The 72089-nt window shown below is 37.6% G+C and overlaps 2 protein-coding genes across 2 annotated transcripts; one reads left to right on the top strand and one right to left on the bottom strand.

Moving 5' to 3' along the window:
• Positions 1 to 16603: 16603 nt before the first annotated feature.
• MOSPD2 (motile sperm domain containing 2) lies at positions 16604 to 55506 on the bottom strand. Its single transcript, XM_063342154.1, has 15 exons — positions 55401 to 55506; positions 55152 to 55218; positions 46084 to 46239; positions 45210 to 45296; positions 42610 to 42764; positions 37258 to 37318; positions 35972 to 36010; positions 34912 to 35036; positions 29525 to 29695; positions 26592 to 26704; positions 22179 to 22275; positions 21264 to 21360; positions 20471 to 20600; positions 18450 to 18552; positions 16604 to 17984 (listed from the first exon to the last, which is right to left on the bottom strand). The coding sequence occupies exons 1-15, from the start codon at positions 55407 to 55409 to the stop codon at positions 17838 to 17840; spliced, it is 1557 nt and encodes a 518-aa protein (XP_063198224.1). The 5' UTR covers positions 55410 to 55506; the 3' UTR covers positions 16604 to 17837.
• A 175-nt stretch (positions 55507 to 55681) lies between these two features.
• Positions 55682 to 70924, top strand: FANCB (FA complementation group B). The gene is made up of 9 exons (XM_063351368.1): positions 55682 to 55720; positions 56586 to 57622; positions 58562 to 58714; positions 59214 to 59306; positions 63563 to 63691; positions 64578 to 64744; positions 66844 to 67298; positions 68157 to 68394; positions 70504 to 70924. Exons 2-9 carry the CDS (start codon positions 56687 to 56689, stop codon positions 70922 to 70924), a joined length of 2592 nt encoding a protein of 863 aa, XP_063207438.1. The 5' UTR covers positions 55682 to 55720; positions 56586 to 56686.
• Positions 70925 to 72089: the final 1165 nt, after the last annotated feature.

The following is a 72089-nucleotide window of genomic DNA, read 5'->3' as shown; positions in this document are numbered from 1 at the left end:
TATATTAGTAAGCACTGCTTTTAACTGCATATCTGCTTACTTCTAGGGGATGTAAAATGAATAACTGCATTCAGAAAATGGCTTTGTAGTAGCCTATGTGCAAGAGTTGCTGGTGGTCTGTCCTGTGCCTCCCATGTTCTGCAAAATTGTATGGAAAGAGCAATAGTCTGTCCCGTAAACAATGGGCACTACTTTTTTTCCAACCAATTAGCATTTTTATTTTGACTGTCTCACGTAAATTTAATAAGAAAACCCTAAGACCACACAGAATAAGGAAGTCAAGATACAAATGCGTTTTCGTTTTATTTGTTATTTTTAATACTCAACTGGATGCTTTATTGCTCCTGTGTTATAGATTATGGGAAAACCAGGTTGGTTTTCTTTGCTTGGATGACTGTTTTTATATATGTTTGCAGTTACTGCTTGGAGCCACCTGTGTCTGATTAAGACCGTCAAGTAACCATAGCATCCAAATACATTCAGATAACAGGATGTGCATGGCTTTGCAAATAATGATGTCGAGTTGTCAGAGAAAAGATCATAAACCCTAGAACCGTAATACTGCCCTTTCTCAATGTTTTGATTTTTATTTGCCTCCACATTGTTATTAAATTCATATGAACTTGGATGATATTTCAATTTGATGAAAACCTAAATTATAAATGAATCCATGCAGCTGGAAAGAAATCATCTCATATAAGTGTCATGTTTGAGGTATTGAAATAAGGGAAGTTGAACTCCCTCCCAAATGAGGCAAAATTATTGAGACACGTTCAGTACTATTTGTAATACATACTAATGTAAAGCGACTCCCGGTGGCTCAGGCCTTTTTTCATATGATACTTGAACTGGTTGCATTTTCCTTCCTTAGATTCCATGTAACTGATTTTGGGTCCTTCTGTGGAAAGAAAACCCCACCCTTGCACTCATCCCTATGTACCAGACTGACCACACTTACAGCTGTCTGGCCGATGCAAAAATCCTTTTGGAAGGTGAAGTTCAGACAGAAATTACTAATTCAAAAGCACTCACTAAATCAATAACATGTTTTTTCTGCTGATGGAATTGGTTTTCCCAGCAACACCTGTAGTAATACTGGCAGCAACTGTAAATCTCAATGGAAGGTCGGTCATTATATCCAACCCCTGACCAGCCCTGCGCTGGTGTCCCTCTGTGTCATTTTTCTTCTTGGCCATTTTTTTTCCCCGGATTTTTTCCAGGTACCTCCTTTATCCTCCTGACAGCTGAGGACCTACAGGTCTCAGCCTGCATCCCTGCGTACAAAAGGCCCTCACCACTGACTGGTCCCTGGGCTAGCCTCCTTCACTACTGCTCCTGCCGTGATTCCTTCTCCCCACCCTGTCCTCTTTCTCATTCTTTGAAGAGAAAGTATTTTCACCATCACTTAAACCCCGCCAATGCCTTTGAACTTGTCTCATTGCTAAAACTATCCTGCTAACGGTATTTCTCTCCCTTGTGCTCAGACGGTCCTTGCTGCCTCATGGAACAGCAGGTCATACAATATAGGGCTTCAGCTGCCCACACAAGCATGTTACGAGTGGAGAATCGTGACTGTCTCCAAAGCTCCCAGCATCACTTGACCCGCTGCCATCGCTGCAACCCTGTTACCATTAAAATTCTGACGGGACCTGTTCCCACCAGCCTCGCCATGGGCTCCCAGGGGAAAGACCGAGCACAACACAGCAGAAGCCCGCTGATGTTGGTGACACATTTCTGAGCTGGTCTACAAAGCTCTCCAGCTGCTTGGGGAGAGCCTGGTTTACATCTGACAAGAGTGAGAAAAGGTCATGTTTTGTGTCTGGAGCACTTTGCGTATTTCTGCACCTCTTAGATGGCAGCAAGCCAGCGTGAGTCTCAATTACCAGTCTCTTGAAAAGGGATTTGAATGCTTTTCGCATATAATAATAGCAGAAATAAAGAAAGAGTAGTGTCATGGCAAAAGCATATACAGAGAGATTGCCATTTCTGAACTTTTCTTTCTCTGCTGAAAGACAATGCCAGAAATCACTGACATTTACGCTACCAGAGTCTCGTGAAATGGGTAAAAATAAAGTACTCATGCAAACAGAAGTGTATAGATAAATAGATAGATAGGCAGAAAGATAAACAGATAGATAGACAGACAGATGTATGCATATGTGCATGTATAATCATGAACAACATGTATGTAACAGCCCAGACGTTACTCTTGATTTGTAGAAAACCATGAGTTGATATGAGAACAGCAGGGCTTTTCTCATGGTTGGAGGGCAAGGAGACTCCTTAGGTGACAAATGTAAGACAGGGTAAGACAGATTATTCAGAGATGCTGATCACCCCACCTCCAGCAGCAACAAAGCATGCTGAGATACATCAGCTTCCATCCTGGGCCTGAAGACCTCCATGAGCTGCTCCATCCTGGCACAGGCACCAGCGATGCTGGGCACAGGTGATGCTGTTTGCAGAAGAAATGGGAGCTCCCTCTTGCCTACTGTCTCCACTGGGAGCACAGGGGACATCTGACACAGGACGAAGTGTGGTGGCCTCCTGTGAGTTTGGGGTGGGATGCTCATGCGTACCTGGCCGTCAGGGACACCTCCAACAGAGGAGCATGGCCTTGGGCTTGTGAAAGGTGCGGGTTGTACATGGCAACAGCCTAATAGCACAGTTGGTGTGTCCATACCATGATATGTCCGGCCCTGCCCATGTATATGTCTCCTAAAGACAAAGAAAACCAAGTGCTTTCTTACGGTAATCCAATGTAACCAACTGCAGCAAGTTATTATTTTGTTAATCAACTGAAGTTTGATGATCAACTGATGAAGTTGCAAACTTCATTCACTTGACTACACCCAAATTCTCCATCAGCAAAACTCCAGGTAATACCATCATGGGACTTGTCACAGTGTGAAGACATGCAATGTTATGACCAAGAGTGGTGCAAGTAAATATGGTAAAGAAAATAAACCACGCTATTTCTACCCCTGCTAAAACATGGAAATTAACCTCCTGTGCAAAACTATCTTGCACTGGCTACAGTTTATCTTCAGCTTCTCCTCTCTAAATCTTAAAGGTCTCTGCTGTCTAGCACCTCCTAAAATAAGGTTGATTGATAGTCTCAAATATGTCGCTATGACAGGCAAACGGTACTTGGTTCTAAACTTTTCCTAAGGGGAGATAGATACCTACAGATACCAACTGCATTGTTTGCAAGGGTTTGTTTTTATGGATGTTTAAGTCGGGTATAAAACCTATACAAATGTGTACACAATGAAAAGAGAAAACAAGAGGTTAAGTTGAGCCATTACTTCAGAAATCCTAAAAATCCTCTCTCAGGAAGAAAAAAGGACCCTACAGGCAAGGGCATGTTGCATTCCAAAAAGCTGAAATAGCACAAAAACACCAAGAAGATGTTTTCCCTGGAGCACACTTCATGGCACAGAAGATAAAAGCTGTCACACAAGGCTCAGCACCGGGAGGGGAGGGGGATGTCCGTTGCCCCTGAGCTTCCTGACCTGCCACTCTGGGGTGGACAGGAGTGGATGGACACCTTCCTGCTGCCTGGGACACACATCCTGCATGTGCCTGTGGTGCAAGGGTCAGAAGGATCTGCACTCTGCCTGCATGCAGCCCCCACGTAGGGCATTTATTCTTTCTTCTCATGTGCAGGCAGATTTCTGCGCCTCAGTGTCCCCATGGAGGTATGCATATGCCCGTTTACCAAAGCCCGTGAGTGGCTCAGTCCTTCGATATTGATCCCCCCACCCCAGCTCCTGAAATAGGGAATTACTAGTCTCTCCCCTGAGCGGATGCACAGAAAGGTTAGGGGAACTACAGGTCCCCTGGAGCGGAGCATGGACTTTAATCCGGTCTCCACGGACCAAAGACCAGTGCCTTTGCTGGTGGGCCAGCTTTCCGCACTGTAAAACCTGCAGGTACTCACTCCTGACATTGCAACCCAAGCTCTCAGGGATGGCCACGCCGCGTCAAACGGGTGGGTGGCCCCTTCATCCTGGCACCCTGCTTTTGTCACCACCCACACCTCAGGCAGTGAACAGAAACTGTTCTTTTCTGCCTCAGAGTCCTCAGGCTTGGATCTACATGAATTTAAGGGAGAAGAAGTTTCATTACCTCCAGTTTATGCCTCCTATCGTTACCTGTTGTAAAAAAAGAAAGTGGTTTATATTGCTGTGTGAAAGTCTGCATGTTTTTCACGAGAGAAGAAAGTATCTTTCGCTACGTGACAAAAGGCAATCTTTCCCCTGGAGACTCACACTGAGCTCACAATGGAAAAAACAAGTATCTGCGAGGAAAGCCAGCTTGCTTATCCACTCTATGTCTTCAAGCAGCTTGCAGCCTTCAGCGCGTTGACTCTCCATCGGAAACTTTAGCACTGGTTTTCTTAAGTTTCTAGACTTTCCGAGGGCTTTTTTTCTTTGACAGTCAACAAATGTTGCAAAGGACTACTCTCTTCCCCAGCTTGTCATTTCTACAAATCTCTCTGAAATGAAATGCCTTCACACAGGCTTTGTCGATACAGCAGAGAGCAGTATTTAAAACATCCGTGAAACTCACTTGCTTGGCACAAAGAGTCTCCTGGTGGATATTGCAAGAGTACTACTCAGTTTTGGGTTTAAAACATTTCCAGTAAAGCAACTGAGTCATGTTTGCTAATGACACTGGGTATCCCATCTGTGCAAATCCCATCTGTCTAATTTAGATCAATCAACCTAAATAATATTACTGGCTGTCATGCCTTTGAGAGATTTTCCCCATTCTTCAAACATGTCGGAGCCCACGGTCAATGCTGAGCTGAGCAATGGGACACCCAACAGTTCTTCCATCATACCAGAGTTTTTAGTATCACACTGAAGAATAAGCAGGTCTGCACTCATCAGCCTCATGATTGTTGTAAATTATGAATAGTGCTTATAGACAGCCAAGAAATCTCTGATTTGTGTTGACAGACCACTGGACATCGTGATATTACTCGCGTATATGCAAGTGTAGCCCCAGCCATTTACCAGGCTTGTGGGAAGGGGAGCTGAGGAACACTAAACCCAGGAGGTTCTACTTCATTAGGGAAAACTTCATCACCTGCAAAAATATTTTCTCTTTTGTGGTAATAAAATGGCTATTGTATGGAATATCTACATACAATGTTTCTCAGATAAAATATTGATAGAGCTTAATCCTGTCTTTTTTGTTTTATTTATTAAGACTTAAATCTTTTTTGTGTTGTTTTTCCTATACAATCAGGCAGCAAAGCAGATCTGAGAGGACAGTTCAGATTTGCTTCTAGTGTGGATGTGGGAAAATTGCTGCTTTTCACTGCAGCAGCAATGTTAGGAGCTACATAATAGTCTGGAACCGCTCCCTTCTTCCAACTGGCACCAGTTTACCAAGGCAAGGGAAATCACTTCCTTCTAATGTCAGCCTGGTATTTTTAAGCTGATATCTTTGATCACCCTCAGTGTTTGAAGATTATCATAACTAGCAATTACAGTGCAATTTATGTAAGTCTGACGCAGAGCTATTAGAAAAAAGACCACAGGCAAATCCCTGCCTGGTTTCTGCTGGGCTCCTTGTTCCATGTGCCTTCTGCCTCCTGAGCTACAGATGTGGCCAGCAAAGATGCACCCGGTGCCATTCTCCCCTGTCCTCCTTGCCAGCCTGCAGCACGGGTGCCTTTGCTTCAGCATCACCAAGTGTCCCTTGAATGAGAGACGTGTGATAGAGGTGTTTATTATTTTTGTTTTCCGCTTCTAGAGAATTTAAGTCCTTTACAGTCAATAGCATAAAATTGATTTCCACCCCTCCAAAGCTCCTGGAGTGCCACCTTTACCCAGGGTCCTTCAGGTCTAAATTCTAGCAACATACTGACTTATATCAATAAAATATTTTCTCTAACTCAATAATATTTTGACTCTGTTATCCTCCAGCACTTTGTAGCAAACTGTATTGGGAATTATCTATCAGATTCTTCCACAGCTTCTGGCAGAGTGTGCTATGAGATTTCAGATACCTTCTGGAAGGAAACCCTATCATAAGTAACAGTACAATATATCCTTAGACTCGAAGACAATATAGATCCCTACTCTGAAGATTTATGTCTCCAGATAGAGTTTGCAACTCATCTTCATGTTGCAGAACTCAATATTTCCTGGAGGACAAATACATCCATTCAGAAATTTAACTCAACAAATTTTAACTAAAAATACTTAATCTAATTTTTAATATAGAATAAAAAAAATTGAAATGTCATTTACTTACAGTTTCGGTCATCAGTTCAAAGAGATTACTTTTTGGTACCAAGTAAGTGAAGAAGAGCATCAGTTTTACTTTATTTTCATTTATTTTAAAACTGAAAAATCCCATTCATATCAGTAGCTGGATGTGAATAGCATCAGTATAGGCACAACCAGCTCTGGTAGCTACTACTATTTTCTTTTTAGCTGAGATGCATAGAAGGCTCCTGCATCAATCCAATTTGCACTACTCAGAGTTTTTGTTATGACTTATTTTTCCTTTACTGATCCATTGCAAGCAAAATTGTAGTCCTGTACCGACATGGTTTGTATCTAGTCAGTCTCTTTCCTGATGTCAGGGAAATACTGACAAAACTGGAAATTTGATCACTAAATAATACCCGATTTATCCTTTTACTTCTCTTGAGGATCAGTACAGTATTTAGCCTAAAAATTGTCCAGCGTTGTAAATGTATGAAGGTCATTTTTGCTGGCATGACAGAGCTGTATCTGAAGCATCATCGCACTTCCAGACTGAAATTTGTTTGGACGACAATACAACAGCAGCTCTCCCTCTGGTTAAGCCAGGCCGTGTTTTCAGAGCAGCATAACCAGGTCTCCCGCCCATTGGCCCAGACACGTTGGCAGGAAAGATCCTTGCATTTACGAACATGGTTGAAAACCCCTAACAAGTATTTCGCTTTGAGCCGCCAAATTTACCTGCAAGGGCATCCACATGTACACCTGCCTGTCATTACATAGGGGTGACTTACAGGTGACTTTGCTAGTGAAGACAACATTTTCACAGCATGTTTCAAAGCAATTTTCAATTTGGCTACCAAAGCAATTTCCACTTTTTTTTTTTTTTTTTTTTTTGGCTACTTCTGCTTCCTGGAGGGTGTTTCATTTGCTCCAAGAGGACAGCGAAGCTACTCTGTGCTATCGCACAGCAAACATGAGAAGGCGTCTGTCACTCCTGTGCCCCACTTGTGCGAGTCTGGAGCCATCAGCCTCAGCCCTGCACAAGGCCGTCAAACATGTGGCTCATACTCCCTGCCCATGGTCCTTCATAAGCAGGGGCCAAACCAGCACATCTGCTAATGGGCATCTTTCAAATGCAAATTTCACACGTGCAGGCAAACCAGTACTTAGAAAAAAATACCTGTAGACTCAAAGGAAAGTATGAGTTTTTCTTGCACTGTGCTTAACTCAATTCACGTGTCATGGCTGAATACCCAGTCACCCAGAGCTTTGACACAAATCAAACCACTATTTTGGGGATTTTCAGTCTTCATTGCTTTATTATAATATAAACAGAAGAGGAAGAACGTTTTAGGCAAGGCAGATTAAAACAACAATTTCATCAATGACTGCCTTCCCCGAGTCACTGGCTTGCAAGGCAGGTCCTTTCCTCCAGTCCGCCTCTCACTTGAGCAACTTTTTTTGTGGTTTCTTTGGGTCCCATCAGACAGAAGGAACGTCTGCTCCATCCTCTACCCACCCTTCCCAGGGGCCTCCAGTCTCTGGCTCCTGCCGCTGGCCCTTGCTGGCAGGCGGCTGTGGGCCTCCCAAAGGCATGCTGGGCTTCTCAGGGGTCACAGCTTTGTGGGTCATGCAGGGGGTGGCTCGGGGGGCTGAGGGGACCCTCCCCTTCAAGGCTGTAGTGAAAGCTGCCTGGTTTCAAACTTTTTGAAACAAGGAATTTGTAACTCTACGTTGGCTATAGATAGCAAAGTTCAGGTGAAGCCATTCTGAGTGTGTTTTGAGCCCCCTTTTCTCCCAAGGTCTGGAAGACATCTGTTTGAATATCTTATTATTATTATTTTTACTAGCAGAAGGTACCAGTTTTTTGGCTTAGCACATGTTCATCAGTGATTGTTACTATATGAGAAACTTTTTTCAGTTGTTTAAATTTACATTTCACTGTTTAGTGCCAAGCCACAGATCATAGAATCATAGAAGGTTTAGAGTCTGCCTCCAGTATCAGACAAAAAATTACCCAGCTTTGCTGTGTTTGGTTTTGTGAGTGCCTGGATATCAGCTGTCTCCGTGTTCAGGTCTGGGGAAAAATAGCGCGTGAGGGTGAAGCAGCCACTACCTCAAGCTGACAAATAGCTGCAGCAACAAGAACCAAAGCACAGATCACAGCACATGAGGCTGGAAGACCTGCAAGAAGGTCATCAGAGAACGTACACTTCCAAGCATCTAGAATGGCTGCTGTGCTGCTGGAAGTGATAACAAATAGGCAATGGAATCCTGTTTCGTTTAAAACTTGAGACAACTGCATAATTTCACTTAATACCAGTGCTTCCTTGTAGGAGAAAGAACTTGCAGTGCTGCCACAGGGGAGGTATTCAAGTTTGAGTGCCCCGATATCCCCCTCCTGCACCTTTCAGAGCTCGCGGAGCAAAGCGAGCATGGAAAGTTTTCACTCCTCCAGACAGCTACCTGCAGCCTGTCCTCAGGGAGGAGGATGCACCGTGGGCATATTTGAAACACCTATCCTAAAGAGTCTGGTATTGCAAATTGAGCTATAATTTTATTTTCTTCAGAGGTTTAGCCGTGCATCTCTCCCATTCCTGATGATTCATAAGCAGTAACCTAATGCAAAAGCCAGGAATGCTTCATTAGCAAAAGGCTGCAATCCTGTTTTGCTAAAGCATGACTCAGATCTAGAAAAACTCTACCAAAGAAAAAGACGCTTTGGTAAGTGGATGTACAGCTCCCTGAGTCTCAGTGGTAGGAACACTTCAAAAAGACACTTTGGAAATTGATTTCCTTCTGGTAGATTGCGTTGTAACCTAGCCATGAGGTTTTTACCCAAGAGATAGCATGTAATCCAACTAGAAGATGACTGCATTTTTCCTTTATTCTTTGCAAGTTCAGATGCACTTAAAAAGAGAAGTTAAAAGGACCCAATCCCCAACATTGGGCAGTACCGTGTGTGGAAAAGAAACCTGGCCACCATGCAAACAGCAGAGACGACACAGTCACCGACACATGTAAGACCATTTGGCCTGATATTATCAAGTCTGCTTGCAAAATTCAAAATGAGGTCAATCTGCAATACTTCCTAGAGTGACGGGGAGCTGAGGACTGGTACACGATCAACTACCAAGAGACAAACGAGAAGGCTTCACCTTAGCCAGATGTTTTTTTGAAACGCCTGGGTCTGCTGATAAACCAGAAGATCTCACATTCCGCTGCTAACAAGACAGTCCTGCTACAAATCTTGTACGTTTCTTCTGTGCTGATGGGTCAGTATATGATGGGGAACAACCTGGATGTAGACATTTGGAAATCAGACTTGGAAAATAAAGTGGGGATGATCAAGCCCAAATGGGACGGAAAAAAAATAATAATCATGTTCTGACTTTCAGCTGACTCACTGCTTTCTTTCTCTGCCCCAGCTTGCTTGGAAGACTTTTGGTTACATGACTTTCCAATTCCACATTTCTACTGCTAAATTATATACAGCCCAGCAAATAGATGTTGCAAGGCCCTCCCTTCCCCAGCAGTACGAGCTGTAAGGCAAGAACCCTTCCATGCTATCAGAGCCACTGGCACGCTGCTATGTCAAAGCAATGAGAGCACGTGAAGATGATGTAAGTTGTGCTATATTTATGCAGTCCAGTTAAAAACAACAGCAGCAGACCTTGAAAAAAATCTCTTTCCCTTCTTTTAGAGAAAAGCCTACAGGGTCCCAAGGACTCTGCCTCTTATAGGGCCCTTAGAGCTGGAATTGATGCTTTGTCTGTGTTAATCCTTCCCATTGTTTTTTCTTCATCCCACTTATGGTTCAAAATAAATGCTTGAAGGTGCATTCTTGCAGCAAAGTTGGTAACGTGTATCGACTTCTTAAAACCTCTCCTTCTTTTGTAACTGCAAGAGTTCTCAAATTCCTAACAGCTTAATTAACTGAATTTATTATCCCTCCACAGCAGTCATCCATATTGGAGTGTTGGCAGGAATTATTTACTTGCTTTGAAAAACTTTTCTAGTGTTAACATTCCTTTGCAACGTTGATGCAAAATTCAACTTTTTAATGTATTACTGAAGACCTGAACTCTCTTTCTTAAAAAAAAAAAAAAAAATACTGCACAAGACAAACCCCCCAAAATTAATATGTATTACATTACAATCAAACTGCAAAGTTTTGTGAAGTCCTTTAAAGTATAAGTAGAGCATGTCACAGAACAATAAAGTGCTTTTTAATGGTATGTGACTTCCCACTGCTCTTGTTACCTGAGCAATAGATGCAGAAAATACTCGTTCCAACACCGTGAGAAGTGATTGTTGAAAGTTTTTGCTATCATTTGTCTAAAAAAATCAAACACTGAAACGTATGTCAAAACACACGAATATCACCTGATCTGCAGTCTATGTCATGTCACGCACTGTAGTTTCTCAGCTCTATGCAACAGTTACTCACTTTGGTAGAGCGCAGAAGCACACAAGAAGACGCCACATCACTTGTTGCGCATACGCCGGCTCTTGTTATCCTCTCCAACTCATCCAAAATGGCTTTCGAGGAGAAAAACTATTTCTGAGTTTTCAAGCAGATCCACATGCCCAAACCAGTGAAAAGAATTAAATACTCTCCCTCTGATGCTTTTGCAATTTCTCCTCAATTTGGAAACTTGCTGGAGTAAATGGATGCTCACTCTGAAGACTCAGAACAGAGTGGCTGTACCAGTGTCACGAATGTAGATTTAGGATCCTGCCAACTATGTTGCAAGCTCATCTGCATCAATGCTCAGTGTCGTTCTGCTCCTTTGTGGGTTTTCAGAGAACAGATTTAAACTAGAGGAGTTCTTGGCCCAGCTACGACCCAAGCCTTTACCTCCTTTGGAGCCTGTACCAAACTACTGCTAGTTTGGTTAAGGTGTCGAGTGCATCCATCACAACCAGTTCCCCATATTCCTGCCCCCCCCCCCATATACCAGTACAAGGCAGCCAGCGTAGGAATATTGGAGTGTACTCTTAGTATGGGCTAGAAATAAATGACTTAATACCTACTCCAGACTCCAACACGCATTCAATGTGAGGGGTAGGAAGAAACATCATGTCAACCACAACATCCACTAGAACAGCAATATCTGGGTTTTCATATACATCAACGTATATTTGTTCGGGATCGTATTTAAAAATTGCAATGGAGCAACACGAAGGAGCATGGCTTTCCTGAGGTTTCCCATCAAATTCCAGACTGGACTGAGAATCCATGTTTATACATACTTCTTGCAAAACAAAGCCCATCAAACTGTGAACTCAAGAAGAAAATACTACTTTCCTTTAAAAAGCACTGCAAAATCTTTTTGTGAGTCATCGCCATCAGCTGCAAGTTTAAATTCTGAAAAAATTATGAGAAAAAGGAAAATATGGTAAATGCTACTTGTGTACAGGAAATTGCACTTCAGGGCACGGGGATTATAGTAATTCAGATGCCAGTAGGTTAAGCATCAATCTGTAAGTGTTAGTTGTACCAGATTAATGAAGCATCTGTGGTGTTTGCCCAGATTCACTTTTCCTTTCAGCAATTTATCAATTGTAGCATTCTAGAACATAAAGGCTTAACAAATTCTGTTTATGCTTCTTTTTTTTTCACACTACTGTTGTCATCTATATTTATTTGAATGATGTTCCTCATTTCTGACATTTTCCCTGGGGCTTGAAGAGCAGGTGTTCAGATATAGCTCCAAGCTGTCAAAGATGAAACTGGCAATGATTTTAACAGATACAGCGATGAGGAAATACAAGGAAGTCATAATTTTGAATAATTAATCACCACACAGGATTTGTTAGACTACATCATCATTACCCAAAGGAAATCTTAATTCAGATTTCATCATAAACACAAGACGGGATGGTGGTCATGGTGGGACTGATACTGGAAACCTGGATTTGAGTTCTCGTGTCCAAAGCATTTCTTTGCAAATCTAAGGAAACCACATTGGCTCTAAACCAAGATTGCTTTTGTTCCCTCTCCTGGGTTCAAAATTAGGGGCACACGTGCTCTAGAGAGACCGCTTAGATAGCCTGCTGTGGGAAGAGGACATCTTTACGTAGCATTCCTCCACCTCACCCTCCAGACTGTCTGGATAAAAATGATAGGTGGGATGAATCTTTATCACCTGCTTTCTCATCAAGCAGCAATGCTAATTTATTGCGTCGCTACTTCACAGTATACACACGTGTACTGGAATAAGAGATGTAACCTGTTATTTGTAGTTGGGTTTGTAACAGAAAGTACATACTCAACTATCGGTTCCTTCTGGTAAGTTCCAAGAGGCCAAGTCTTTTGACTAAAGAGAAAAGAGGCATGGTGGCTTAATCTTTTTTAATAAATAATAAAAAAAAAATATTCCTTGAATACTTTCAAGGAAATCACTGCTGCTTGCACTTCACACCATCAAGTATGGGCATAGCTCACGGGCAAATCAAGATGAATGAAACACATAATTTACCATCCTTCTAACAAGGTATTTTCAACAGGAAGCAAAACTTTCCAAATTATTTTGGGAAAAACTCCCAAGTGACAATAAAATAATGAATACATTCTACTGCTGACCACAGGACATGAAAGATAAACAGAAGTTACAGACATTTTTTTCAAGTTTTCCTGCATTTCAACCAACGCCAATACAGCGCTAATACAGCACAACCAATATGAAGAGAACTAAAATTGAACAGAGGAAGTATTATTAACAGATTGAGAGACCCTGAACTGACGTAAGGAAGAACGCAGCAGTCCTTCGGGTGGGCTACTGCTATACTTTGGACTATGGTGAAGACTACAATAACTGGCAACTGATAAATAGGGTTTTTTTTCCCCCTAAAGGCTTTTGGGTTTGGGACTTCATTATTAACTTCAGCAACCCCATCAGAACGAATTGCCTACTGCAATGTAAAAAACCAACAAGTGCTATTAGCTGCAATCATACAGCAATAATTGAGCACTCTTCAGCCGTTAGCCCAGCGCTTCTTTCAGTGTTTAGGAAAACAGAAGTGACTGAGCGCAAGCCAAGTAGGTGTAGGCTGGTGCTGCAGTCTTGTGAAGGAAGTAAACCAGGAGCTGAAACACTTGCTGGTAAAAAAATCTGTTAGCTGCTTAATCTTAGCTCATACAGCTCGGGGATTTCAGTTCTTCTGCTCTGAAGTAACAAAGCAGTAACTGCACACATCTACCCGGAAACTCCCTAAACCAGTCCCAGCCAAGGCCGGCACGTGGAACTTCACTCCCCTCCTCTACAAAGAAGGGAAAACTCTCACCACTGCCACGCTTCTGGAGAGGTGGATATTTTTGCACTTGATTTTTCAGGCTGGGTCTATGCGCGCTACTGTAGGCATTCACTATGAAAGTGGCGAAAGAAAGAACAGCGAGGTCCAAACTGAAAAGCAGGACTGAAACGACCGATCACACTGAAAGCGGGAGGTTACGCTTCTCACCGGCTGCAGGAAACGCAGAGCCAGGGGCTGCTGACGCTGAAGTGTGCCCAAGAAACCGGCGTACTGAACAGCATTGTGAACTTGAAACATTAACTTACAATCACTTACCTGTGTTAACACATACATGCTGTAATACCGGGTCAGTAATCCCTCAGTGAGCCATCTTCCAGGAACCAGGGAACAATAAGCCACGCACTTCAGAAACTGACTTGAAATGTCTTCTTTAACCTCAGAAAAGAGCATTCAACCTGCTCTTCCTGGCTAATTAGAACTGATTAGCTCCTCCTAAACTGATGCATGTACTGTAAATACAGACCTCTGCGTGTCTCGGATGCAATACCCTATGGAACTACTAAAAGATCAAAACCAGTGAATTCTGACAGCCACCTGTGATGTGTTTTGCAGAACAGCGTTGTTGGTCAAATTTCAAATTTGTTCTATTATCCTTACTTGAATACAATAAAGCCATAAAAAACCCCAGACTAACACTGTCCTTTATTAACAGAACAACATTTATACCCTTATGCTGCCAGTCCAACTGCACAGCAGTAAGAGAATTCCCAAGACATGCACAGCAGTAAGAGAATTCCCACTGTCTTGGGAATGCTCTCTACAAAACCCCACGCAGTCAGTATCTGCCATATAAACTAACATCTGGAAGAGGGGACAAACGTTTGAGAGAACCTGAATACAGACATTAGAGACAAATCAGTTATGGTAGAGAATCGCTGACGAACTACAAAGGCAATTAAAACCCCCTTTTCCTGGCCCTGTTGCCCCCTGCCTCCTCATTTTACAATATGTCTAAAAAATACTATGCTTGTCTGTATCTGTTTTTCTAAAGAAGGGGGAGAATTCTTCAATATGTTAAAATATTACAATCAAGATTTTTTTTTTCAAATTAGCCTGCTCCAATGCACTTTTTCCTTAAGACTTAGTTTTTGCATCTAATTAAAAAAATCTCACTATGGCTGTGCCCTTATGCAAAAACTCCTGTTTTCACTATTAAAAAATATATACTTCCTGTGTAAAATAAACTTTTGCTGCTGTTTTGATACCTCTTTGAGCATTCAAATACACTGTAACATTAAACCAGTGCAAATAATTTTAGGGTTATCAACATCCTTGCCCGTGAGTGGCATCACTGGAACACCACCTTCTCCTACGGTCCAGAGCTATCCCACAGGAAGACTCTGGAACCGGAGAAGAGACAATAAACAAAGCAATACCTATTAAAATACTACGAAAAGTCTTAAATTTAATCTTTTACTTAACAAAGTAAAAAACTGAGGCTAAGAATAGGGCACAAAAATTTGTTGCTAGGAAAAGAATATGTGCTCTTTGGGAGTATATACTGCTAATTTTTAGGATTACAAACACTGCTGTCTCTTAGTTATCTGTAAAAGCCAAGATTAACTGCTAATCTACGATGAGGGAAAGGAAAAATAAACCTTTAATCTTGATAGTTCATGTAATCAAATCCTATTTTGTGAATTGTCTAATTTCTAAAATGCCCCAGCTTTATAAACTGAGTTTCACGTACCGTGAAAAAAACCCAAACCCAAATTGAACCCAATCTTTCGTCTGTTCTCTTGATTTTAGATATCATGTCAAATCACGCCACGGCTGTGCAAACTGTAAATTCAGTGAGTGTTTGACTCAAAACCTTCCAAAATGGACTGGCTGAAAACCGTGTTTCCAAGGGTAAGCAAATAAAACCTGAACTGCTAAAACCGGAGACTGGGAAAATACTGACTGGTCACCATATTTTGTGATGACAGAAACAATGAAGTTCTCAGAGAAGAAAAATACCACACAGACTACTGTCTATTTCTATTTAAGAACATATGTTGTTATTTTGCTTTTTTTTTTTTTTTGCTTACATGTATTTTTCCATTTACTGTGTGTTGTTTAAAGAACAGTTAGTTTTACCAATATACATATATTTGTATCGGGTGGATTTGTGTTATGTGTGCCATGGTGGTGTTTACATGCCAATACCATGTGCTACCTTATCATGTTAGGCACTCTGCCTAGGAATTTATGATCATCTATTTCACATTTGTGTCACAAGTATCGTCACAACTTCTATTAGACAACAGACTATGGGCCATTACCATACTGACCCCTCGTTCATATTCACTATCTGCAGACTAACAAGAGAACCAGAACCTCGGGAGATGTAGCTATTTTTAAAAGACTAAACATTCAAGACTACATATTTGCTCATATTTATTTTGTAACCGTATTTTTCTAAAACATATTAAAATAGAAAAGATGTTCATCTGATTCATCATACAAAGAAAATACCAACATAGTAATAAAATACTGAAAATATATGAAAGCACCAAAACATTAAAATATTCGTATTGGCAAAGACTCTAAGAATATATTTCTTGCAATTTTACAGTAAAGTGCTATTCAATCCACTCAAATTAAGGAATCGGCATTTTAATAGCATGGTTATTACTACCTTAAGGTTACAAATTACTTCGTTACCTTCCCTCAACAAGACAACAACCCATTTTTGTTGGAAGCAAGGCATTTGAGTTGCATGCACATGAAAATAACCTAAATAACACTTTCATAGTAAGCAGTGAACAATATAAATTGCTAACTCGTTAAGAAAACAAAATACCAAGAAGCAAACTGAACAGAAATGAGATTAGTGAAAAATTAAGAAAATGCAGATGTGGCAAAACATTGTATAAATTAAGAAAGGACAGAAGGCTCTGCACCAAACAGTTCTGTAGACCTGCCTTTTACATGCTAGTATTTTTAGTAATCATATTGCTGCTTTACCAGTTAATCAGTTTAGTAATGCATTTTTTCAAACTGCCCTTTTCTACTTCCTACAAATGATACTACATCTACAACACACTGGAAAGATACCGTAAGCAAAGAGACAGAAGCAAAGTATGACCTTTATTTTCCCTCAATTATCTCTTCTCGTCCATTGAAGCCAGCAGACAAAAACTAAATGACCTGTTACAAAGCCAATTTGTAGCAAAAATTAATTCCAGTAAAGAAATTATTTTACATTTTTAGACCTCATCAAGAGTGAAAATTTTAAATGTATGAAAGATACCATCAGTCTCCTCTTAAGTGTTTATAATTTTAATATACATATTTACAGCAATGAGTACAAAGAATCCTCGTTAGGGTAAGTTCTCACTAGCTTCATACACCATTTCTACAACAGTTTCTGAGAAATGGCAGATAGAACACTTTTATGATGCCTTCAACAATATTTAATCTTCCAACTTGGCTTGCTTTTTTCATAAATTCATCTGTAATTTAAGCATATTGCACATCTCAGAATGAGTTCTCACACTGGCTATTTATTAGCCTTTTTATGAACCAATAATAGGCCATCAAAAGTCAACTCTCACACTCCTCCAATTTGAATAAGAGTTGCTTTCAAAAAAAAAAAGGAAAGAATATAAAGAATAGGAATAGTGTCTCATCATAATTATTTCATTACTATCTTTGGAATCAAACAAGGGTTATATTCCTGGTCAATATGGTTGTGTGTCTGTTATTCGGAAGGAAATATTTACAACTTTGCATTCAGGAAAAGCACAAAACCAAGGAATTTAACCAATGAAAGCAATGAGCCTGAATTACCAAAATAATTACTAACAACAAATATCTTCCTTTATATGTGCACATACATAGATTAGATAAAAAAAATCTGCCCATACTACATAATTTCTGTAAATTTTCCTGAATGAACAAGTTAACCTTTATAATACACTGAAATTGACTGCTTGCACCTTCTACAAGAGTAATTCAGCATGTAAGAATGAATACGATGGAAAGGAATGAAATATTGTATTTGAAGTAGTTGAATAGAGAAGAAAAAAAACATAAATAGTTTTAAATTATGTTGTTGTATTTGGTTTCCTCCTTCAGTAGTATTTATGGAATTGTACAGTGAAAATAGGTCCTAGCTCTAACACCTTCTCATGAACTGTTCTAAGCGTCAATTTTCAGTAACTTCCTTTGTCGGTCATTTGTTTCTTCTTTTTTTTCAGCAAGTTGTATCATCGTTCATTGTTGTGGGCTCACAAACCTCATTTTGGCTGTTCCAAAATCCAAGTGCACCATGATAGGCAGCCCAGTGCAAAGCAATTCCTTTTAGCTTCTCTGGGTATACACCAGGTAGAAGCAGAAGGCAACGACAGTAACTGACAGTATTGATAAAACAGCTGACAACTGCTGGAACCAGAGGCAGCGATCAATCTGCTCTTGAAGTCTTTTATTAATTTGCAGTAAACGAGTCAGCTGAAAATAGAAATAGTTTCATTAAATTAGAATAACTAAACTAGTAACTATAAGCACAGTAAAAAAAAAAAAAAAAGACTTCTCTTAGCGATACCTTTTCTATCACTACCTACGTTAGGAATCTGTTCCGCTAAAGAGGCTTTGAATCTTAGGAGTTATAGGTTATGGATAGCTTATATTGTCGATATCAAGCAGGTGACATCTTTACACTAGGAAGCACAATACCCCAGATGTGTAATATACACAAAAGGAATTAGCAAACTGCACCGAAAGTAGTATTTTGTTATACTGTTACCATTTAACAAAATAACTAAATCATTATCACTGATTTAGTTACTTTCAATTGCTGAGCTTTTCAAATAGTATAATTCATGAAGTACCACGGAGGTTTAGTACAAATTCTTTTCATCTCTATCATATTTTATAATTTTGTTCCATATTCAGCACAAAGGAATACACTATTACCTGTATATGTAAATCTTCGTTGGTTTTTGCTGGAATATGAAATGCGTTCTCTTTTAACGTCAGAGAAGAAGGCTTACTACTTTCTACAACATGACACCTCAGCCTGTGAAAGAGATAAAGAATATGCACCAAAACCCATAAATTTAATATAACTTTGTATAATTATTAGTAAACAGTCCATCTAACAATTATTATATGCACTTTATCATCTGTTCTGGTTGATTAATTTTCTAAACGACTGTTGCAATGATAGTCTGAAAAGGCTTCCTCAGTCCACTAATTACGTTTTGGCACATTTTGACAAAAAAAGCAAGATCAAAATTACCTGCGTGCTCAGTTAAAATCTGTCTTCATCATTTTAAATTCATAGCACAGGATGCACTGGATTATTTTGTCAAATACTTACTACCAGAGATGCAGCAATCTATTGAGCAGCAAAGAAAATCTAAAGGTTTTCTTTCTGTTTTAAACCTTAGTGACAACATTCTTCACGGAGTCCACTTCTTCCACAGTTGAAAACACAGAACAGAATTTCGTAGGAGTGGAATCCTACGCCATTTATAAAATACAGAGCAGAAGCTGCTCTGATGCAAGTCAATTAGTGTGAGAATACATTTATTTGCTAAAGAAATGGTTAAACTGAGGCGGCGGTATTTTTCTATTTTAAGGGAAGAGAAATGCTAAAACTTCTCTGGCAAGACAAAACAAAAAAAGGGACAAATAGCTGTAATAAAATCTAAGTAGATTCCTCAGATGAAGTACTTGCACATATAGTATTAAAGAGACAATAATTATATTCTCCACTACTTATAATCTAGTTTTAACAAAAAGCAAAGGTCAGTTTTGATTCATGAGTAATATACATACATAGCACACTTTGCAGGTGATAAATTTAATGTATAAAATAATCTGTCCCTATTGTTTCAGGCTCTGTCTTAAAAAAAATCCAGTATTTATGCAAGGAAGCTTGAGGTCACTCACATGATGTAGATGATGTTTAATAGGGAAGTCAGGGATAAACATTTGAAGCAAAGATAGAGCAAGACTTAGGCATCAAGTCTCAAAAATACTTTTTCCATGTTAATTTTGGCCATGGGGAGGTAAAGGCAGCTCCAACCCCCCCCCCACAAACCAAAACTCCCCCAAACCCTAGGAACAATCTAAAGTAAAAATACAGCCAAATTACTTTTTTTTTTTTAAAGGATGAAACAGCATCTCGATATCATGGCTCTAAGGCTTCTAGAGGAAAGAAAACTACAAGGAACTTTTCCTAGAAATGTACAGGGATACAACTAGATGTGTGAATAGATGAGAGAGAAGAGTAAGAAGAGTAATGGGTATATATAAAAGAGTGTACGGGAAAATGTATTTTCCTAGTATTATTTGATTTTCAAGACTCGCCTGGATGCAGCCCTGAGTAATGTGCTCTAGGCAATCCTGCTTCAGCAGGGGAGTTGGACTAGATCATCTCTAGAGGTCCCTTCCAACTCTGAAGATTCTGTGATTCTGTGATTTTTTCACCATTAAATATGGAAAACACACATAAGAACATGTGATAAGTTTTACAGAAATTTTCTATAAAATTATGATTTTTCCCTAGCAGAAAGGGGATATTTCTTAATATAGTCTAGAAAACAGTTTTATATTTGTTATGTCTTCTTTCCTTGCTTGTTTCTTTTTAGAAAAATCAAGTACCACATTCTTATTAAAAAAAAAAAAAATATATATATACTGTCTGTGTGTATTGTCACATCCATTCACACTTTTTCCACTTAACTCTTAACCAGCACAAGAACAACAACAATAAAAAGAAGAGCATGTGCAGAATACTATGACATTTTATGCATTCAAAACACGTCTAATCACTTAAACCAGCGCAGACGCCTCAGCAACATACTTCAGTCAGTAAGCACACAACTGGGTTTGGGGAATTCTTCACTGATTATAATATGCAAGTACTATAGAACAGCTAAATGATAATCGCTAAAAAAAGCCCTGTCAACAGAAATCCATATGCTCACCTATGTTCCATCACTTTGGTCCTAGGGACTTCTTTCCAAAACTGAGTCAGTTCTGGTATACCTGCTCCAGAAGACTGGTCCATTTCTGCTGCCATTATAAGGAAACGATCCTGCAGAGAAGCTGCAAAACCTGCCCTCAAAGGAAGAAAAAAGCAAAAGTGTGCTTGGATAAAATGACAATAATAAAAAGCGTATAGAAGCATTTTTTTAACGTAAGTTTTTTAAAATGACAGCTTGTTTATTGCAGGACATTGGACACTGACTTATAAGAAATAAAAATAATGAAATCATTCTCTTAAGCTCAACAATGTTGATTACAGTTTTCCCAAAATTTTACAGTTGCGTTTTAACAGTTCTAGTTTCGTCCGAACGAGTCACACACAAGGACAAGCCACAATTTTGTAAAGAACGCATTCTCCAGCAAATTCACCTGTCCTTGCAACAATTTAGGAAACTAATTTACTGCAGATAAACTCCCACTGTAACAGAGCACAAGTGAGACAGCTGCCACTGCAACTTTTGTTTTTTAAGACAAGAAGCAGAATGCGTTGCAGACAACAGTTGCTTATGCCTAAGTGGAGTAGTAAATCAGTACAGGCAGTTACTCAAATGCTGTCTGATATCCATGTGTTTTTACAAATAGTAACACCCTCATACAACAGTCAGGTAGACATGGGTGTCAGTCAGTCTTACACCCCAGCAAGCACACACAAAGGTTAGTATCTAGAGCAGTCAGCCTGTTAATAAAACTTGTCCAGACTTCTTAAAAATTCTACTGTAAGATTTTACTTACCACCATGAAGAGAGACTATTATATCCAACGATGTGCCAGGTTCACAACTGCTGTTACTGGGTTTAACTCTGTATTTTTCAGGAGCAGTTGTTCTCACCTATAAAGAAAAAATACCAAACAAGCATATAGTAAATGCATTCACAAATATGACTGTTTCATAACCTCCCTCACTCTGTAATAACTATAATCACCAAAAGCTTAAACATTAAGACACAGTAATACATATACTCTTTAAAATATTTTATTTTGTAGGACTAATCTGACACTGGTATTTCTCTTCTTCCTCCCTCTCAACCACTTCTATCTTTTCTAGCACGCGCTATTTTTCTCTCTTATATACATGCTTAAAAAGAGCCAAGAATATCAAATGGATTATGTTAAAATTCTTCATATGAAAGTATGGAAACTTTTAGTTAGTTTTGTGTGCAGAGAACACAAAAGATGTGGTGAAAAAACGAATCAAGACGCAAGTCAACTCTATTTCTGAAGCAAACATGACTGCATTCGTTCCTTTGACGGTGCCATTTGCAGATGGAGCTGCATCACTTTGGAGCATTAGCAACTTGTTCCCAGCTAAGACTTAAAAAAGAGAAAAATTCTAAAAAGATTACTTTTCAATGCTCAAGCCTTTCTTTTTTTCAGGAAGTATTAGACTCTCACTAAAGAATTAACTATCACCATAGCTCTCTTCCAGTCAGTGCTCCGAAGATTTGTCTTACTGATTATCCCCTTTTGGGCGGTACATAATAGGCATAAATTCAGCCGTATGTCTTTGATCTGCTTCAAACATCACTACAGAATAAAAAATTTAGACTGAAAAGCGGGTTTAATAGTATTTCTTCCTCCTTACCGAAACCAAGAAAAAGTTACACATTTAGTAAAGTAAACCAGGTAACACATAAAATACTTTCTTACCTTAAAAGCCACTATGTTTTTAGTGACATTTGTGAGAACTATCAAACATTTTTTCTCTCCAGTTTCTTTGGATCCAAAATATAGTTCTTCTGCTGGGCTAATAAGAAATTTAAGAAGAATTAGTTTCTTGAAATTATCTTTAAAACGCATCACAGAAAAAAACCCATCCACACCTCCAGGAAAATAAAATACTTTCAACCCTGCAGCTACAGTCACTTTTAACAGTTTTTCATCAAAAAAAAGCTGTGAAAACAAAATGCAGAAATTTTGTAGTGAAGCTCAGGGTTGACTCATGACCACAAGTGGACCTGGCTGCCTCAGCTGACTTCTGCCCTTGACTTCTTCCTTCTGGAAGAGTGTGGCCATCTGCAGCAGCAGGAATAGCCAACAGAAATACACAGTCACTTCAGCCACTGCATCTTACAGAGGTATGTTATGGGAAAGCATCATTAATTTTAACTTATGCTAACATTAAAGAGTATAAGGCGTGACAGACACCCCATACATCTATCCTTGTAATGGGTATAGTGCACACGTAAGAGGAGCTGTCAGGTACCTGCAAGTGGCAGTCGGTTCCACCACTACAGCTAAATTCACTTGTACTTATGAGTCAGTCTTCACATACTTCTGGTGACACATGCATAAATAAAGTTATTGCTTGTTTTTAATATTCTTGTGCGATTAGGAGAGTCATGCATGAAACCATTTAACCAATATCAAAGTAACACAACTCATTTTGGAATAAACATTCAAATGAACACTACTAGGCAAAAAGTAGGGCATGCTCATATACCACAAGTTCAGAGAAAACTCAAGTGAAAAAGTGTTCTCTCTCAATACGTCACATTAGGAGCACACAAAGAACTACCATACTATGCAGTACTACAGAACTGCATATCGTTTTGACAGAAAGCCTTTTTAAAAAAACGTGTTACATATTTTTCCCTTCTACCCTTTTCAGAATGCCGATTTCATGTTAGTTTGACCTCCTCCTCCAAAGACCTTTCATAGTACCCATCCTTCTCTCCTCTCTCACTTAAACAAACCAGCGTATTAGCTGAGAAGAAAAATCCCTGGTGCTGTAGGGCAAGTCTGAACACCCATGCTAAAAGAGCAGTCCGACAAGTGACTCTGTGTGGGGTGCCTATATTTTACAATGCATTAGACAGTCCACACAACAAGATTTTTTTTTTCTTTTTGGTGGGGAGAAGCTAAGTGACACAGAAAGCAAGAAACTGATGGGTTTAAAACAGATTAACAGGGTAACTGTATCCCCTTCTCCTATCAGTTTTTTTTTTTTTTCCTGTTCCCAAATTCTCAACTTAAATAACCACCAACAGTAGGGAAAGGAAGGATTGTAATTACAAAGTATTTTTGTTATCTTAATACTGTACTATTGCAGCTGTGTGTTACACCAATTGCAAGATGAACCACGAATGAGACAGGAAAGCATTAACTAGCATCAAAACAAGCCACACAAAGAGCTCAAGGAAATATTCTGCCAGGGCCTGATCTTTCTTGTTCCACCACCATCTGCAGCTATTGACCCAAAAAAACCCTAAATAAAAAGAAACGGGGCTTGAGGGCCACTACTGTATGCCTGTTGTCTGTGAAATCAATCAGATCCATAGTGTTGGATGTGGGTGGTACATAGTTTTTGGGAGGGTGGGGTGTTTTATTTTAAACGAACGTGGACGCTTTTCAATTTTTACAGAAACACTACTTTCTTTACTCTGACGTGCGTGGGGTAACCATTTCAGCTTCTACTAGAAATTCTCATCTCAACATACATCACAACATGAGCTAGGCTTCTGCCAGGCAGTGCAAGTAAACTGCTGCTTTTTACCTTACCAAATATATTCACTTATCGAGAAGGAAGGCCAATAAAGACCAGTCTTTCACAGTAAGGTATACAAGGCAAACACAAACATGGTCTAAACCAGGAAGAGGCAGATGACCAGTGAGTATGATTACAGAGACGAGAAACAGAAGAGCACCAAGTACCAAGCTTTGGTCACACACGAGAGCCAACAACTACTAAGCAGCAGACAGGTAAGGAATCTCTCTGCCTGCAGGGCTTCAAGGAGGCCTCACCGAGTCTTCAGCAGCCACAGTTCAAAAGGCACAGAAAGGCTGCCGGTTCTTGGCAATTTCATGGTGCCAGAGCTGCTACGGCTCAGGTTCCTGGTCAGGCTCTAGGGTGCTCCCTTCACAGGGCAATGCTGGCATCAGCAAGAATACAAGCTAATTACGCTGGCAGAGCTTATAGTGTTTGAGACAGGTGCCTGTGACTAGTTAAAGAGGCACTATGTATTCTCAGTTCAATAAATTTCAATTCAGTGTCCTGAGAAAGATTCCAGGCAAATAAAAACTAGTTCTAGCTTCTACAGAGTTAGAATATTAATAAACAGCAACAACTGTGCATACTCGCAAGAGTTTACTTTAAAAAAAAAAAAAAAAACACAACAAAACACAAACAAACAGCAAGGACAACGGAGACACCAGAATTTTATTTTCCATGACGACAAGACTACAAGTATTAGCACACCTCTATACTTGACTAAGTTTACTCTTTCATGTAATTTACATGAACTCATAGAATCACAGATTGGTTTGGGTTGGAAGGGACCTTAAAAATCATCTAGTTCCAAACCCACTGCCCTGGGCAGGGACACCTCCCACGAGACCAGGCTGCTCAAAGCCCCATCCAGCCTGGCCTTGAACACTTCCAGGGATGGGGCATCCACTGAAGTGAGACTGATCGGCCTGTAGTTCCCTGTGTCTTCCTTTTTTCCCCTTTTTAAAAATGGGGGTTATGTTTCCCCTTCCCAGTCAGTGGGAACTTCAACAGACTACCACAACTTCTCAAATATGATGGATAGTGGTTTGGCAGCTTCATCTGTCGGTTCCCTCAAGACTCGCGTGTGAATCTCATCAGGTCCCATGGACTTGTGCACTTCCAGGTTCCTCAGCTTCAAACCTGATCTTCTCCTACAGAGGATAGTTCCTCATTCTCCCAGTCCCTGACTTTGCATTCTGTGACTTGGGCGGTTTGGGAGAGCCCTTACCAGTGAAGACTGAGGCAAAAAAGTCATTGTGTACCTCAGCCTTCTCCATATTCCAGGTGAACAGGTCTCCTGTTTCCTTCCAGAGAGGGCCTACATTTCTCCTAGTCTTCCTTTTATCACTGACGTACCTATAGAAGTTTTTCTTGTTGCCCTTGACTTCCCTAGCCAGATTTAACTCTATCTGGGCTTTAGCTTTCCTAGTGTGATCCCTGGCTGCTCAGACAATTTCTCTGAAACTCCAACACTTCTATTTCACTGGTAGAACTTGAAATATTTTAAGAGAAAAAAAAGGTAGTTTTGTGTGGGGTTTTTGGTTGGTGTATTATTATTTTTTTTTTTTAATTTTATTTTATTTTTAAGAAGTGGATGGAAGAACACAGCTTCTTTTGTCTTGGGGACAGAAAATTTTACGCATTGTTTGAAACATCATAATTCTGCAGTCTATGCCTTTGACCTACCATATTAGAAATTCAGTCTATACAGAGGAGGTTTTTGCACATAACGGACTATAAAAATAATTTTAATTTCAAAATCAGGAAAATATCACATATAAAATATTTTTGATGCTAATGAGCATGTCATTATTCAAATTCATTCCAGAACTAATTCAGTACAGCACTTACAAAATTAGCTAAGGAATTACCTATAAATTAGATATTTTCTTCATTCATCTAATAGCAAACTGGAAGTGAAAATAAAAGTTAACATCTAAATCGACTTCTAAACAAGCATCTTAACCTGAAAGGCAGTGAAAAGAAAAAGTTATATTGACTAATTGTTTGGGTTTTTTCCTAGTTCAATGATAAAAAAGCAGATTCACTGCAAGACGTAAGCCTCTTGGATGACAAAAATCTTCTGAGCATATATGCCATTTACCCAGAGTACTTCTCACACAAAATAAATTGGACACATTCATTAAGTTTAATATCCATCTTAAGTTAAAAGAATTTAAGCATGATTAACAATGAAAGCTGTTTTAGTAAACACATTGTTTTTAAGCCAATGAAATCAAACTGTGTCAAACGTCTGCTCTCATTACAGATAAGCATACGTTTAACAAAAACCGGTGGCAGACAGTTTCTCAGTATAAATCAAACCATGAAATGCTTCTTTATTCTATGAAATATACACCTACTAATTATTACAAAACGCATGCAAATAGCAACACCAAAAAATTCACTAAAAACACGTAAAACCAGAAAAATTGTTTGAGCTTTGTAAAAATCATTCTTGGAAGGATGTTTATAACTAATGTTTTCCTCTAATACTCTGAACTAGTTCAGTACTCAAGTGTCCAAAGCACATTGTAAAAAAAAAAAAAAAAATAAAAGAAAATTATTATTACCTGATATGTAATAAAGGTCCTTTAAAAGTGGTTAATGCTTTCTTTGCATTTTTTGGTTTGAACTCTGTTTTGTCAGTTTCCTCTGATTTGGAAATTTGTTCTACAGAATTCATCTAAGTAGAAATGATAGTTATAATGATTAACTAGAAACCTGGGTTATACATGTTACAGAATCATGCAGGTATTTTAAAGAATATTAGGTGGCTTATTTCAACAATTTATGTATTTCAGACCAAGATTAATATGTATTCATTCCCTGAAGCTGCTTGAAGGCCACTGAATAAAATGATTTCTTATAGAAGTTAAATAATATATTAAACATGCATGAAACAAAACTTCTGCTTTGTTTTTTTTTTTCCATGTAACTTCCTGATACCCAAGTTGGTTGTTTTTAAAAACTCCAGACATGTTATAGTACCTCAAATACTTATGATTAAGATTGAATTTTACGATTATGAAGCATTCTTCCATGGCAAAACTTTTCAATTAAAATAGACACCCCAATACAATCACTGCAACACTGAACAGAAAACACAATAACAATTTCACGCTTTATTGTACTGCAGTGTTGCTAAACATATCTTCACTGCTTTTACATGGAACTCTGAAGTATTGGAGAATTTAAAAGAAATAATCCTGATTTAATTGGTGCATCCAAAACTGCAGATATCTCGGGTTCTGAGGGTTTTCCTCTATTACATTAAGAAAACACAGGTCAGCAGGCCTGGACATCTTATAAAAAATGAAAGAACTCTGGAATTCAAAATGCAAAATGGGGGGAGGGGGATATAGGAAACAGAAAGAACTGGTGACATCATGACTCAAGATCAGGTACCTGAACAGTCTGCTTAGCCTTGTTTTTATTCCACTTAAAACACAGAGAGAAGACATGAAGAGAATTCCGTTTACGTAAATTTGAAGTATGGGAATGAAAGTAATACAAAATCTTGTAAGAAAACAGCTTTTATAAAGAGAACCACCCAGCAATTTGATTCCATTTTTTTATAATTACAGTTATAGCAAAAGGTTAGTGTGTAAATACACTGCACTAGTTATGTTTTGGGCTCTATTCTACATAAATCTAACTACAACTACCATAGAAAAATATTACTATAGTAGACATTTAAGATGGAGTCCTTCTTGCCAAATGCAGGCATCTACAGGAGAGGCACTTACTAACCAAGTTTATCACTCATGGCTCCCTCTGCTCTGTGGAAAAAATCATCCCTTCTATGGGACAAGAAGAGGCATACATATAAATCAAATCAAGAGGAATTCTTAGTGATGACAAGAGTCTGCATATAAAGACTGGGAGTGCAGTGAACCATAATGAAGACAATGATACCTCAAAGACCACTTGAAATCTTTTAGTTTGGAAGCTGGCCTTACTTAAAAAATATTTGAATATTTCTATTTAGATACAGTCAAGTAACAACAATTAAATTAGAAATAAGAAATGCCAATCATTCTGAGACAACAGGGGAGTGTTTCTGAAAACACATTTCTGAAAAGGACATAATATTGAAGTGGCAAGCAATGGCGTACTTGCTGTGGAAGAAATAGCAAGTATTATTCTTAAATACATGAACAGAAGAATGGTGAGTTGAAGCAAAAAAAAATAATCTACTTCTTACAGAAATAGTACCATCAACAATGAGATACGGTCTGAAAATTTTTAATGTTAAAGGCAAGGCCTTATATGTGCCTTAATATTAATTGATACATAATGAGCATAAATGGCAATCTTATTATTAGTTCATTGTAAAGACTGAGTAGCAGCCTGATTATGCTGTATAAAAGAGAAAATACCATAAACGAAATTATTATTTTTTAAGAGTGAAAAGTAAAAAAATACTGTAAGCAGAAAGCTGAACTTAGCCAAGCAAATTAAAAGCTAACACTGAGGCTATTAAGCACAAAGCCAACTCACACACTGAACAGGAATTCTCTACGTTTCTATATCTGAGAATCAGAGCTTGGAATATGTACTACAACCAAAACAAGCTACTGAGTCTAATGGTCAGGAGGTCACCATGGTTTTCTAATGCTTCCTTTCAACCTTAAAGTCAGTGAAATTATCTTTTTTTTTTTTTTTTTAAATAGCTGGCCAAATTGCACTGAAGAGCTGGACTATGTAAAGTGAGCTGTGTTTCAAATTATTCTGACAAAAACTTAAAACAGCAAATGAAACTCAAAGTGTAATATTAAAGCATTCTACTCCACTAAACAGAAGTTTTGCAATTAATCTTCCAACATTAATTATAGCACTAGAGTGGTGAATTTCAGATTTTTCCTGCTATTTTCAGGAGTGATATCCCAACAGACCATCACTGCACATTCCTTAATATCACTTCATATGGACTTGTATAAAAAAAATGCCTTTATATTTCTGGATAAACACCACTGCAGGAAGATTATATTGTAAAACAGCATTGATGGATTAGGGATACAATTTCTCCTGAGATTAAATGAAAACTTTTATATATTGAGATTTTATCAATAATTTAAGAAAACAAATTTACATCCAGTAAAGTATATATATTTATCTGTTAATATTTTTTCATGCAAACCACTAGATAAAACAAGATTAAAAATAAACCAACACAAGAAAGACATAATCTTTAAAAACAAAACAGACTTTTTAAATTTTACCGTAAAATTCATTATATTCCAGAAATACACTAAATATTCGACAGACATTTTACACATTCAGAAGCATGAAACTGGTCTTAACAGACTAAGAAGCAAGGGTGAAACTGCAAGCATATTTTTCAGTTTTACTGTGTTCTTTTATCAAACTGGAGGTCAGAAAAAAGTTTAAAAAAATAATCAATACACAAAGAAAAAGACTGACAAGAAACAAAAATTATATGCCTCTTGTCCCACTTTATAACCATTTAACTAAGCTTGCCTCAACCTTCAGAGTTAGATACCTTTTTCTGATTAAGGTTTTGTTCTTCATTCAGCTCCCCAGTCTCCTTGGTATCCGCATCTATCTCTTCTTTACTTTCAGGCTCATCTTCACTAGCAACGGGCCCATTTTCACATAAAGGAGTTTGAAAATCATCATCAACCAATGGAGGATAGCTGTACTTGAAAGAATCCTAAAACATACGGAGATTTTTAAAGGACCAGTTATTTAGGAGGACGAGAAAAAGTGCCTTCTGTAGTATTTTTTAAAATGCAAATACAGTCATTTTTTTCATTTCACATGACTTGTATATTTCATTTATCCATTAAGTTGGCCACCTGTGCAGAAAGCTGACACTACCAACAGTTTTTATTTTATCATTATTTTATCACTAATAGACTAATAAATACAGTCACACAATGAATCCACTAAATTGTAACCACTGTTGTTATTTATAGTCGCAGCAGAACTGCAGAATCTGGTCTATCGAGGATCAACATTCAGAGTCCTAATGCTGAAGTTTTGTTCTTAGTCCTAGGAAACATGGTTTAAAACCTATGACAGCTATTTCTAAAGAATGTTCCAAAAGTGATGAAAAACTTCAGTTGTTCTTTGTATTTTAGTTTCACAATCGCCACAATTAAAAGAAAACAAAAAAACCCCAACCAAACAACAAAAAACAAAACCAGAAAACAACCCTTAACAATCCCTAAGTTTAACCTAGTGTGTGGACCTTTAACATATCCTGCAACTCAGACCTCAGTCTTTGGAATGCTAAATCATTTTAATGATCATACTCTAGATACCTAAGTAACATAGAGGCAGCATATTTAAGTTCTCGATGCTTCTACAGTGGGGGTACCTCTTGTATTGGAGGACCAGTGAAAACAGTTTTTGCTAACTAGAAAGTCTCTTAACATTCCCAAAATAGTTATAGCACATCTAACGTTAGAAACAGCGTTTAAACAAGGGTCTCTGTTCCTACTGCATTTTCGAAGTTTTAAACCCCAAGTAAACTGAATTAATTTGTCAGCTTTTCCAGTGGAGGAGGAAAATGACATAGCTTTGACTCTTGTGAGGGAAACTCAAGCCATGCCCACAGTTCCCAAACTATGCTACCAGCAGGAAGTTAAAGAAAGCGTTTCAAGAGAGCTCTCCATACGCAAGTATGCTTTCTCTAAGCATAAAGAATAATGTGATGTTAGGGGGAAAAAAAAGAAACCCCAAACAAAACAGCATACTTCCTGCTAATCTATAATCAAGGCCTAAATCTCTCCTATTCTTCAGGCTGAAGCAACAGTCACAGACCTTTAAGTGAATGAAACAGGTATCCACTGGCTTAAGCAATATCCTATTAAGGGCCTAAAGGACAAACTTTAAGTATCAGGAACAGACTAATTCACCATCAGAAAAGACTCCAGAGTGCTAGCAACCCTACAGTAGGCTTGCAGAGTACTGACATCCTCCATTTGCAAATACAAGGCAGAAATAGCCACCTTACCCTTAGCCAAACTGATAAACAGCTTTTTCACTCCTTTCCAGCAGATGTTGAAGGGCATATGAAAAAGTGATCTTAATAAAGAGATGCTAATTTTGCTACACATTTCACTTGGCCACATTAATCCACGACGATGGACAGCTTCAGGAGCTGAGCAGAATTTCATCACTGGGACAACTTAAAGTACCACACTTTCCAATCACAGTCCATAAGTTTCAGTGACATGAGCTTATCTACCAACAGAGTGAAAACCTCAGACAGATAAACAAGACAGATTTATTCAATGCTTGATATGTAGCATTGAATAATTATATAGACTAATCACTTTCTTTTACAGCGGATGTTTTTACTGTTTGGCAATTGTGGTAGAGACATCTTAATCATTGTAGTGATGTTTTCTAAGACTACATGCACACAGTGGCCATGAAGTCACATGCAAATGCTTAGTGATGTCTTAGCTTCAGGCCACTGACCTATAAAATGTCCTTCCAAGAAGCTATGGGCTACCAATTCAGATACCCAGGTGAAGAGCACAGCATTCTAGTTGCACACATTGTTCAATATTGGCACTAGTGGAGAGAATCTTGGATTTAATAAGGATGGATTGCCCATCTCTGACAAAGGAAAACTGGGCAAATACACAAACTAACACCCTACTGCATGTACGTCTTGCATCAATGTGTACACTGTATGTACATCAACCTTGCACAAAATATTATTGAAGAAGCAACAAATCTTCCTGGACAGCCAAAAGCATGTATGCCTTAAGATTTGGACTGTTCCAGCATTAACATCAACAGCTGGAACAGGTAGAATGTGGAATACAACAGATTGGGAATCCAAGAAAACACTAACTTAGTATACATTTATTACTAAACGAAAATGATTCACGAGTGGCTTTCGAGCACCTAATCATAATTTTCCAGATTAGCTTGCTCCTAAATCTGTTTGGGGCAATTTCAACAAGTTCTACAAGACAAACCGACTACAAAGAGAGGGACATCTGCGCAGCATGGAAAAGAACCACTCAAAGCCAGGTATATGGTATGCAATCCCTCTTGATTAGCAGTATGGTAACAGTCACAGCCAACAGACATTGATGAGGACTTGGAATATAAACATAAGTCCTATTTAAAGTCCTATTTAAAGTCCTGCAAAATCTAAGCTTCTGTTTTCCATAATTATTTTTAATGCTTTTGATACTCTGGAGACATCTTTGTGCATTGTTGTCTAAAACCAAGCAAGTTATGTTCCTCCTTTCACAGCAGGTTGACAGTTAATTGAAGGATTTTCATGCTAAGGAAAACTTCAGATTCAGCCTTCGAGTGACCCCAAGCCACAGCGAAACCAAAACATACTTAAAGATAACTTCACTGAGATATGGAAGCTTGAAGGCTTCTGATGGAGACAGAACAGTTCATTCAACCCAAGCAAAGTAACCATTGACTCCGAGTTCAACATTATTAATTCTATTTCCAAAATGGATTTTTTTTTGTTAATTACAAAACTAGTCTCTAACATTCCTCTTGCATACCTAGATTCCACTGTACTTATGTTCTCTGTATCTCCCCAAAGAAACTAGCCAAATGATCTGCTCCACTACTTGTTTATTCCTGGCAAGACCTGGCTCTTCCAAGACAAATCCTAATAGGGGACACAGGAGAAAGAATGAGTCTACTTATGGCTACCGTATAAAGTACAAAGTTCTGAACAGATATGCTGTGCTCTTCACCTGCATCATGCTAGTCGCAAACATGACAATCTGTTCCTAAATGTGTGGAAATCAAAGACGACAGAATGAGAACTGGAAGGAGGCAAAAAAACCCCCAAAAAACAACAAACCCAAACCCAAAAACCAAATGCTTGAGTGGAGGGAATGAATTTGTGCAAGTCAGATACTGCCTTAAAAAAAACAGGCCTGACAACAGTAATACTGGTGAATGTACTCTATCTTCAGGGACTCTAGCTGCCTCAAGTGGAGCCATGGTTAAGCCCATCAAGAAAAGTTAAATTCTGATAAAAGGTCAGTAAGTTGTCTGTCTTCTGTTTGAAAAACTCCTTGCTTTCAGAGAGATGCAAAATACTGTTTTAATGTATGCACTGAAGAAATCTTTGGAAGGAGGATCTGGTGCATAATTTTGGAGTCTAAGTATTTGCCAACAATGCTTCCAGATGATGACAGTTCTGAGGTTAAAAGTTCAAAACATCCATCAAGTGGCTAAATACCAAAGAGACTCAGTAGTTAGACAAAACATCTCCTGGTTCAAAATACATGCTTTTAACATGCAGAGATTAATCTGTTTTTCTGAAATTGTCAAAACCCTCGGAGTCCTTTTCAAGCAAGTGTACTCTGATTCTACTAATTTATTTCTGTCACTGCAACTTACTACCACAGGCAAATGGTTTGGATAAGCTGCCTCCATGTGATTCTGGAACTTGTTAATGCTCTTAGATGGGCAACATGGAGCCCACGTGCTCAACAGTCACTAACCGGCAGTGAGACCCTGCAGGTCAGACCGTGCAAGACAAGATAAACGTTAACTGTGTGCTTAGCCAGGATATTTAGCAAAGCCACAAGCTTCTTTCTTTAAAGATTTAATTAGCTATCAGGTAAGATGGTCTAAAAAGCAGACAGGAGATGCTCAGCTCTAAGAAGGAGGAAAAGAACTTTCCCCTCTATTGCAACAACAGGACACCACCATGGGAGCTAGGCCCAGAACCACTGCTCCACACCACTCGAGTCCTTACTGAAGCCACTTCAGACATCATCAGCCCTTCCCCCAGTGCCCCCTCCTGAAGTTCAGCAATTTCAGCTTTCTCTAACATGAGAAAGTTCTTATATGAACCTGGGCAGTTTGGGCAGCAATTTTCCACAGAGAAAGACAATATAATCTTTTCCTCAAGAGTCTCGTGCAAAAGCACTTTTTAAAGGCTGCTACTTTCCGTCAAATTAAAACAAATCAAGGTAAATTAAGTATTTAAGTTCCCAAAACAAGTTGCATATGTTCTGGCTACCAGAACTCTACCTTGAGTTTATATACAAAGGAATGCTGCCTCTCCTCCTATGGCTGAAGCAGTCTTCCTTTTCTCCATATTGTTACTGCCATAACTCTAAAAAAACTTCAGGAAAAAAAAAATATTGAAAAGAACAAGTAAAAATAACTCCTCTACATTGGGCTTATTCCATTACCATAAATGGTCTACAAAAATTTTAAACGAAAAACATCCTCTTTCTGCAAATTCTATTATAAAGATTATGCAAACTGATTTACTAGCTTTGTGAAAAATGAAACCTGTTGTACAAAATCCTTGCGCAGTTTTGATATTTAAATTGCACTAAAATAGGATCCAGGTTCTGTCAAAGTGATACAGGATTGTAGGATACTCTTGGGAGCTCTAATATACTCTTAAAACCAGAAACTTCTACAGCCACGTTTTAAAAAGCAGCCCTAGAGACAAAAAAGGAAAAATAATTGCAATATGATTGTCTTTACTGAATTATAGCTTTGGAGCAGGATGAAAAATCTCAGAGGGCCATGAAACCTATTTTCTGTTCACCGAATTTGTTCCATAAACCAACACATAATCTCCAATTTATCAGGAGGAGGGGAGAAGTAGAAGGAAGAATGACACTTAAAATGGAGTATCTTTTTTTAGAGGTCTGAAAAAGTAAGTGGTTTCCAATGACTTGAAAGTGGATGAATGATTCAGAAAAATTATTTCTGTACTTAAGACTGCCAGATATCAAATTCTCATGAAGTTAATCCATTTTATATTAATGTGATTTACAAATTATAATGGCAGAACAGCTTTAAGAAATTTCAAATTCCAACTCTCAATCCCACATATGTGATTTATATAAGCGTGCCTCAATATATCACAAAAGGACCATGATATATTAATATACTTACAGTTCCACCCATGTGAGGTGGCAGATACTCTCCACTGATGTATTCCTGTACATCACCCTTGTTCGTGAACTTCAACATGCTTATTGCATCTGGACCAAGCCAACCCTTCACAATTTTAAAAGCAGCTTTAAGAAAAACACAACAAAACACAAAAGGTATATGTAAGTTGTCAGGAAGCGTTTTTTTTGCAGCGTATTGGTACACTTTATGGAACGCAAGTGAGCTACATCCCACAAGATGCAGCAGGATGTGCTGTGAAAGTATCTATTATAATGGGAATAAACAGTGCAAGGAAAATAATATTATTTAGAGAAAGTATTTTATGGACATACACTTTTCTATAGATGAATGCAGACAGACCACAGACTTTCATGGAAAGCGTATCTTTGATTTAACAAATGACAATTTTTTTGTCTTGGAATTTAGCGCAGGAAGTACTGAGGAAGTAAAAGCATTTGTATTTCAGAATCTGAGTAAGGGTGTTTGGGAAAGATATGTATACACTCTTCCTAGTTGAAATGTTTTGCTGCTTTGAAGGACACTTGTTTAGATCTACAGAGTATTTTCAAACACCGTAGTTATTTCAGTTATGGTAAAACATGAATATACAGAAAAATACAAAGCCACATAAAAATATGTATTCATATGGTGAAATACAGGAATAACATGCTTATCCTGTACATTATAATTAAACATAATTACTGAAGTACACATATCAAAACATATGCAACGATATCAGTGTTGGGCATCTATCTTAAATTGTGATTCTAGTTTTTGGCTGGTTATAGTGTCCATCATTTCTTGACAGTACTCCTAAATCATGAACAGATCTAACTTTGAAAGGACTACAGTTGGAAACATTCAAGGAAAAAACTATTTATCAAGGTTTCCCAAGCTTTAAAGATAACAGGATAAATACAGATGCAATCTAAAGTATGATCTGCACAGAGCAGAAAAACACTTCCTATTTACGCTACTAATTTTAAAAGGCTATCATGATCTTAAAAAAAACCCCAAAAACCAAAAAACAAAACGCCTACCCCAAAACCAAACAACTCACCATTCATTATCCATGGCATTTCAAAGATCACTATCTTTGCTGAAAAGAGAAAAAGAAGAGGAGATAACCTGAACACGAAGTATTATGTATTTCTGTGTTGAAGAGGCAGCACAGCACTAACGGTCATGTAAAAAGTGAATACTCATTTTTAGAAGCCTCCATGTTCACTTCCTTATAGAAGGAATTTTGTATAATTGTTTTTAAAATGTATAAACCTATTTTTATTACTATATGAATACATTAGCTGTCTGCTTGGAAAGCAGTTAATAAACTGTTAATAAACGGTTAACACTGTTTATATACTTCTCTGGGATACTACTTTTCTGACATAATGTTACTTATAAGTAATCACCTCAAATAAGGCAGACAAAGGTAAGATCTCAACCTGAGCTAGAAAAGCAACTACTGAATGGAGAAGAAAGCTTAACACCTATATTCAACACCTCTTTTTCCCAAAGAAGCCAATAGTGAGTGTCTTTGTAAATCTACATTTTTTACAAGCTTTCTTTGTTCTAGCAGAGAAGTCTAAAAAGTTAGTACTTTCACTCAGAAGTGTCCCAAAATTTTTCTCTTCAAAAAACCAAAACCACAAAGGTTGTGCTTGCCTTTACATTGGATATTTGATCAAAGTTTTAAACTTTGATAGCAATCTGAAATCTAATATTCAGAGTTCAAGCAGCTGCTGTACAGAATTTCAATATTCACAGATACATTTCTACCTACAATTTGTAACTCATGTAAGATGAGCGGGCAAACAATATTCAGTGCCATCCATGTGCCAGTTTGCCATCCATAAAAAAATTAGCAGGCAATAAGCAGGTTTTTCCAAGTGTGCACACAAATATGCCTTAATCTGTTCAGAGTAAACCATTGCTCCCAAAAATTTTCTATAGCCATTCATTCTTTGTCCCCTGAAGACTCCTAAAAGATACAAACTGTCATGCAAGTTTGCAAAGCTTCTACCCAAGTAACAAGGAACAAAAGAAACAAGAAGCCAATTCAGTTCTACTAGATGCTTATATTAATTTTTAATCTGTGAAAACATGTCTGAGATTCTTATTTCATGCAATGCCAGTTGAGTTTTGATGAAAATTTATTTGCAATATGAAGTTGTGCTTATTTATGAGCACAAAAATATTCTGAATCTGTAACATCCCAGTGTTCCATGTAGTTACCACACGAAGCACGTGGAAAAAGATTTAAAGTCTCCCCCATCATCTGCAACATTATGAAATACTCTTGTTACACAAGTCTACAGTGCTTAAGAAGTTATATACAATACTTACTGAGGAAGTTTGGGTAATAATCTGTAAAACAGTTGACAATAAACCGAACAAAATCCAAGTCCTAAAATAAAAGCACAGAGTAAATGCTAATGGAAATCAAGTACAGGCTTAGTTAAGCCACGGCATTTATTGAATAGCACAATATACTTACATTGTAATCGTCTATATTCAAGTTTTACCCATACTGCAAACACCATCCAAACTCAATGCAATGCTTTTCACTTCATTAAATTGCTGCAGGATGGTGGTCAAAATTAGCTTTATGATGTAACAAAGCAGTCAACAGACCTATTATCAATGCAATAAATTAGGTGTCTGAACTACTGCAGAGTATCAACAGGATTTCAGCTGTAATGGAAAGATACAGGAAAAATAAACCTTTAACCCTAAAGAAGCCTAACAAGTTATCTTAATGCCTTACAAGGGAGAGCACTAAGCATACGAAAATTTCCCTTCAATAGCTTATCTTGCATATTCTTCAATGTATTTTTTTCTCTGGAAGATCCTGAGTGCAGTAGTAAGTTTTCCTTTTAAGAGAATTTTTCGTTTTAGTATTAGTTTGTAGTATGCAGACAAATTGTGGGCAGAGGCAGCATTCAAAATTGCTGCTTGTATACCACGCATTTTCAGGGTGTTTCCATCCAATGAGCAGCCACACAGAAACAGTACAGTTGCGAAATCCAGGTATAATAGAACTGACTACACAGTAAAGGGCAAAAAAGACATTTTATGAAATAAGTATAGATAATGAAGTAAAAGATACCTTACCACTACAAAACACTTTGGTTAGGTGGGAAGCCTGCCATGAGTACTCATACTTCCCCCAGTCCTAACAGAAGGGACCACTACTACAAAGGAGACTTTCAGAAATAGTACAAACTATATTGCTGATGGAAGATCCAAAGCCTGTCATAACAGTAAAAACGCTGTGGGGAGCAGGATCCTAAAGGGATGTAAACACACTATCACAATGTTTGTGGACAGAGAGAAAATAACCAACACCCTGTATAAGAAGTTTACCCACAACCTGAAAGCTGTATTAGTAGCTTCAGTAATTAAAAACTAACTGAAAGCTTGATATCTTTAGAGGCAGAAGGTAGCCTTTAACAGAAGTATTTATCTCAACTGGTTATTGCTTGTACCAAATGTAGTATCTTTCACTTAACAGCATAAACACAGTGATAGATTTCCAAGCAATGATTAGAATCTCCTGTGCATTGACAAGGACGCTACTCTTCATTCGGCAGCCTATCCAAAAGCAGCACTATCAGATATTAGGAGGATGGATCCAGCATTTTTATGGAAGTCTGGAATAAGAAGTAAAGATTTCAGCAGACCATTCAATAACTGCATCTATTCTAGTCACCTGAACTGGTGCAACAAGGCATGAGCTATCAGAATTACCTGGCTGCCAGTGACAAAAGCTGCCAGTGATAGAAGCTGACATAGTAGATGTCCATAACAATGGAACGAACAAATGAAGCATACTCCAGAAAAGAACTAAGAAATCCAAGTTCTTTTAGGATAATATTTATCGTTTACTCTGCATGGCTACAAACAGACATTAAAAAAAAATACTACTGTTCTGTGATAAATGTACTAACTACAAAGCAAGACTGTACAATGGGACACTTATGGAGAGCACTTGCTGATGTTGTGTCTCTGGGAGTCTCAAAAACACTGGAAAGAAGTTGCTGCAGGATAAGCTCCATAAAACCCAAATCAAGGAAATTATTACAATCCTTTATTCTTGTTATACAAAAACATGGCTCCAGTATTATCTTTAGCAGCATGGATAGATAGCTCTCAAGGCACAGGTAAGAGCACCAACCCTGCCTTGCAAAATTTAATTACACCATATGTCTCGAAATATCCTTTCAAAAGCTTGTGGCCCTGTACTGCACAGCTGCAAGGTCCTCCTAATGCAACATTAACCATCTTGCCTAGAAAAGGTAGAAAGCAAGCTTTTTATTTTTCTTATATTTAAATGCATTCCTGATATACAACAAAAAAAGAAAGAACAATATACAACTTTTAGCCATTCCTGTAAGAATAATCGGACAGCATGTCATTCAATACAAAAAAATTCAATACTCTATAGAAATAAGGCTTTTTTTTAACCTATAGACAAACTATGAGATTTTTAGATATTAAATCTATAAATATGTAACGATAGGCAAGATCTTAATCCTGCAGTCTAAACCAGTTTAGATTCTGCTCCTGAAAGTGGCTAAAAATTTACTTTCCACTACTGAACTCAGATGAAGAGAATGACAGAGAACTCTGTAGATTTTCACCTATTTATATTAAAGTTACTCAAATGTTGGCTCCCCCCACCCCTCAAAAAAAAAAAAAAAAAAGCCCGATTTTAGGTTGTCTAAGTTGAGCATCAGTAAAAATGCAGGAAGTGATATTGTTCTAATCTTCTAACAAAGCTTTTACAAAGCAAATATTAAAGATACCCGTGGTAAACTATGAGTATGCATTTATGCTTTCCCTGTAAAGATACTAATAGGTAGAAAACCAGACCTAAAGGAAGAGATATTACAACATACATTCACTCCTAAATCTAAATAAGTTTAAAAAACACAGTTCAGAAGAGGACCTCAACCAGTAGATAAGCTGCAGCTTCATCCTATGCCATTAAGCAGATAAAATTCTACTGTTAGGAGTAATATATCATTCAGACTGTATTAATGACAACTGTAGATAAAGCTGTACACAAGCTGACATGCAGACTCATACCCAAAATGGATCACGAAAAAACCCAGATCTGGTAGATTTAAAGACTCACTGTAAAGATGTCAACATAAAACAAAGATTGCCCCTGGTGCACTTAGAACGAAGTAGATCTAGTGACCCAGATAGTAACCAGAACATCTGCTCTATTAACAAGAGCAGCTTTTGAATCAGGAGATTTTAATAAGCCATGCCTGAATCCAACCAAGGAACAGTCTTAGGAGCAAAATGTGTGTTAAAAAAACTTCTAGAAAAATACACAAAAAGTCCAGATGACAGCATGCAACCAGTGTTGAGAAGGGAGAAGAAAGTACCAGGATCAAAAATGCCATGTCAAAGCAAGGGAAGTGAAAAAGAACTACAAAAAAGAAAACCCACAGCATGCAGTTGTCAATTCTTTCTGCAATTGCAATTTATTTACAGTAACTCCATAAGGAGCAGTTTGTCATTTTAGTGCTCATAGAAGTGCAGACACGTAAAACATGAATACCAACAGACATCAGCAAAAGATCGCTATCTCAAGTTTACTACAGTAAATGCTAGAACAAGTGAATCAAATGTATTTCATTGTATGTTCTGTGGGCTGAAATCCATCATATCAGAAAAACTGTTACCCAGGAATATATACTAAAGCAATTGTTTGCCTCCTGAAATAGACAATAGCACTTCTGCATTGCAAGAGAAAAATACCTTACTGAGCTGAATCTCTAGCTCAGAGTAGAATAAACCCCACTCTACATGCTACAATGTTCATGCTTCTATACTATAAATTCAGTATAGTTTAGCATCCTTCAAAGCAATGCAGGTGTATGGATGCCAAGTTACAACAGGTTCAGATAGTGTGCAAGAATCACTGAAGCAAAAGCAAATATTGAGTGTCCTCAAACACTATGAAACTCCAGAGATCATGCAAAAACCGATACATGCTTTGCAAATGCTTTAGTGAAAATTAAAAGACACACAACTTCTGGTTGTCTAACATAAGAATATTCCATGGGGAGGATTTTACAGGAAATTTTAACATTTCACAGCAATATCTTCAGGATCAGTTTATGAAATATTATGGCCAAAGAAACAATAAATAAAGCTTTTGAGAATTCAAAACCCCACAAATCACGGTTTTTAAGTCTTTCACTTTTCCACATAGGCACAGGACTTAAGAACAGTTAAACCATCAATTCAGGAACAGTTCTTAAATATATTTAAATTTCATGTAATATACCTGAACAATCTGCTAAATTCCAGTGAGTATCTAAACTTAAACATTCTCTGAAGTTTACTTCAGGCAGGGAATTACCCAATCCTATGTATAAGCACAATAAATCCCTAAGTAATTCCCAAAGTAGACTACTGACTTGACATATGACTGATCGGTACAGAATTCATTTTTTTTATACTTACTTCCAAATGTCTAGAACATGGAATTTCAAGTACTTAATTCATAAATGTTTTTAAAAATTGATGAAACTTTGAATTTTTAAATTCTTATGTAAGTGGGAAATAAGTTTTCTGGAATAGTTTCCAAAAGTGGTATAATTCCTCTTGGCTTCTTTAATGATTCAGTTCTACAATTATGTCCAAGGCAAAGGTGAAATCCTACTCTTCAAATCTTTAGAATTTTCTTATCTAGTTGCAAATTTTTGAATAATCATCACTTTTACAGAAGTGACTGAGCTACATGCTCCTCCTTCATTTTGAACAGAAATTCATAAAGAACATCTAGAAATGCATAAAAATTTTGCTAAGAGAAATGTCTCCTCCTCTGAATGAAAAGTTGGAATCTCTTGTTTATGTAAGGTCAAGCTTGGAGGAAGTAGCCTTCAGTAAAACTGACAAGTTGGACAAGGAACTGGAACAGGGGGCGAAGATATTATTCCTGAAGAGTATAAACTCGAGTCTGATAGGCACGCCTACAATTCAGAAGTCTGTCACATCTGTTTAAATTTAAACACCCTCCTTTTTTCTGTATCCGTACATGGCAACAAGCATGCAGACTTCTTCACCATATTAGTCTCATCATTGTAATAACATGTTTTGTTAGTAAGAGAAAAGACAGACTTGAGCTATATCTGGTTAAGATGATTACTGAAAGCAACACCTGCTTGATGAACTGCTCTTTTGCATCCAGCTAACTTCCCTTCACAAGAGAATTCAACGGGTAGAGAGAGATGCATGCAGGGACTTAAGAAATTAACACAACCTAAATATACAGGGACAGCATATATAGTATGCAGGATGGAGAGGCAGGATGAGGATCAGAACCGTCAACTGAAGATGTTGACTTGTAAGAATAGATTATCAAAGATCTCAGCCGCTGCATCTAAAGGTTTTAATACTTCACCATTACCCCATTTTTCCATACTCTAACTCAACTATGATACATAGTCACTTTGGCTCAGTCACCAAACTAAGAGTTTTCAGGTGTGCTGCACAAACTTACAGATTAATATGTAACAAAAGCTTTTGGAAACTGCCCGAGTCACATGAAGAAGCCCTACGTATCACTGATACGAGCAATTGTTAAGTTATTTAGGTGACAAGACTCCCCTTTTCCTGGGGACGTAGGTTAAATAATTCAGAAAGTAATCAGAAAAGCACAACAAAAATACTTACTATGTGACTGATTCCAGTTTCAGACATGTCAAATACCACTGTTAAGGGCTTTCCATGATCTCTTTTGGCATAATGTTCTAACCAAAAAGCTACTAGTTTCTTTTTCTCAAGTTGCTGTTTAGGATCTCTTATATGATGTTTCACTCTGAACCAAACTTGAGAGAAGAAACAAAAACACAGACAACAATTGAAAAAACAGATCCAAATTAACAGACAATAGTATGCAAATAACTATACAGGATGTACTGAAATTTATTAACACCTCTCAGTTTGTATTCTACATTTCTACTGATTTTGTGGCCACTGAACAGACAGAAAAACAGCTGCATACCTCCCCCTTTCCTTGCTCACGTTTTTATACCAGAACTTTCTAAAAACTGAAAATACAAATAATTACAGCACAGAAAAAGCAGTAGAGTGGAAAAATACTTTTCATGTATTTGAAGATTCTAGATTGTAATTTTGTAATTTCAAATTAAATCACATGGTCCACAGATATGGTATTTTGTGATGCATATATTCTAAGTATTGTTGTGGAAATTTATGTTTCTTTTTCTGCTTAGGTTTCCTACAGCACTGTAGCTGATGTGTTTTGAAAAAAATATTTACACAAACATTATGAATTATATAAAAAGCAACAGACGTTTCTAAAATAAAATGAAAAAATCCAGAAGATGAGCAACATTGTATAAATGAAAGCCCAATACATACCCTTGTGGAATAAGAAACAAGTCATATAGAGGGAAGTTTTTCCACGAAAAGCAGCATATTTCAAAGTAACAGACTTTATAAAAACATCTCAAACCAAATTACTGATTATACAATGAAGTGATAAAAGAAACACTTGGGGCAGCAATGTGAAGAGCAGCCTTCATTTTTGGTAACTCTACAATACCAAAATTAGACAAGCCCTGAAAATAATTGTAGATGTACTCTAATATTTTTCTCCCTGAAACATGGAGAATCTCACTAAAACCCAGATTTCTTCTCCATGTCTTTTACTTCTGATTGCAATTAAAAAAAATATTCTATGGCTTGTGTAACGGAACAAATTTTTTCTTTTTTGAACATAGCATATTAACTACATGGTGTAAGTTCAGAATTTCAAAAACATATCCGTATTCAAACACAGAACTCCCGTGAAAGTAACCAATAATTCTTGAAGAACTTCTTTATACTTTAAAATGTCTATTTTACATAACAGACTGAGAGTAAAGCATGTGGCCCAAGAAACACGTTTCTCAAATGCTGACTAACCAAGAACTCTTAACTACAATACAATCTGAATTCGCATACCAAGTCAGACATTCTGACCCAATTAACATTCACAGAAGAAACAGCTCACCTTTGGAAAATTGAGACATTAGTTATGTTTCAGTGACAATAAAATCAGAAATCATGATTTACTCGACTTACACATTCCTGTCATGAAACAATTGCATAATTTTCTCAGTTGAAGCACGGATGCTTCTCCCCCACCCTCCAATCTCACCAAATTGAACCACCCAGTATAATCACGCTCAGCGTTCTAAATGCTATAAAAAGCTATCAACACCACTTATCCTTGAATACTTACCTTGAAGGCTAAAAGAAAAATTGTGAAGCATAACAAAGCAGCAATTTTTCATACAGCACAGATAACTCACAATGATAAGAAAAGGGCAGTTTGACAAAACATAGCCATAGAATAAAAGCTGCATTTTTCTGGTCATGATTTTTTTTTTTTTTTTTTAAAACTAGTACACTGGTGTTTAAAACACAGTCATTTCCGAAAAGACTGCATTGTTAGTGTATTTCTGGAAGTACAAACTAGCCCTTGTAAACCAAGGAAAAGTAGAATTTCAGATTTAAATTTCTTGTTTTTTCAAGGTTCAAGATCACTGCTTGGAATGCCTCATGAATGATTTGTTTAAAAAGCCTCTTTTGCCTCACAGGATTCAAGCTTAATTAAAAGTAAATATGAGAGTTGTTAGAACAGATTAATTTATAGAAAATAATACTATCTATTATACACTATTAAAAAAAACCCTCAGGAATATTTCAGGCAGTAGTTACTGTTTCCCTATAAATCTTATTCTTTAATTAATAGAAATTTATCACATAACTTAAGTAACTACTCTCCAGCAATTCTCAGCTGTCCAAACTGTTACTGAAGATTCCAGTGACAACAGAAAAAATTAAAAAAATACAACAAGAAAAGCATTGCAGACCTCCTGTGAACCACTGCAAGTATGCAAGAATGCGGGCTGCTAGCAAAGCAATGACAATAATGCACTGTAATAATGAACACTTATACTAATCATATACTCACAACAGTAGATATGGAAACAATGCACTTCAACAGGAAAGTTAAAATCTGCATTATAATTAGGACAAAAGTTTATGATTTTTGAAAACTGATGACAGTTTCCTCATTCCAATTCATTGCACTTCTGTGATCCAGACAGATACTCAGTTACCAACTTGCCATAAATTTTAGTGGAAAACAGTTGCCAATATGTACCTATTTCTATTTTTAAAGTGTTTATTTTTCAAAATAGATGCCAAAATGCTGGAAACAAAAAATAATGATCAGTGACTGAAAATATTATATAACTTACATAATTTATAGCCCTCTTTATCATATCCATGCAGAAAGAGAGAACCATTTTCAAATAACCATTTTGGAAGGACAGATTCTGTCAAGTCTGCAAAGACAAATGAAAATTATTTCAGTACTCACTTAATAATCACATTTTAACTTAACAGAAGTAACTAAAAATGGAGAAGTCTAGCAACAAAATACAAAAATGTCTTTATAAACCACTTTCCAAGGCCTTTACTAAACTAATATAAATATTGAGCTCATTTGAAATCTTTACTTTCTTCTTCCTCTCATGCCGTAGAGTAGGATCTATTTAGGAAGAAATAAGAATAAAAAAATTGATATAAGAAAAAAAAAATACTGCAAATGTTTATTTTTGCTCATATTTGCAGCCCCTCTTACTCTGTCTAATTCAGATTGTGAAGTCCTGTAGATAAAACTCAACTTCAAAACGTTCTCACAGCACAAATCTGTTCTACCTAGGGTGTCAGACCAGTGCTACTATGACAAAAAACAGCCTGTTTTTTGTCAGGGTTTTTTTGTTGTTGTTTGTCCCCCCTCCCCTCTTTTTTTTATTTTAAGGACTCCATTCTAGCAAATGCACAAAGAGGAAACAACAGAGAGCTGCCTTCCTTTCTTCCTCTTAAACAACCTTTCAATAGACACATAGAAGCTCAACAAAACAGTGAGACAGTACTGATCAACATAAAAAGCAAGAGTCCTCTAATTTTATTTTTTTTTCCTCCACTGAGTGGAAAAGTTCTTGCTCATCTCTCTGTGGTACTTACAAAACTTTTAAAAGGCGCTTAATGAAACTACATATAGAAGTCAGGTGTAATTCAATAGGAAAGCAACATACACCATCAAAATCATTATATAACATAGCTTACCATTAACCGTATATTCTTTCCTCCACTGAAAGCTTTCGTCAATCATCTTTAATGTATCATCCACAACATCATGACGCCAAATCAGATAATTTTCAACCCATTTATCGTCTTGCTGTAGTCTTTCCACATCTCTAGAATCGTATTTATCTGATTTATCTAGCAAACAAATCAATTATTGTAAGAATATAGCATTTGGTATGAACACATGAAAAGGAGATTTGTCAAGTTTCAATATAAACATTTACTAGGTACATAGTATTTATTTTGCAGTCTCAAACTTAAGCAGACAAAGCATAGCATGAGAAATTGATTAAAAACGTCTATCTCCTGTGATGATATTTAGGAACACTACAAGATTACACTCACCAGAAAAATATTTTCTGTGAATCATATTCAAAGAAAAAACATAAGGTGTGTGTAGGGCAGGTGTAATTTTTCTAAAAACAGCTTTCTATAATTAACAGAATATAGTCTAAGAATCTGTGTACTGAGGAATGTATATATTAAGCATATAATCAAGTTCAAGCTTGAGTTCTCAAACTTACAGTCATCAGCATGTCAGACCACAAAATGTCAGAGAACAGGTGTCAAAATGACTATTTTTGACCATACACTATACATCATCGCATTAAATAAAATTGCTTTTTTTTTAAAAAAATTACACATTCTACACTTGTTATAAATTGTTACCTCACTGAACGCAAACTACAAGCAATTCTAGAGCAGTACAAAATCTCCAAGCTTCAAACTCTTCTTGTGTCAAGTTAGCAACAGGATAACAGGTTAACGTCTTTTAGGAAACAGGAGCTGCTGCTGCTTCTTACTTGGTTTTTTTTTATTACTATTTTTAAACCGGGACGTTTGTAAAATACAAATGCCTAAGTGGACCTATTTTTATTGTAGAAATGCCTAAACAAAGGCTCAGTTTTTAGATCAATTCTCCTCTTTGTCTGAGAAATCTGCGTAACTGAAATATAAATCAAGCAAGAGCCCATGACAGAAACGGCCTTCTGAAAGCAACAGACACTTCACTAACTACTAAAAAAACCACAAGATCTTAAACTACTCACTTAAATTTATTTGTGATTAGCATGAAAAACGTTAAGACTGGTTAATAAAATAGACATTAATTTTCACATACTGGAAAAACTATTCCTCTGTCAGCAGCAATAAACTCAAAATAACTACTGTCAGGGCCATCATAATTAAAATGGCTATTTAGAACTGTGACTGGATGGTTTATGGATGCATATTTCAATTAGACATCTTAACTCTGAGGAAGATGTTAAGAAAAAGAAACCATTTAATTCTGCTAATATTTTTAGTTTTACTGGCCTACATGGAAAGATATGACCTATTTTACCTGTTATTCAATTGATACTTTTTCCCGTCACAAATCAGTCAATATAACTGTAAGAATATACCCATTTTAAATGTGCCCATCCACTAAGAGTTATTACGGTTGCACTCCCACAACATATCTCTTCACATCCAACTGCTTCTCACATACATTATCTACTCAGTTCCTTCTTTATTTGGCTTCAATTCTCCTTCCCTTGAACCCATCCCACTACCTTACCTTGCTCCCTAGCCAAGCCTGCAGTCAAATCCCACTTTCCATAATCTTAGTCTTTCTCCTCTCTGCCCAAAAGCCTCCAGTCCACTAAAAACTCTCTCACTTTTTCAGTTCCTTTTCTCATCATTTCCATACTTGCACCAAACAGCTCATTCCCTATGTTCTGACTAAGCCCAGTAGAGTGAACACTCAGCACAAGACTAAAATGCTGTTTAACTTCTCTATGGTTCTAGATCAACCACAGATGGAACAAGTTGCAAAGAACCTGGGTATTAAATTTTGTAAAGTCTCAGCTGCTCATTTGAAATTTGATTATTCCCCCAATGATTTATGATTTGGACAGTTTTGCCTGAGAAACGCTAGCAGTACCTAGTTTCAAGTTAGAATCATAGAAAATTAACATCGGAGAGGATTTCTGCGGGTCAAGTCAGTCCTAACTCCTGTTCACAGTGAGGCTAATTTCCAAGTTCAAACAGGTTGCTAAGCAACTTTTTTTCAGTCAAATTTTGAAAACTCAAAAGGGTAGAAAGATTTCACAGCCTCTCTTCGTGTAACGTGCATTCCAACCCAAATCCCCTTCAGCAATACTGTCACATCCACAGTCAGATAGAGTAAGAGAACCACTGGCTTCTCTTAGTCATGGTATACTAACTATTCTATACTTTGGATTATTCAACATGGTATATTGGCTATTCAAGCCATATCTAGCCACTCATACCCTCAGCAAACCAGGGCTTCAACATCAGTATTACATGTCTCCGGCACATGAGCTACCTTACTTCAACTTGGTTTAATAATCTGCAACACGCACTAGCTTCCAGCTAAGACTGACTGCAGTTAATCAATCAGCCAAGTATTTTTCTGAGATCAGTCCCGTGTATATCCTATTTGTATAAGGGATTTGGATACTGCGTAATTAAAGAGAAAAACCACACATCAGCAGGTAAAACTAAGAGGATAAGGTTTCACACTGTCAGAATGACAGAATAGCGCATCTTGTATCAAACAATAATTTAAAAACCATTCACATATCATTGCGTGGAACATGCCTCAGAACAGACATTTCTGGGCCACTAACAAATTTTCCCAAACTCTGAACTTAGATAACATTAAAAACTAGAAATTTAACTTTGTGAATATTTTAAGAAAATGAAAGTGAGAGACGAATGGAGAAAATGTTTTATCCTAACTTTCAACATCAATGAAAAGCAAGCTGGATTCAGAGATAGGGACAGTCCAAAAGGATTAAAATATTCTTCCTCTCTTCAGCAACTAAATTCAACAAGATGACACATGTAATCTGGGTTTACGTATATACTACAACACACACTACACCAGGAACTAGTACAACTCTGCCTCCACAGGCACTTGCAGGATGCTGGTATTTCAATCAGGTGAGCTTAACAAGACTGATGGAACAACAGGATTACTGACTACTGTTTTAACCTTACTTGATTTATCCAACTCGTGCTACAAAATAAAGTTTAGAATGAGATTGCGAACCCAAAAGAAAGGTGCTTTACCTCACACATACAAAGCAGAGTGATATGAAATTGCTGGAGTCCTTCCAATAACCCAGTCATTGAAAATATGTCCATTCAGAGGAGGAATTCCTCTTCAAATTTGTACATTTCCCATAATTCTATAGACATCCGGAAACTTGTTTTCAAACAATGCTGTGAAATAATCTAAATGTTTCTAATTTTAAATCATTCATGGACCAACACTTGACTGCAGTTACTGGATTATTAGCAATTTCTGGAGTTAAAACAGAATTAGTTAAAAGAAAATAAACTTTTGGGGCTCTCAACACATAATGTAAACATGTACAGCACAACAACTAACAGGCCAAAAAGGACACAGAAGTTGGTTGAGGGGCACCCAAATCCAAATTGAGGTGAAGCTCTTAACTGAAGTATCTTACATCAGACAATCCCCAAGCCTAGCCACTTAAGATACTTGTAAACATATACTGATGCTTTTCTCACTAGAAAATTAAGTGCCTGTTTCTTCACACTTGCAGAACTGCCACTAAGATGCTGAGATGCGAAGTTTAGTCACCCTCTACTCAGGGAGATGGACATCCTGTAATTATGTCCATAACAAAAAGGAATTTCATAAGGTATTTGGAACACGCACCGCTTGCCCCAAAATTAACACAAGGAACAGCATTCACAGCTACTTCTGTTCAGAAAGAGATAGTGAAAGCCACATATAACCGCAGTGACAGACTTTCGTGAAATATTTCAAGGTTAAGACAACTGTGCAGAAGCTTGGAAACCTGCTTCCTCCCTCAGCCCAAGAGATTCAAACCTTACTGTATCCAAGAATAGTTCCAGAGAAAAATAGGATGCTGCAGGACTTTTCTCTTAAGCTGGTAAGCAGTGTGAAAAGTTAAACAAGACTCAGATCCAGAAAAACATGAGAAAGCATAATCTGCTTAGCAAATTTGATATTTACGAGAGCATTAAAACCAAATTCTAAGTTATATATGAGGGAGTAGCAGTGGCAACAGCTAGGAGGAGAGGACAAAATTAGGCCTCTCCATTGCCTCAGCTAAAAGGTCTCCAGGAAAACTTGAGTGAGCAAGAAGACTGACCAGGTCTCAGGCAGAACCTTAGAGTTTTCGGAGTTCATCATTTTATTTAACCTTATTTTAAAAATAGCTACTTACAGTTACTTTCATTTCCTCATTAAACATTTGAGGTCAAGGGAGAAGACTGGGAAAAAACAGAAAAAGTTCTGTTTGAACAGTAGCTTCTTCCTATTACTCGTCTTCCTTTTTGTCTTGCTTAAGTGAGGAATTCTGTTCTTTCTATGACCATATTCTGACCTTTTAATAGTCGTATTCTTCAAGCTGTGAAACATACAGTAAAACTCTACAACTTAATTACTATCTTCCAACAAAAAGGATCCTGTAGAACACAAGACAACAGCTCTGAAAAGAATTCCAGAATCATGCAGAACCAAATGAACACAAATTTCACTGCAACACTTTAACTGGAAGTGCTCATGAAATTTTTTGATGCACAAATTGTAATATGCCTTCTCATCACTTTTTTTTTTTTAAGTGCCATCTACATTACCAGGAGACCAATGTTGTACTGTTGTGTTTTCTTTGGGCATTCATGCTTTAGGAAAAATAATAGAAATTTGAGAACATTCAACAAGAATACAGAAGAAAGATTACAGGACTGAAAAACAGGCAGCACAGCTAAGTCCCACACTAAATTAACCCAGAGAAGTTTAGAATTCACAACATGTAAGAATGACTCCCCCCTTCAGGAAGAACTCTTATCTAGGAAAGAAATGTTACAAAACAAGTCATACACAAAGCTAAGTAGGGATAGGAACTACATACCTTTGAATACAGGAAAAAAAAAACACCAACAAGCAACCAACAAACAACACTTCATTGTACAAAAAGTAGGGAAAAAACAATTTAGCAAAGTATTTCAAGTGTTCCATTACACAAAGCTTCTCATTTTTAACTACTGCCTTAAGCTATTTATTTCAGCCAAGAAGTCTTGGGTCTGAAACAGCCAATTATTCCTCTGACCTTGGCTAGAAAGAGGAAACCCATTTTAATTGGCTGTTGATGCCTAACATGTTAAACTAAGTACTATAACCATTCAGGTATGTGCCTTCAATTTTTAGATGAGGAAATCGGCAGGAGTGAAAACAAATTAGGAAGGTCAGCAGCCATAAAGGGAAGAATAGGGATGAAGAAAACAAAGCTATTTCTGCCTAATAAGGAGTGAAAAACAAAATCAAGTGACAATAAACAAATAAAATATTTGACTCTACCAGATGTGATCAGTTTAAACTTTTAGCAAAATTGAACACTTTCAGTGACAATAAAGACTACTTTCAATAGAAAGCTCAAGCATTAACATCACATATCTTTCTATAAAAGTATGGGGTTTATCCTGTCCATATGTTTCCTTATCTTCCTTTCCTTATCTCATCCTTCCAGAATTTCTCATCCTGAAAGCCAAGAATCAGGGAAAATAGATTTTTTTCTGAGCATAAACAGACATAAGCAGATATCCAAAACATTACCTTAAGCCATATCAGTATGTTTTTTTGAGGATGCCCCATAGGTCTATTTGCAATTGGCCAATATTATTAGTAAGACATGTTTTACTACTGGCTTAAAGAAAGTCATGATGAAATCTAATCTTTTAAACTGGAATGGGAAACGTCTCTTGCAAAATCTTTTTCTGAAGATTAAGCTTCGCCTAAAGGAGAAAGGAAAAGGATGCAAATGGGAAGGGGCAGGGAATACAGGCAATAAGAAATGGTAAATATGCAAAAGGAAGCATGGAAAAGACTTGCTGAATGGAAAAAATCTACCAAGATTTGATTACAAATAATTTCCACTGTAACATTAAAATAGAAAGTAGTAGCCCAGAAATAAAAGCTAATGTTAGAAATCCTCTAAGGAATGAAAATGCCGTGAAGAAAAAAAGACTGTTTGCTAGAAAACATTGTTAGTACCAGTCAGTACTAGAAAATAATCTTTTGTTTTCATTGTTCCTGTCACCACCCAAATCATTTACATCACCAACTCTCACAAAGAATCCAAACAGAGAAAACAGCCTACCACATCAGACAGTGTTTGCTAGTCTATTAGACTAACAGGAACTTTTCGGTATTGGAAATATGCCTTTTAAATGCAAGAGTTTTAATTACTAGGGATATACATTCCCCGTAAGAACTGAAGCTGTCTTTCAAACATAGGTAAAAAATTTACTGAGGAGAAAAAAACACCACCACAAGACCTCAGTTAACATTAAACACTGCTTTGCAGATCAGATTGCACAGTGGCCAGACTTTCCTTTCAGAAGCCCTCAATGGCCACATTTGCTGAACAACTTCAGCAAGAAAGTTCTTGTTCAAACTTCGGGGAAATGAGCCAGTAAGGTTCTCTGACACTGCATTCTCCAAACTGTATCTGTCAAAATAATCCCTTAATTTAGTCACATAAATGAAACAACTGTATAATTTAGAAAACGGATTTCTGGTGTTTCCAACTGCTGAACAAAACTTTTCCCATCCTACCTTCAAAATTGTCAAGACCGCAGTATTATTTGGTTGTAACTTTTATGTGAAACATTCAAACATGTATTAGATGTGGCAGTTTAATATTAGACTTTTATGAACCAGTTATACAATAATATATTTTTGTATAATCTATTGTATTCTGCCAATAAAGAATTTCAACCAAAAATCAAGATTTCAAAGGCCCTCTAAATTTTCATTTCACAATAAAAACAAACATTACTGCAAGACCATCACAGCATTTGTGACCATTAGCAATTCCTCCTGCATGTCGGGGGGGGACACCAGTAACTATGAGTTCCATAACATGGAAGAATCACTTCATAACACAAACGCCAAGTTTCTAAAATAATCAGGAACACTGTTTTCCTCAGAGGGAAAAATAAAACAGTGGCAGGTGCACCCCCCAGAAACAAAACTGCCTGAAAATTTTAGTCAAATTTTAACACTTGCATCTCACTTGTAAATGGAATTAGATTCATCCTGTAAAGGCCCACAATTCTATGACCACACTGAACTTTCACAGAAAGTATCGGTTTCTCAGTGTGCCTTGACAGTACCCTTTCTTTCAAAAGCAGATTAAAATTAATGGATATGAAGCAATCATTTGTAGCTCTAGAACACAGAAAGCCACATGTTTGGGGGTGTCTACATACATGCACCTCCACACCCCTATTCAATTAAAAGAAAGCATAAAAGAATACATTTTATAACATATACAGTAAAGGCTGAAGGACCACAATAAAACTAAAACCCTGTGTTTTTCACACTTGAAGTGGGCATGACAACATTACTTTGCTTGTGGCATTCCTGAATTTGAGGGAGGGATTTAAGAATATTAATGAAAAAAAACCCTAATCCTATTTTCTTAAAAGGGCTAAGAGCCCTAAACCATGATCCAAAAACGGGCTTATTGAGAAAATGTGTTCAAAATACTGCAAATAAGATTACAGTTTACCTTGCAACAGTATTCAATCGTTTTAATGGCTCTAACAACCAGCCCAACAGAGGCCTCATTACAGCTAGCAAAACTCTGGAATTCCAAGATTGTAAGGGATAGTTCAACTGAAAGGGTAATACTCCCTTTCAGCAGAAACTGTCCCAAAGCAGTTCTAGGCTTCCCAAAATCATTTTTGTATGAGTGTGACTCTGGGATATTAGAATACAAAGCAAGATGAATCACCTGTCACAGAAAAATAAACAAATTAACTGAAAATATTAACAGCCAAAAGAACTTATAATTTAATATGATCCTCCACTCTCCCGAGCCTGAACCTTAAGACTGCCAAAGACATCTTTATTCACACAGAAATACCAAACAGTAAAAATAAGCTCTTCTTCAATACACTATTCTAATAATTTTGTCATCTTGACAGAAATACAGGTCATCTCCAACCAAGGCCAAAGCAGTTTCCTTTATGACAGTTAGCCGAGCAACCATATGAAACCAAGTTTTATTACCCACAAGATCCTCAAAGTTTGCAAAAAAAGTGCTATAGCCAATCACAAAGAAGTCACAGAAGCACGTAACCCTTACGTAAAAGTGGTAACTAGGTAACCTCAATAATTCTGATTTGGGACATCAAAGCAAGGCATGTGTTTGCAAGATTGAGGCTTATATTAAAGGAGATGCACACAACTCCTAAACTACTGGGCTCTTACTCTATTTGCATTAAAAATTGGATAGAAGCATGTTTTCAATAGAAAGTCTTTAGACAGTCATAATAAGATGTACTGGTTACTACAGCTGTTAGCATACTCTTCTACTATATATTCTTCTATTATAAACAATGCAAATCTACTTTGAAATGAAAGGAACCTCCTCTAGGCTTACCCTGGCATTCCCTTTCCCCTAGGCATCCCCAGCACCTCCTGGCCTTCGTTTACAAGTTTAAAAGCATCTGCACTTAGGAAGCGAGCTGGACACGCAGCATGATTTTAATTAAGGCCAGCACAAATTTGAAATGCAAGTTACTCTAGAAAAACAACTCAACTGTTCCCTTGACAAACTGGTCGAGGTCAGAATTATTTTCTTCTCCTCGTTCTCCCCCACCCCCACCACGTTTTAGGTCCGAAAAGCACCAAGCACAGCAGCGTCCCAGACCCCAGGCTACAGCCAACCAAACACAACTGTGAGTCAAAAGGACCCAGACCCTTGCCCCGACACGTCTTGTTGCCCAAGACAGCGACCCAGAGGAGAAGCACCAAGAGCCAACGCAGAAAACCTCTTGCTTTGTGCATCACCCCCACCCGGCAGCTTCGGCCACCTGAAGGAAAGGCCACCCACCCACTCACCTGGGAAAGCGGGGCTACAGGCAGCCCCCAGGGGAAAAGCGACACCGGGCAAGCCCCAGAGACCGTATCCAGGCAGCCGGCCCCACCGCTCCCCGCCCACCCCCATCTCCAGCTCCACCACCCAGGCGCTCACCTGGCAGGTAATCCGCCTCGAAACGCCGCCTAGTCTCGCTTATCAATGCGGCCTTGTCCTGCCGTTGCTGAGGGGAAATAAGAAACGGGAGAGGAGTGAAAGGAAGGGACAAGGCCGGAGCCCGAGACGGCTCCGGCCCCCCACCTGAACGGCGGGCCCAGCCACCACCCGACCCCAGGCCGCTGCCGGGGGCGGCTGGCGAGAAGGAAGGAGGGCGGGCGGGCGGAGGACAGACGCCCGGGGACTCACCTCAGCCATGGCCCAGCGGAGCTGAGCCGCCCGCCCCGGCCGCAGCAGGGCCCGCAAGCGCGAAGGGGGCGGAGCCAAGCGGGGATGGAGGCGCCGCGTGACCCTGGCGGAGGGCGGGGCCGCAAGCACCGAGCCGGAGGCTCCAGCGCCGCCAACCGGCCCGAGGCCCCGCCCCTTTCCCCGGGGTCCCGTCCCCGGCCCCGTCTCCGCCCTTCCCTCCCGTCATGCTCCCTGAGGCGGGAGTTTCGGAGCGCGCGCGCCCTCTACTCGCTTCCTTCCTCCCTCTCTCGTCCTGGAGCCCAGCCGGCCTCGGGAGCCTGGTAAGGCCTCGCCGGCGCGGAGCCTGCGGTCTTTGTTTCCCTCCGGGCTGGCGATCTCCGTAGGAGTTTGCGCGGCCTCTGCTGTGCTGGGCGGGGAGGGCGTTGACGGCTGTCAACGGTTTTGGGTAGGGGAAGCCAGGCCGGGGCCTGCTGCCGCCTCAGCCTTTGGGCCGCCGCCGGCGTGACGAAAGGGGTGGTGAGGCCCGGGCCCCCTCAAGCGGCGGAGGGAGGCTGCCCTGCTGGGGCGTCTGAGCCAGGCGAGGGGCCTCGCTCCCTACCCGAAAGCTGGGTAGTGAAACTTGGTGAGTCGGCTGCGGTTCGCTCTGAGCCCCCGGGGACTTGTCTGGGGGAGGGAGGGAGCCTTCTTGGCGGCGAAAATGACTGGTCTCTTCTTCAGAGAACTTTCTCCCGAGGGAGGCTTTATAATTTTAACCAAGAGTGAATTATATTTATTAATAAAACCTACACCTGAGTGAAGGCTCTTAAATTTGAGAATTCAAAGCACTGTTGCTTTCCAGTCCGCTCAGTATATTTGTGGAGCTGACGACTTGAATTCAGTCACACAAACAGCACGTGTATGATTTGATTTGGTTTCTTTCAATTTATATTATGATGTGTAGCTATTGATGAGCTAGCATTGAATAAATGCTAGAATACCTTTCTGAAATGTTTCTATTAGTTACTTAAATCTCTCAGTACGAAGTTGCTTAACTTCATTTTAATCTGTGAGGTCAAAGCATATACTGGCCTCATTCTCAAATGAGTCCATGTCACCGCTTTGCAATGTATTGTTTTTCTTATTCTTAAGAATCAGTTCAACTAGTCATAAAATGATTTAAATTTTTTTTCTTGTTCACTTTTGTAGATGGAAAACGCCCAGATAGGTTAAAAATTCCACAGAGAAATAGTCCTGACAAAAATGGAGATGCATACAGTTTTCTTGTAGAGGAATATACATAAACAAAGATGCTTCTAAGTGAGCAAGAACAATTCTTGTCCTACAATGGCGAAGTCCTTATATTTCAGCTGTCAAAAACAAAACTTGTGGAGGGAACAGCGGATAAAACAATGAATTTATGTGTCAGAAGAATGGCATTCAACAGAGACACTAAGATGTTTGTTCAGAAGTCTTCTGGAGTATTCAGCATGCGTGCCAGTCACTTAAAAATTGAAATAATTTGCTGTAGCTGTGCAACAGATTCCAGAACAGGGATTATTCTTCCCTGCATTTTGATGAAAAAGAAAAAACGAAACAATGTTTTCAAGTACCTTTTATTGTTGCTTCACAGCTCAAATCAATTTGAGCAGTCCTTTCATTTTAAATTGGATTATGAGCTGAAAGAAGACATCAGGTTGTTTACTGGCCCTTCAGTCTTGTGGAGGCATGCCAACAAGCTGTTCTACATCTCTTCTGACACCCGCACAGTTCTAAGTGCTCCTATTCAGCTTTCTTCTGTTGTGTGGACAGGTGAAATTGAGCAGGAAGGCACTGTTGTCTTAGGGATAGGAACTGCTTGTCTGCCAGAGAGTGAAGATGAGGATGAATTTTCCACTTCAGACAGAGCCATCTGGGGTAGCGAGTTCTTTGGATACGCAATCGAAACACAAAAAATGCTAACTGGCACATGCTTCATGCCTCATGCTTACAGCAGAGTGGTATCTTCTGTCTACGTCTGCAAGAAAGAAATGTTGAAAAAACAGCTCCGAATAGCACTTGTTGCCATAACCCACAAGGATCAGCTTATTTGGTTCCAAGATGGTCTCCCTAAAGGTGTTTGTGAGCTTCCTTATGAGAAACCATGGTCAGTAAAAACAGCTGTAACCAGTAGCAATGATTTGCTATTTGTTGTGTCTTTTGCCACTGGAAATATCTGTGTTGTACAGAGGAGAGACAGCTTACAGGTATTTTTACCTTTAAATAGCTCCCTTTTATTTCTGTATCTTTTTTTTTTTGCATAGATTGTCATCTTGGAAATTTCTGGAACTGAAAAGCTACATGTCTTAAGTTCTATAGATTTTGTCGTTGCTTCTGTTCAAGTAACCCGTGTGAAGAATGAGATTGTTTTTATTGCTTGCTTATATATCTGAAAATAAACCCTGGATTCTATTATTTAATAATACATTTTATGAATCTGAGCCAAAACTTCTGTTGCTAATTGAAAGCTTCCATAGTATGAGAACTTGAAATTGTAAGAAAGTTATGAGTGTGCCTACATAATTTGTGTTAAAGTGAAAGTAAATTGCTATCATTGCAAAGGATAAACTTCTCATTGGAATTCAAAAGCCTTTTGAGTCTCCCTTCGTAGTAACAAAAAGTATGGTTTCATGAAAATGACAAGAAGAGGCCTTGCTTTTGTTTCCAAAACTCAGGAGATAAAAAGTTAACTGCTAGTCTTTTGTAATACTCTGTAAAGAAGGCTTACATAACTCAGGAAATGAAAGTTTGTCCTATTCAGTCATCAGCTTTTCAAACATATTTAAGTGTGCAATGCAACAAAGATATTTCTGAATGTCAGAAGTACAATGTCTTTAACGGATCTGCAGGTATTGCTTGTTCTAAATAAATGTTACAGCATTTAGCTGTTTGAGTATAGTGAAAAATTATTGCCATTTCTGCAACCTGTATTCTGGAAAGTGATCTTTAAAGAGAAATGGCTGGTTTTCCCCAGAGTTACAAAGGTTCTAAATGATGGAGTAAGAGTGAGAGCTTGAACCATCTTAAAATAGTGCATTCCTCACCCCTGAATAAGCTGCCTCAATGAAAAGCAAGCTTCACCAAAATGAAATCTCAAATCCCAGATTTATTCAAATATATCTATTTTAAAACCTCTTCTACTGTAGGTGGCTTCCAAATGGCAAAACGTAAAGTCTGTTCTGGTGGATGACTTTGTTGGCACTGGAAGTGAGCAACTGTTACTGCTTTTCAAGGATGACTCCAATACAGACGTGTTAAGTGCATTCAAAATAACAGATCTTGGAGAGGTCAACTATGCAGTAAGTTCAGCTTGCCTTTTCTCAGCTACTCAGCCTGCACTTACTAAATTAAGAAAGCCTCAGCAAATCATTAAAGTATTGGTGCAAAGTGAAATTGGATGTGTGCTGTGAAATGCCCTGAAGTTTGAATACAATATTCCCTGCTGTAATCATAAAATAAGTTATCTGAAGAGATTGTTCTACTTCCTTGAAAATATCAACATTCTATTAGGAAATTAAACTAATGCAGTTGAAAATGCCTCATGTATGTAGCAGGTTTTCTACAATGCTTACCTTTTGGTTAACAACTGGCCTTAGTGCTTGTTAATTATCTTCTGATAATTGGGTCTTTCCATTATGTGCTATCAAACTCTAATTGCTTTCAGAAGATAAGATTTTTCTTTTAAAATGCATACTGTGATTCTGCTGGTTTTCTGTATTTTCCCCCAGATTTTTATAATGCTGTACCTTACTTTCATATTTTTAATTAATTCAGGGGTTTGTTTTGTTTTGTTTTTAGAGTGGTATTAATTATAAGCATGATGTCCCTCCTGCAGAAGGATTGCAAGAGAATGGTTTGCTTACTGTCAAAGCCCTCGAAACAAGATTACAGGTTTGTACTCAGTAGTTCTACTTTCATATTTTCTCCAAATTACTTTTGTGTATCATTACATTATCCAAAGGGTGAGGTTAACGATACTAGTTTTATTGGATAAATGGTTCAGGGAGAAGACAATATTGTTAAGTATCCATTCTCCAATCAGTGGTAGTCTGTGTTTCAGTTCTCTAGGTTGTTACAAATGCATTTGGGTAATTGGAAGGGTCTAACGTAGTTTCAATTAAAACTTTGAGATAATGCTGAAACTATGCTGTCAAAGCTTCAAACAGTTATTTTACTTATAGATGTTTAAATACCAGATTAATAAAATTAGAATGTTTACTTCTTTTGCTCCACATTATAGACTTTGACATAGTGGTTTCCAGTGAGTGCTTAGGAGTGTCAGTTAATCTTGAAAATAAAGAAGAGGGTTATAGTCTGTTTCTTTATCCACAGACTTCAATCAAGTTGGCTTTTACTGTTTGCCCAAATTAGTGACCGTGGCTATTTCACTACCTGCTGATGTTTTTCCTCCTTTTACTAGCAGTTTTCTAAGGATAATTTTGCAAAGTACAGTAGGTGAAGTTAAAATGTATCCTTCTCTTAATTAGCACCGTTTATAAAACAAGCTGGGGGAAACTTGCCAGAATCCAAGTAGTAAACACCCAGCATAGTCTCCAAGATATTCTTTTGCAGTATTGTGCATGTTGGCCTATACCAAATGGGTAATTATTGACAAAATAGGAAGATTATTTAAAAAAAAAAAGCTTTAGGAGATAACAAATCTCAAATTGAGTCAATGATGTGAGGCTATTTTTAGTTTGCTAAGAGTGATTTAAGTATGAGATAGGAGGTAATTATTCCCATCATTTGAGAATTAGTGGAAACTTAGGTAGCATATTGCGGCAGTTTTATCTCCAGCCTTTAAAAATGGAGCAAATTAACTGGAAGAAAAGGAGGACTATGACCCATTAGGAAAAGACTGAAAAAGTCTCATTCTAATTTCTAGTTCTAATTACAAAAGAGATGTCTAAAGAGATATTATACATCTTCTAAAAGATAAAAGCGGTTGTTTGGAGAACACTGTACGATAGGGTTTTTTTTCCTTCCTGGAACGCACAAGAAAGTAGAAGCTGGATTAATTTTGAGGACCTCTTGAGGTCCCTTCCAACCCTGCATTTTTACAGTTCTTCAGTTTGCATGTTAGAGGCCTATTGGCTTTTACGTGCAGAAGTGCAAGCTTCCTTTCAAATGCATTTTGTTTCCTGTTTCTGGATTCGTTTGGATAGTCATATATTTTACAACTGATTTCTTTGCTGCCTTCTTTCTCTACTCATTATATTACTTTCCTCCTCTACAAAATAGAAATTAATTTCAATCTCTTGCATTTGTTGATCCTTCTACTGTTGTAATGAAGATTGGCCGCCCTGCCATTGGCGGCTATGTGTTCTATCTAACTATGTTCTATGACTTTATTCTTTTGATACACCAACTGGCTTTCATCAGTACAGCTCTGTGAATCTGCATTAGGATCAAACGAATAGTCTGTTTTGCACATTCTGCTGGTTCTGCTGGGAACAAGCCACTGACTGGAGATTTCATGTATCATCTGCTGGTAAAAAATTTTTCTTACAGACGCAGATTCCTTTGTAAGACCTTATTTATTTATTCATTTTAAGATCATTTAGATGGCTCATTTTCAAAGCTACATGCTAGCACAAGCATTGTAAACAAGTTGAAAATCTTCCTGTGTTTTAATGTTGTAAATCTTTGAAATTGTCATGCTAATAAATTTGGAAGTAGGTGTAGATATTCCTTTTTAACCTTACCTTTTCTTCCTTGTTGAGATCTCCATTGTTCTCTAGATTTCCCTGAAGAGTGAAGTATTCGTGCTGGTTTTGTCATGTGATGTATAATTGAATTTCAAGGATGATTGTTTTGATGCAATAGTGTATGGATCCTCCTGAGCTTGGGAATTTCCAAAGGTTATTTAGCCTTGGAGTGGTGTCTCTTGATATTTATCATCAAATTCAGGTCTTCTAGCAATTTACAATCAAATCATGTTTTGAGAGTCTCTGTGGAATCTCATCTTTTAGGGCAAGATGAAATAGCATTTCTCCTTTTCTCCTCTGAAGACTTTTTCTTCAACACTCATTTTAGTATCTTCTGAAGAAGACTTCCTTTGGCAGAATACTTCAGTTGCATTACAACAGCTGAGGTTACAGGGTTTCTTATGGTTTTAGTTAGCTGTTCTGGCAGAAATACAAGTCAGAAGTATATTTTTATGTCCACTGGCCTGTTCTCACCCCAAGTATTTAACAGTTTTGTAAGGATTATAATGCCAAATTCTTTTCCCTATGATTAACTTGTTTCCTTTGACTTGGTTTGCTTGTTTTAGGGCAGTTTTTTTTTTTTTTTAATCCTTACTGCTGATTTATTGAATTGCTGCAATGTCTTATTGTTTTGTTCTCATTCTGATAAAGCTGATTTGGTGGTGAGTAGAAAGTTGTTTAAGAAATGTTCTGTACATTTGATTTTTATTACTATTTTTAGTGTGAGTTTAAAGTTTTTATTTTTTGTCTGTTGCTGTGGATTGGCCCATTTTGATTTTGATGTGTTTTCATAAGGGATTTTAGTCATTTGAAAAACATAGAACCAGTTATTTACTGTATGAGCGGCTTCAGCATATAGATCTCTGAATTATGTTTCCCTCTGGCTTTTCTGTCTACTTTTTCCATTTTACTTTTGCTTTGCCCAGTATTTTTTAGTCTTATCAATCATGAATCTTCCTTTCTAGTTTCTTTCCTTTGTAAAAGTCCCACAGTTCTTGGCTCAGTAGTTTTACCTCTGTATGTATGGGTATTAATTTATTTATTTATGCATACTGCAACTTTAATTGCAATGTGTCAAAGCACTTGACTGTTCTACTTACTACTAAGCCTCTGCCTTAATTTGCTTTGCTTTTGACAGTGTTTCACCTGTCCTACTGTTCATGCTGGATTTACTCACAGCTCTATTGTGTTTGGCTCTGGACTGCCTTGTTTTTATTTTGATGTTTATTTTCTATTTTAAGGTGATCTAGTTTTATTTCCTTAGTTTCACAGTACATCTTGGCATATGGCAGAAAGCATGTGCATGTCACTTGTTCCAGAGAGTTGATGGCGGGGTGCTACCCAGTCTTGGGTTTGCCATGTGGTGAATTTCAGGTCTCTTTCTTGTGTTGCTTTATGAAGAAAAAGGGCTTGCAAAAGTCAGATCGGTTAGCAAGCATACCTCAGTGAATCTTTGGCCTTTTCTGCTGCTTCTCAGTCTGTGCTTCCCCATTTGTTTTCTGTTTCTCAGTGGTTTGTTCAGGAGTTGCTCACCGATGGGAGTAAGTAACGGTTTGGTATCCTGATGACCTTGATTAGGAAGGTATTGTACAACATCTTTGTTCTTAACTCTTCCTTTTCTTCTCCTGACTCAAGTCTGGCACTGTATTATTGCTTGGAATCTGGTACTTATGATCATGGTTTGATAGGTGGCAAATAAATTTTTTACAGAACTTATCATGGTGAGTGCTACTTGCTCTAAATGCCCTTTGCCGTTGCAGCTTGAGCAGAGGACATCACTTCGCTTACATTAAGTGCTTTTTATTCAGGCTTGCCAGTTGGTTGTGATTGATCCTGATTTGGTTTTTAGGATTTTTTGGAGGGTTGTGGTGAGGGAAGTTTGGTTTTGCATTACAATAGTGAGCCTTATTCTCTCCTTGGCAACATCAGACTTCTCAGGATCTTGCTTTCCAGGGAATAGCTTTTGAGGAGCTTTCTTAAAATCTAAGAAGCTGGTGCTGCCATGTTTCGCTCGCTCTTTCACTGATACATAGCCTGCATGTGTGTCTGCAAAACTGTCAACTCTTCAATATATTTCCTTGACCAATAATCAATAAAAGTCTTGAGAAGAAATCAAAACTGATGTCAATGGAAAAGTGAAGCAGGAATAATAATGAAAGGTCTGAATATCTACATAATTTGATAAAATTTACCTTAGAAGTTTATCTTAAACTCTACGTTTAATATTGAGAGGTCAAGATTCTTAGATTGATATTTTGGCAGCAGAGTAGCCTGACTTGAACATTTTTTTAGAGGTGCTACTTGAGGAATGCCAGGATCTTGACTTAGGATACTTGCATAAAAATGCAAAGCTGAAAAGATATCTTTGTAGCTTCAATATCAGTTCTTATTTGCAGTATACCTAAGCATAAGTCTAATGATTGTTTTTATCTTTTACAGGCTGGTTACACCTCTGTTCGAGACCTACAGCAGCATTTAGGACTCAAAAGGAGGGTTATTCTTGAATCTTGCAGAGCATTAATAGATCTTGTTGAAGAAAGAACCCATATTCTACCAACTGCAAAAGAGGTAAAATGCAGAAGAGAGTACAGATCATTTCTGAATTCTGCTGAGCCATTTGTAGAGTGTGCCTCCCTCAACCACTTTTTACTTTCACCAGTAGGGATTGCCACTGTCAAAACTCATTAATCTGCTTTTTAAGTCTGGTTCATTACCCTAACCTGTCAACATATGTAGATAAGAGTAAATTTAGTTGTCTTTACTTGAAATTGATTTGCACAATAACTCCTCACAACTGACTTGTATGGAGGAGTAACTTCCAACAAAGAGTTAGTGACAAACAGTAGGGAGAATGTACAGTCTCAATTGGCACGGTTGCCTAGATATTTAATATGTCTGTGATCTAACATGTTCCTAACAAAGAGCTGTCATAGACCTGTGTAAGCAAAACTGATTTTATAGTGGGGGCAGAGTGAACTGTGGTCTGAGAAGGTGATGGAGATTGGGAAAATATCTTAATATGTTGCTCAAAAGAAGCTTCTGAATTTACTTGAACTGGAGGAGTTGGTCTCCCTTTCAGTTAATGTTGTGGTCCCTTCCAAGTCAGCCAGGTTTAGACAACAAAATTTCAAGAAATTAATGTAGTAATACAAAATAAATTCTAGTACCTTCAATCTTCTTTAGCCTATTAATTGTATGACACGTCAAGATTTATACGTGATGCTTACAAGGAGAGTATGACTTGTGCTTTTCATGATATCATGTTTTTTAAGAAAATGCAATTCTGTCTCTTGAATCTATTGTAGAGAATAAACTAGTTTATATAGTTTCCATTTTATGTATCTTAAAAGCGCTTCCTGCAATTGTTTGTGGTAAAACGTGAAGTAATGCTGTATAAAAAGGACTAGTATCTCCAATATCTCTTAATTTATCTAAAAAAACGTTTTTCTGTAAGGAAGGTCTTGTCTCTCTCTGGGATGATGTAGAAAATCCTCCTCATTCTCTTAGTAAAGAGGCATCATTGGCGTCTAAAGTCCCAGAGCACTTCATAGAGAAATTGTGGCAGCGTGTTGTGGGTGACAGCTTGGTAATTGGAGTAAAACTAACTGAATCATTTTACTTGTAAGTATATACGTCTATCTAATAATTTCACTGAGTAGTTTTATAGAAACTGAATTTGCAGGTTAAGCTCCGCAGTAGCAAGAGTGGATTTTTGAGCTTTGAACGTTCTCATTTTGAGCATCTTTATATAAAGTGTTTCAAGCGTGTGTCTTTGTCAGTATTGTTGGTGCTGCTTGTCTCTCTAGCACTGTACAAAACAATATCTAAAAATCAGTTGTGTCAGTATAACAGCATCATTACTGGAGGCTTTTTACAACAGAGTTTTCTTTGACAAAAATTACGATTCTTTATAGTCTGTGTTGACATAGCTATGCTGATATCAGTATATGATGTAGATAAAGCTCTGTTTTAGCTATACAGTTCCTGATGCCTTACTGTTAACATCTTTCCATTCCTAAAGAGCGATTTGCTTAAAGTGCAAAAGAAAACATTTTATATTCTCTGATCACCTTAATAAATACTCAGCTTTTGAATTAAGCTATGCTACAGTCAAGTATCCAATCAAATAAAATATTTGCTAAGCTTAGGTATTGTGTGAATTATGTAGAACGATCAGGCATATGGTACTTAAACCTTCAAAACAATTTGCTTATTCTTATTATTGTCTTTGGAATGATTTTTTTTTATTCTGTTCATTTCAATTGCTCAGTTCTAGTTGTAAATACTACTTATGTAATTTCCCCCTTACAGGGAGAGAATTAATTTGGAACACAGTTTAAAAAGGCAGGGTTACATGAAACATAAATTTATGATGTGCATTGTGTAACGTAAATTTTGGTAGAGTCAGAACTTACCTTTTGACCTATATTCCCACAAGTAGTGTAGCTGAAACTGTGTTAGGGTAAGCTTAAAGATTACTGATGCCACTGAAAATCATTCAAGTTGTTGTGAGGGACCTGACCTGTTACACCCTTTGGCCATTCTGCTGGAGCTGTGGGTATATTATTTCTCAACTGCCAGATTGCTATAACTTTACAAGAAAGTTGACCTCATCTTCTTGACAGCCTCTGAGGCAAGAGATTGGTTTTGTCTGTCCTGTGTTTATTCTTTTAGTTTTGATGATGATGACTTTGCTTTTGAAAATGAAATAATTAATTCCTGTATAGCTTCAGAAATCCTCAGAATTTGGAACCATTCTTTAAAACCCAGCAGCAATATTGCCCTCTCCCCCATTTTTACAGTTGAGAAAAAAATCTGTGAAGATGAAGTCATTTGTCAAAGGTTCCCTGGTAGGCTAGCAGCAGAACCTAGGTCTTCTGGGCTCCAGTTCAGTACTATATGCAACGACCTGTGTTTATGGGGGAAAGGGCTTGCTTTCTCTCCACCCCGAACACTGTAAGTCTTTATTGATTATTTTTGTGCTTCCTACCAATGCAAGATTGCAGTGGTGTTTTAAATTGCATTTTGATGGCGGTGATACTTCTCTGTAAAGAAAATTAGACATTCATAAACTTTCAGATGTCAGTGACATCTTGAGACAGAATTGATTGACGGAATAAAATATTCATAAAGAGAGGATCTGAAACAGTAATATTAGGATTTCATTGAAAGAACCCTGTGTTGAATAAGTAAAGTACTTCATACATTTCAGGAAATTACTGAATGTTTCAGGTAATAGTACTTTAAACCCTTTATTTTACTCTCCACATTCAACTTTGACTATCTATAAAACAATATGTAACATCAGAAGAGCTTTTAGTCCTCAAAGAGGGCAGAATTGATATTTTCTGTAATTTTTTATTAAAAGAAAGTTAAGTCTTTAAATTATAATTGTCATAGAGTATCTGCATGGGTTATGTGGAACTTTCAACATTCTCTGTGCGAATTAGACATCCAAATTCTTTCCGTTGAAATGAGGCATCTAACTCCTAGAAGCTCTTAGAAACTTCGGTCCACATTTTGAAAATCTTTACACTAAGCTTAGATGAAATAGTCATTTGAAGAACTTATTCTCTTTGCACAGTCTGTGACTTTACCAGAAGCTCCAATATCATTCCAAGTTGTCTTAATTGTCTGTATATATCTGCAAAGTTCTGGTTATTTGTCAGAAGGCAGAATACAAACTAGAAGTGCAATCATCTTATATGGATTTTTCACAGGTCACTGAGTGATGTCAGTTTATCTTTAGTGATGGATCAAGACTTCTCTTTGATTTCTCCAATTATTGAGTGTCAAAATAAAATCATTAAGTTGAACAAAGCCTTCTCAGCATTGTCTGTGTCTTCGTGTCAAATTGAGCCTCCTCCAAAAAAGATGAAATTGGACTTGCATAGCAACAATGATCTGAAAAAAGGGATTCCTGAGAGATGTTCAAGGGTTCAGCTGGACGGAGCAAAGACAGTCATTGCTGTTACCAGCCTTGCACCATTATTGGCATTTCATCGTGTACGTTGCATAGTTCTTCTGCATACGAAGAAAAAAAACCATCGGAATGATAGTTTACAGGAGAGCAAAAAGATTACTGTACTCTGTGGGAAAATTCTGTTAAGTCTGGAAGATATTTCAAATGGAAAATATTCAGTAAAGATATTAAAGGATAATAGTTACTGTACAGGTAAATGGATTGATATTTTTTTGATTCATAAATATATGGTTGATTTTTCTGTTTACTCTGGGTGATTAGCCAAGCTAAATTACCAAGGTATAATCACATCTGTGTCTTTGAACATGAACTGCATAGATCTGTTGGGAATTAAAAACTGTGTGAAATGCAAGACGGAACAGTTTTCAAAATGGAAAAAATGTTAAGTGAGTTGCTGTAAGCAACTACACACCAGCTAGCATGGGTGATTAAGTGTATCCGGAAAGGTTAATTTTGAAGATAAGCCTGAGTACAGAATGCTGAAGTCTGCGTTCTTTCTATAAATAAGGTACCGTTGATTATATGCATAAATATTATTTTTTTTATTACATACTATTACCTCTTAAATAATACCAAAGTAATTGAAGCTTTTCCTCATCTATACACCTATTAAGGTCATTTATTTTCCTTTCTTTTAATATTCCTGATTGAATTGATTTTTGAACTGGATTTCCGCTCATGTAGTGAAAAACCCTTTTGATCGTTTGCAATGAATTTTAATTTTTTTCTTCCTTTAATGCTGTATTGTTGGCTAAAGCCAATATGTCATCTTACTATCACAGCAGGCTTTTAATAGTCTTCTTTTGTCAAGGTGATGTTTATTTTTAGACTTTTCGTTATATAGGTGGGGCTCTGTTAATCAGCTAACTATTTGGTTGACAGAAGTAGGTACAAGAATTTAGGTGAGAAAATTCCCAAAGAATGCCAGAATGCAGGTGCATACTCTTCTCATAAAACTGGGAATGTCAACCAAAAATCTATGCACATTTAATGCATGCAACATCATCAAAATATTTAGGTCAAATATGTTTTTGCTGTATTTTCTTGCAGGTTCCATGGAAGATATACTTGCTGTCCTTGCAGCGTCTGTCAGATTCTCCTTTCAGATTGTGTCTTCTGACTATACATTGACTCCAGTAAATTCATGGCTACTGGGAGAAATGGAGTGCACACCATTTAAAGAATGCCACGACAACGTATTCTGTCATAAAGCAGGAAATGTCTATGGTACAGTTTTTAACTGGACCCTGAAAAATCCTTTTGAAGGAGTTCTAACATTATTTTGCAGGTAAAATTGTTCAAAAACTGTAGACTATATTCATCTTGCACACACTCTATTGTATCTTTACATTATTTCTTACTGGTACCACAAACAACAGCCAAAATCATAACCAATAGGCTTCCAATAGGATAATATGATAACCATCAGCAATAACAGAGTTATTTTCAAATCAGAACTATGGCAGAACCTGAACTGCATTGTTTTAACTTTCTCTAGGCTAGAATATTGAATTACAAATAAGTCTAGTCTCCATTAATATCTCTTTGGTACTACTTGTTTTGTTCGTTTCACAGTATCATGATTTTATATTAAGTTTTCCTATGTTATTCTTAATGTAAGATATAATTTTTCTTCCACGTGTGTTGATTTAAAAAAAAATTCCTTAAAAAACAAAAACCCAAACTGATACATTTATTTCCTATCTACCATGATTTTGAAAAGGAAATAATCTGAAGAGTTGCAGTGATTTCCTTTTCTTATATACATTCTTGGACAAGTGGCTATAAAATTTCCTAAAGCAGGACGAACAAGTTAGTAATACTGCTATAATTTACAATTTAGCTGGATAAGGCTTGCAACATAAAAAGTATTTCTCAAGTATTGACAAATGTTCGCTGTCCTGAAGAGTTCAAGCTAAAAAAGAAAAGAAAGAAAAGGTATATCTCTTAAGAGTTTCTAATTTATAGTGAGGTACAATCTTTTAGTCAAATTAGGAGTTGTTTTCCTTCTTTTATGTTAGAGGAAAGGCTGAAATGTTTAAGAAATCAGTCAGTAAAATCTTAAGCCTCAAGACTTTTGGTTCCTTTTGAAAAGTTAGGTTACTTGATACTATTCACTTTTGATCCAATTTTGCATTAATAGTGAGCAGTATGTTTATGGTGTAACTATGTACTTTCTGTATCTTTTTTTGCCATTGTCATGGTTTGGGCTGGACTGGCCACTGAGACAAATGACAGATTCATTTTTGGATTGATCTTTTATCCAGCTACAATATTTCTGTGATAGGTGGGAGCTACAGACTATTCTTTTTTATGACCTTTCAGAACCAAAATAAACTATGTCTGTTATAAGTAGCGGAATGTTAAGATAACTAAATTGAAATAGAAGTACTTTAAGGAAAAATGCCTTTCTGATCTGTGTGAGAAAACTAGCTACTTAAGGGTGCTTGTGGGGTTTTTTGGGTTGATTTTTTTTTTTTCATAGAATCATAGAACACCAGGTTGGAAGGGACCTTGAGGATCATCTAGTCCAACCTTTCTCGGCAAAAGCACAGTCTAGACAAGATGGCCCAGCACCCTGAACAGCTGAATCTTTCTTGCTGCTCCACTGTCGGTTGGGCTGGCTCCAGAGCAGCTCCCATCAGCAGCTTCTTGTTTGTTTGGTTTTGGTGGTGGTGTGTTGTCTTTTTTCTGAGATAATTTTTTTTTTTTTTTCCATCAAAAGACATCTTCCAAGGAGTTTATCTGGGCAAACACTGGAAATAAGACTGGACAAACTCTGCATTCTTCTTAGCATGAGGAATGTGTCACTATGTCATATATGCTACACTGGTATCCAAGAGTGTAGGTTCCCTGATGATTACCAGCACTATTTTATCTTGGTTTCTTAATAATTTTGAATGTCTGATTTTTTAAGTGCAGCTTTCCCTCTCCAGTGACGATTTAAAAAAGACAAGCTGTGGGCCACCTAATAGCCATGCTGTACATACCTATCAATAATGACAATCTATGAAAATAAGTGACTTCTTTCTGCCCCTAAATGTAGACCAGACAACACGTTTCCTTTGTGCTATTACACGTGGCCTTCACATACAATTAATTGCTTCTTAAAGAAACAAGTGATGCACAGGTAACCCTAATCATGGACAAACCTTTTAGCATAGAATATTTATGTTGCTGAAGTCTGCTTAGCATCAGTTCTTTTGACGTACAGTGGCTAGTGTGCATGCCATTAGAAAGCCCTTGCTTACTCTTGTATGTACAGTACACAGAATACTTAAAACCATAATCAGCATGTTTTTCCCTGTTTGATTTAAAGTAGCTTTTTTTTATTTTCCACTATATAATTTTGAAGATATAAGGTCGCTTTAATAATAATAATGATCTTATTTTACAGAAATCTGACTGTCTTGTTCCAGTGCCTTCACAGCCTTACTAGAGTTCTTCCACCAAGCTGTGATGTAAAACTCCTGAGATCTGGAAGCAAAGGTGCACTTACTGAACAGTTAGCACTGGCTTTGGAAAAAGAAATCCTCACCTCAAGGAGTTCTTTCTTCTCAAAAGAAAGCAAAGCTGAAAACAGTTTGACATGGGATAATGAGCCTGGCAAGAAAATCAGTGATGCTCCTGTGGCTTCTTTACTGGACACTGAGGAAGGAGTTCAGCAATTCAGAAAGAAGCTTCAGAATGAACGCGAAGAATGCGTGCTGAGTATGAATCAAACAATGAATGGTGCCCTTTACCGGGAAATTGCTTTGAAAATAGTAGAAGCTCAGATCAGTTCAGATATCAGTGTGTGGAGACTGAGCAAGTCCTAGAAATTACTCACTATGTTTATTTGAATAAAGTTCTATTAAGATTATACTATTTAATAACATTTATATTTTCATGGGTATTTATATTATTTTTTTTCTATAGCTCAGTTATTTCTACAGATATACTGGTATTTTGGTTGATGACTTGTAGCTGGTTTGGCAAGAATTTAATATTAAAGATAGCAGAGTCGTCATTTTGTTACAGATTTCGACAATATTATTTTCACAGTATTTTGTAATAAGTCCTATTCCAAAAACCATAATTCTTGAGCTGTAAATGAACTATATTAGAAAAAACTTAACAAGCCTGTACTGTTTAAAATAGTCCTATTAAATTTGCAAGATGACTGTTTACACAGGTAAAACTTAAGGTTGTTTTAGAAATCTGAAGACAGCTATAGAAAGGAACTAAGTTAAGCAACCAATTTTAATTCCTAATTTGAGTATGGGGTTTGACAGATTCAAAGAAGAGGCAGCTTATCTTTGTGATATAACAAGTCATTTAAAAGACTTTTAATGATACTTGAGGAATAAAACTCTGATCATACTTTGCAGCCTTATCTTCTAGAGCCCACCCTCAGACCTGAGAGATTTTGGTATGTTTATTGGAGCTGGAGAACCAGATCAGTCCTCTTACAAAATTTCAAGAACTCATGAAGATTTGCTCTGTAATAAAACGCCTTCAGGTTTGAGAGGCCCATTCCCACCCAGAATCTAGTGGTAGGGCTAATCTCATTGGTAAATCCTGGAGGAAACCGTCCTTCCTTGGATGATAACCCAGCTTCAATGTCAGAAGATTTGTTTGCTCGTTCCCTGACTCATAAGTGATTGACTGCTGATACTTTTTTAATAATGTTTTTCCACCATTTTTTCAACTTTGTGAGGGGCAGAAAGCTTAGAAAATCCCAAATCACAATAATTTGCTTCCTTTTTTTCTCTGCTTTATGTTAAGAAACATTCCTAGTCCACTTTTCTAAAGTGGTCAATTTTGCTTTTCAGTTTTCCTGTAAACAAAATTTTAATAGTTAACATCTGCAGCGTGCACTCTGACAATAAAAGTTTGGCAGGAAGAATGAAAGCTATTTATTGACTCAAAGGAACACTGATGCTTCAGAATATTTCTGTGTCTCTTTTGTCATCAGAAAGTTCAACTTCTGTATGTATGTCC

Source organism: Chroicocephalus ridibundus, chromosome 1 (genome assembly GCF_963924245.1).
Source record: "Chroicocephalus ridibundus chromosome 1, bChrRid1.1, whole genome shotgun sequence".
Classification (NCBI taxonomy): Eukaryota; Metazoa; Chordata; class Aves; order Charadriiformes; family Laridae; genus Chroicocephalus; species Chroicocephalus ridibundus.
The sequence above is the reverse complement of the archived record's forward strand: the minus strand, read 5'-3'. Positions and strand labels throughout refer to the sequence as shown.

Coding starts and splice junctions, on each gene's coding strand:
- MOSPD2 (XM_063342154.1), bottom strand. Junction 37,319..42,609: donor AAACTGGAATCAGTCACATA/GTAAGTATTTTT, acceptor CTTTTATTTTAG/GACTTGGATTTTGTTCGGTT. Junction 21,361..22,178: donor AAAACATAGTGGCTTTTAAG/GTAAGAAAGTAT, acceptor TTTTCTTTATAG/GTGAGAACAACTGCTCCTGA.
- FANCB (XM_063351368.1), top strand. CDS start 56,687: ATGCTTCTAAGTGAGCAAGAACAATTCTTGTCCTACAATGGCGAAGTC. Junction 57,623..58,561: donor AGAGGAGAGACAGCTTACAG/GTATTTTTACCT, acceptor CTTCTACTGTAG/GTGGCTTCCAAATGGCAAAA. Junction 58,715..59,213: donor TTGGAGAGGTCAACTATGCA/GTAAGTTCAGCT, acceptor TTTTGTTTTTAG/AGTGGTATTAATTATAAGCA.